Source organism: Glycine soja, chromosome 17 (assembly GCF_004193775.1).
Source record: "Glycine soja cultivar W05 chromosome 17, ASM419377v2, whole genome shotgun sequence".
Classification (NCBI taxonomy): domain Eukaryota; kingdom Viridiplantae; phylum Streptophyta; class Magnoliopsida; order Fabales; family Fabaceae; genus Glycine; species Glycine soja.
In genome coordinates, this window is record NC_041018.1 from 33,991,615 (window position 1) to 34,063,703 (window position 72,089).

The window sequence follows — 72,089 nt, forward strand, 5'->3', positions numbered from 1 at the left end:
CTCTACCATCATAACAATGTCAGTCGCTGCAGATGACAAAGAAGGAGAAGGTGGAGTCGATGAAACACACATATAGCTGAACATCGGGTACTGACTCAATACCAACAGTAAATCTAAGTAAAAAGGTAGAATGTGCGAGTCCCCTTCCACCGGTACGATACTAAACCTAACACTGTCCACGAAGTGATCTTCCTTGAACCAAGGATCATGGTTCCACTGGCCATCCAATGAACAAATCAACATGCAAAACGCCGGTCTCCACTCTCGTGCCATTGTCCTCTGAAAAATAAGATGTATGGGTGAGTCCTCTACTCCCCCATCATACTACAAGCAAAAGGGCCAAAGTCCACAATCACAAACACATTACACAGTTCACATACCAATTCCTAATGTTCGATTACCCGCATTTGCTCTCGTAGTCCTAATCTTTGACTACATATTTTGTTCCATTATTCAGGTTCGACCGCCTCATTAAAATGTCATCCTAAAGCATTTACATTCTTCATTTATATTTCTAGGCGACGTTGCAGGAGTACATACCATTTCCCTTGTACCACGGCCATACTACTCTTCACCGACTACTCTTCACCGCAATCACTTATGCTCTTGGTGATTGTTGGGATTGTCAAATCGGCTACGTGAGTCCCCCAACCTCGTAGGTATCATAACTTGATGCCATGTTTGATCACCAAGGATTCACCCCAAGGCCACCTTCTTCAGGAAAACATATTGTTTTCCATGATATCCAACAAATCTTATTACACTCTGAAACCCATTCCACAGGAATCTATGCTGAATTATCGTTAAATCTGCAATAACCTAGATTTTTTAGAGCTTTAAAAAAGGAAAGGAAGTATAGTGAAAGACTTGTCAAAACAAAATTAAGTAATGTAATTCTACCACCCAAAGACAGGTGTTTGCCTCTCCCACTTGATAATTTCCTAGGAAACAAGTTACTAACAGGTTCCCATGCAGGAACTTGTGTATGATTTAATCGCAATTGGAATTCCCAAAAATTTAAAAGGCAAAGACACCTCAAAACAATGTAGAAAAGCCACTGCCCCCTCGAAAAAGAGAGCCGGAACATTAATCCATATAATTTTGTAGGATTTAAAGTATAAGAGACAAGAGGATGAAAGGGGAACTGATAATTTTATTGAGCATAAACAACAAATATTTATACTACAAATTAAAAACAGAAATGTAAACAAACTTGAGAGATATCTGCTAAGCTAATTAACTAAACCATGTATAAAATCCTCCTAAGAAATAGCATAGGAACATGTCTTTATTTAACTGATTTGACTCCTTCAACCACATGCTGTTGGAGTCACAAAATCCCAACAATCTCCTCCTTGACTCAACGACAGCATACACCAAGTTTTTGTCGAAGATACTCAAATCTTGCTTGAGGAAGTGATTTTGTTAAAAAATCAGCAAGTTGATTTTCAGTTTTGCAATACAGCAGTTGCACGTCACCTTGCTTTTGCACCTCCCTTAGGAAATACAACTTTATCTTAAAATGTTTTGTTTTCCCATGAAACACAGGGTTCTTAGAAATTGAAATTGCAGCTTCATTGTAGTCTACATGCTCCATTTCAGCAACATTACATCTTTGATAAATATTAGAGAGAGATCTAGTTCCTCTAACTGGCTGGTCATCCACATCTTCTTCGCTCTCCTCCTGAACTTGAAGCTTCTCACTTTCCTTGCTCCATTTTTCTTCTTCAAAGAATAGCACATCTCTGCTAACAATAACTTTATTACTTTGTGGCAAGAATATTCTATAGGCTTTTGATGTTGAGCTATAACCTACAAAGATTCCCGCTTCCACCTTTTTATCAAGCGTGTCTCTCTTAACTTGTGGAATATAAGAGAAACACAAGCAGCCAAAGACTTTCAAGTTCATCAATTTTGGTTTGAAATCATACCAAGCTTCAAATGGGGTCAATTTTGAAAGAGCTTTTGTTGGCAATCTATTCAGCAAAAAAACAGAAGTGCTTGTAGCCTCTGCCCAGAATTTTTTTGGAAGATCTTTGTCATGAAGTAAGCATCTCGCCATATCCAAGATCGTTCTGTTTTTGCACTCCACAACCCCATTTTGTTGTGGGGTATACGGTGCTGTCAATTGATGTTATATCCCTGCATTGCCATTTAGAGATGGGGTTTTCTGAGGTCCTCCGACATCCGTATGTACTAATTGTAGCTTGCTTGTTGCTCTCCAAGATTTGCCTTTTGGAAAAGGCAACCTCATTTGTTTTCCATATTGACAAGCAGCACATCCAGGTGATTTCTCTTCCAATTCAGGCAGCCCTTGTAACATCCCAATTTTCGTAAACTAGATTAAAAAGAATTGTTATTTATAAATAAATAGAATTTTAAAAATAATGATGAGATTTTATAAATAAATAAATAAATAAGGAGATATAATTATTAATTAAAATAATGATTTGAGAGAAAATAAAAAGGGTATTTTATTTATTTGTTTGATAGAGAATAAAATAAAGTTTGTTTTTATAAAATAATAAATAAATAAATAGAGTAAATAATAGGTCGAAAATGCCCCTAGCTATAAATAGCGACATGATAGGTCAGTTTTCAGACTCTTCAGCCTCCTCTGCCTCACAATTTCGTTTTTTTTTTTCTCTTTTCTTCCAAAACCCTCTCTTTTTCCCGCAGCCCACCTAATCTGTCTCAGAAAAATGACGATCTTGGATGCATTCACCGTTGGATCGTCGTGAAATTTGAGCACCACGTTTGAAACCCAGTTCCGAGCATTCTCGCCGTTGGGAATTTTGATATTATCTCTGAGCTAAGAGAAATACCCTTCGCATTGTAGCCTTTTATTTTCCCGCAGAAACCCAAAACTGTCTCGGTAAAACTACGATCCTGGTTTCGTTAACCGTTGGATTTTCATGAAATTTGGATATGTTGTTCGAAATTAAATTTCTGACACTTCCACCGTTGGGAATTTTGAGATAATATTCGTGGAGGGAGAAAAAGGAATCGCATGAAGACAGTACAAGTGGAGGTTTCAATCCCTTCTCCGTCTCTCTCACGTTTGGGAATTCTATCGAAGCAGTCGGAGGAATAACTGAAGGAATCTCAGGAAACCGCTAGAGATGTTACTATCGCTAGCTGAAGACACATGAGTCCGCTCAGAGGTAAGGGATGAGTTTATCGCAATTGGGAGTTAGAATGAACATGTGTAGGGATCCTTAGAAAACTAAATTTGGGTTTATTTTTGGATGTTTATTGAATTATAATTTTTTTTATGATTATGAACACAATATTATTGTGTTCTATGTACCAATTGATGTCCTGATGAGAATTGATTGATAAACTTGAGTGCTCTTGATGTTTTTGTGTTAACCCATGATTTTGATTAATTGATTTTGATAGAATTGTGAGGAGCTATTTCAGAGGTTTTACATTCCATGTTTTGATAAAATCTTTTGTATAAATTGTTATGTTGAGGTTATGAAATGATGATTCAAACTGTGAGTATGTGATAAATTGAACATGTGACGGATGATGAAATACATGTGTATTGAGATGAGATGTGTGTATTGAGTTGTGAACTATGAACTGTGCAATCACACAATTGTAAGACCCTTTAAGGGTGACGAGTATTGTGATGGGATCCACTATGGGAACCCGACGAGTTAAAATGATTTTGAAAACAATTGAGTAGATGTGTGTATTGCATAGTTCATAGGTAAAGTGTATATGATTCATGAGGTGGGATAACATGTTAAATTGAGATTATACCATTGTGATTGGGATTAAGTGTATGTGATAAATTGAGTATGTATATGATTGAGATATATATGTGCATTGAGTTGTGAACTATGAATTTTACAATCACACGATCATAAGTCCCTTCAAGGGCGACGAGTTAATGCTAAGTCCCTTTTAGGGCGACGAGTTAATGTTAAGTCCCTTTTAGGGCGACGAGTTGATGCTAAGTCCCTTTTTGGGCGACGAGTTAATGTTAAGTCCCTTTAAGGGCGACGAGTTAATGATAAGACCCTTAAAGGGCAATGAGTTAAAATTATTTTGAGAACAATTGAGGAGTCGTGTGTTTTGTACAGTTCATAGATAGAGTCTGTGTGCTAAAATGTTTTCTGGGTTGGACCTGAATCAGGAGGGAGAGGCCCTGACGGACTCTTCGGAGTGTAGGCCTTGGGGGTCACACGGTTTGAGTGCTCCTTTAAGCCTATGTTGATCCTATATGGTTGGAGCATTCTCGCAAAACACTGTGACCCTGACTGGTCTCCCTATGATATTACCTAGTGAGAGTGACTTGACTTACTATTGTGTGGTTTGTTTTGTCATGTACTCCTAGGTGCCCGACGAGGTTTTTCACTGACATGGTACCACATTGCATATAGGCTTGAGTCTTAGCATAAATTGTCTCATGCGCTTGCTAATTGTTTATTATGAAATTGAGGTGTTAGTATGTCTTGATCAGAACGTGTGATTCTTGTGTAATGTGATTGATGATTGAAAAGTGTGATTGATAGATGAAAAGTGAATTTTGAATGACAAAGTGATGAAATAATGTGAGATATGCTAAGTAAATTGTATTTGGCTACTATATGTTGTTTTGTTTCTCTCTAGTAGTTAGGAATGTGATAACTCACTCCCGGTTTGCTGTTTGTGTTTGGATCCTGTGATGATCTTGAACCTTGTGTTCGGGGGAGCAGATGGCTAGGTGAAGTGCTTAAAGGAACCTTGTGTTGAAGGACGTCAGGACACAATGCTCTGATAGGATGTGACAATAGGGCATAAGTTTTATATTAATTGCATAATGTTAGTCTATTTTATTTTATCTCACTGATTTAACAAAATATTTTTGTAAATTTTGACGGCCTTGTTTCGAGCCGAATATATTTTTAATAAGTTTTAATTGATAATAGTGAAGTGAATGTGAACCTTTTACCCGTGTGAATTTGATTACCGATATTTTTTATATATTTTATTTATTTATATGTCGGGGTAGAGGGTGTCACAGCCCTTGTACAAGATCATTCTTCCTCAAATAGAGCAAAGCGCCATGATGAAAATGACCCATCCTTTTATGCCAAACCAGCATGTTGTCTTCAACCTTGTGCACAACAAGCTGCTCTTCATCAATCAAATTCAAAGCAAAGCTTTTGCCTTTCATTTGAACTCTGAATAATTCTTTTTTATCTGGATCTTTAATCATGCAACTTTTATCTTCAAATAGAACTTTATAGCCTATCTCTAGAAGTTGGCCGACACTCAACAAGTTTTGATTAATTTCAGGAACGTATAGAACATCAGGAATTAATTTCAGACCAGTGCAACCTTCGATCACGATGGTTCGTTTGCCCTTCATTGCTATTTTTTCTCCGTTTCCAATTCTGACATTTGTGTTGTAGGTTGCATCAAGATCTTTGAATAATTTTTTATCGTAAGTCATGTGATTCGTGCAACCACTGTCAATTAGCCAACTTTCTGTTGATCTTGCGGTAGCAAAGCAAGAAACAACAAAATGTTCTTCTTCATCCACCTCTTCAACAACAGCTTGTACATTCTCTTGTTTTTGTGATGACTTGCAGATTTTCTCCACATGCCCTAATTGTCCACATTTATGGCATTTCACATCTGGCCTCCACCAACACTTTGCCTATGGATGATTGATTTTTTTACAAAAAGGACATGATGGAAAATCATGAGAGGATTTGCTACCATTTTTGTGGTTGAAACTTCCTGACTTGCCCTTCTTTTTTTTGTCCAGTGATTTAGCTACCAAAGCCCCTTCAATAGTGCCTTCTTGTCTCATGAGTCTTCTTTGTTTCAGAGCCTGAAGTGCGGTCAAAAGCTCTGCCAAGGTGATAGTAGAAAGATCTTTTGAGTTCTCCAAGGAAGTCAATGTGGCTTCATATTTTTCTGGAATTGTTACAAGTATTTTTTGAACAATTTGAGAGTCAAGAATTTCAGTGCCAAGAAGACGTATTTTGTTTGCAATGCCGAGAAGCTTGTCCGCATAATCTTTGATTGTCTCTGAATCTTTCATCCTCTGCATCTCAAGTTCTCGAATCAGATTCAAAGCTTGCATTCCTTTGATTTTCTCACTGCCTTAAAAAAATTCCAGATTTTGTGTGCCGTTTTCATCATCATTATTCTGTTGAAAATGACTGGAGATACAGCTGTGAACAAAATTGATTTGGCTTTGGACTTTCGAAGCCTCCTTTCTTTGTGACTTTTCATTTGGGCAACAGTGGGATTATTTGACAAAGGAGGAACTTCGTAGTCCTCTTCTACTGCTTCCCATACATCGTTAGCATCAAGATATGCTTCCATTTTGACAGCCCACATTTGATAGTTTAGTCCATCAAATACGGGTACATAAATGGTAGTAAAGGAGATTTCAGATTCCATCTTATGTGTGGTGGCTATTTGGTAGTTGTAGGTGTTTGTGGGTTATATCACAAATCCCGTAAGATACCTTATTGCTCTAGATACCAATTTGTAGGATTTAAAGTATAAGAGACAAGAGGATGAAAGGGGAACTGATAATTTTATTGAGCATAAACAACAAATATTTATACTACAAATTAAAAACAGAAGTGTAAACAAACTTGAGAGATATCTGCTAAGCTAATTAACTAAACCATGCATAAAATCCTCCTAAGAAATAGCATATGAACATGTCTTTATTTAACTGATTTGACTCCTTCAACCACATGCTGTTGGAGTCACAAAATCCCAACAAATTTACTTATTGAAAAATTAATCTGCAGCCCCTAGACTAACTCAAAGCTCCAAAGAATAGCCTTGATAGCCATAAATTTAATTTCCTAATCCACCACAGACCCTTTAAAAAGTGTGCGTGTGTGATCATTGAGAATTTCTATAAGCGAGGAAAAATAGAGTGTGGTAAATGACAATATTTCACATCTTATGAGGGTTGAATTTGATGTTAGTGTAGCACAATTGCAAAAGAGATTTTATATGTGGTGGAAAGGAATTGAGGTATATAAGAATGTACGCTTTTTTTATAGGAGGAGGCTGGGTGGTAGCTCAACGGTTGACTTAAGAGTTAAAACCTTTAGGGGGTTTCAATGCCTTGGTGTGAGGTGCCTAAGGCTTGCATGTCTAGTATTAATAAAACTTGAGTACAAGTGGAACATTGTATATACTATCAAAGAATCTTACAAATGAGTGCAAAATTCAATTCACACGTCACGACTAAACGTTTTTCATATAAATTATTCTGAATGAGATTTGAAACAATAAGCAAAATGCTTCAAATGGATGCATAAAAGCTGTAGATCGAGTGAGAAGCATTGCGATGATTTCATCGTTTTTGGAAGTTGAATACTTTGATTCCAAAGGCGAAGATAAGTGCAAACAACACTGAGAAACCGGCCACCACAATTGCAACTACCCCAAGAAATTCATGTTCAAACCCAAAATAACTCTTCACAAATTCTTCAACCCTTTGACCATTCTCAAGTTTGTCCCTGTTGTCTCCATATTGCGAAGCCACCAATCCGTTCAAGGTCCATGCAACAGGGCAGATCCAATAGTACCACTTCCACCATATGGGTATTCTCTGTAATTGTTTTCATATTCAAAGTTAGTTCATGTCATCCACACTAAACCAGAGAAAATGTCATGCAGACTAATATGATAATGTACTGATAATTACTGTATAATATAAGCTTAATTTCACTTTTTGGTCTCCCTACTTTTTTTTAAAATTTTATGAATTTCGATCTTCATTTATTTTTCACAAATTTGATCTATCACTATTTTATTTGTAAAATTTTGATCGTTTCATAACTTATCATCCAATTTTAATGAAAGATTCGGCATTACATTAGAGTGTCATGTAAGCATTTCCATTAATAGATGTTAAATTTTCAAATGAACCCAAAATTGCACAATTAAAATACTGTGAGATTAAATTTGCGAAAAAAATGATTAGTGGATGAAATTCGAAAAATTAAAAAAGTGGGAGAACCAAACTTGTGTGACATTGTTTTATAACATTTGAAGAGAAGATATAAGGTTGTAACTCACAGATAAGGGAATAATGAAGCCTGAGAAAAGGCTCCATATTGCATAGAATGCACTGGACAATATGGCAGCAACGTGTGCGTTGGGGGTAATGGCTAGGGTCATCATACCATAGAAGGTGAAGTATAAGAAAGTGAAGTACATGAAGAAAAGATACCACAAGAACTTTGATGTGGTCCAATCGAATCCCATCATGGCATATACTATAATTCCGTACATCAGGGTCTGAACCAAGATGTGGGGAAGTTCAATAATAACCTACAAAAATAAACAATTGTTAGAGTTCAACTCTTACAATTCATGAATAGCATTTTTTTTGTTTTTAGTTTTGTAATATGATTGGTAGAGAAAAACAGAAATGCTAGCAACACAGTATCTAATTAACACACTCTTTTTAACACTTTATTATTGACAAAAATTTATTAGAAAACAGAATTTTTTGGTTTTCACTTTTTATTTAATGAGGTTCTCACCATTTTATAGTCTTTAATCAATTTTAACCAAGCAGACAGTGTTAGAAGAAATGCGTTAGAGAGTGTGAGTAACACTCCTCAAAGAAACAATGTGTCATATGTCTTGTTCATTTTACATGTATTGAAGTTAGTACTTTACCTGTGCAAGTGCATATGGCAAAGCTGAATACATTCCAGCAGCTCTCTCTCTGTAGAAGACGGTTCTCTCTACCGCTATTATAGGCTGCACCGAGGCACCATTTTGTACTCCGATGAAGGTAACTGCAGCATACATTGAACCCATAGCATTGAAAAGATCTTGCTCTTTTCTCCTGTGATTTTCATTAATTTATAGTTATGAACCTACTTGGTAATAAGATTGTATAAATTCATTTTCACAACATTTTGTTTATTATGTCAATGTATTGTTTGCTTTCATATACCTTTTCAGGCCAATGTCCCAAAATATGATCCCAAATAATAATGCTATTAGCATTGTAAATAGGAGTCTAACTGCTGTATATGATGTGTTTCTCCAGTATGATAAATGCTGTTTCCATAGACAAACTTTACATTGTGTCACCAAAGTCTGTGAATACTGACTATCAAAGTGTAGATCCCTTGAACCTTCAGGAGGTATACTAAGCTCTTTGATCAATTGCTTGTTTCTCCTAAACAATTGGAAATATCAATAACTAACTGATCAAAATCCTTAAACACTATTGTACTAAAATCATAAGCTGAGAAATACGTGCATCTTAGGGCCCGTTTACTTCAGTTTTCATTTCCTATTTTCATCTTCTGATTGCACATTTTAATTACAAAATTGTGACCTTGTATTCAATCAATTTCCTGTTTTCAAAGATTTCTACAGTAGACAACGAAAACAACTGTTTTTTTGCTTGTTTTCTTTGTTTCCTGTACAAATTTTTGAAAGCAGGAAACAAATTGGAAACAAGATGGCAGTTTTGTAAATTAAAAGTGAAAACTGAAAAGGAAAGCAAAAGTAAACAAAATGAACTCAACAGCCTTTGGTTTGAAATATCTAAAGAAAAAAAAAAGAAACAAAATAACATCTGATTACCAATATTAATTGGATTTAGTAAGGAGTCTAACCGGTATAGTTCTGAGTTTCTGTACACATTGGTGAAGTTGACCTTAAGAGATGCTTCTGTGCCTGCTGATGTAACTTCCAACATCCAGGTTGCAGGATTATAACCTTCTTTGATCTTAGGAACTCCTTGAATAGCCTACATCAATCATGCACTATAGTGAATATGCTAAATTCACAATGCTACAGAAGCATCATATGTTATATGTGTTAATCTCATTTACACTAAATTCACCTCAAAGTACTGAATCAGATCGGAACAGTGGTGGCCTAATGGACCAGCATATATTTGCTCCCCTCCCAACTTCAAAAGTAACAGCTGAAAAAGTGGAGATTGTAGTGCTTATTTCTTTGAAAAAATAGTTTCCAAAAGGCCTACACAGAATTTATCCTCAATGTGAAGACTACTTAGTACTTACCTCATCAAAGGCATCAAATATATCAATACTTGGCTGGTGGATGGTGCAAACCACAGTTCGTCCCGTGTTCACGGTATTCCTCACGGTTCTCATTACAATTGCAGCTGCTCTAGCATCAAGGCCAGAGGTTGGCTCATCCATGAATATTATTGATGGGTTGGCTACTAGTTCAACAGCAATTGTAAGCCTCTTGCGCTGCTCGGTTGAAAGTCCATTCTCTCCTGGCAATCCAACAAGCGCTTCTCTTATTGAATTAAGCTCTACTAGCTCCATAACTTCCTCAATGAACATCTGCACCTCATAAAATTGAGTTCAACTTGATAAATAAAAGTACAAAACGGTGAAGACCGAGTTGTTTTCAGGTTTAAACTCATGAGTTCCATGATTCCATTCGGAAAGAAGAAAGTTGTACCTTTCTAGTTGCGTGATCAACTTCACGGGGTAACCGAAGCCATGCAGAATATAATAAAGATTCATAAACTGTAACATTAGGTGAGTGGATATCAAATTGTTCACAATATCCTGAGATGCGAGCAAATGTTTCTTGCCTCTTTGGGTACCCAGATATTGTGATACCTCCTTCAATATATCCACCAGTTTTCCTTCCAGCTAAAACATCCATTAATGTAGTCTTACCGGCACCACTTACGCCCATCAGAGCTGTTAGTACTCCTGGCCTAAAGACACCACTAACACCCTTCAAAAGTTCTAGACGTTCCTCAAAAACTCCTTGCTTTTTCATTTCCTATAATCAATATGTAGAAGAATTCTAATTCTTTTTTCCTTATGGAGATTGGATTGAAAGCAGAAGAAAATGATATTGAGATACACAAAATCATGGAAAAATGTTGTAGAAATATCTTGTTGCTGGGGTTACACAAAGAGAAGGATTAAAATACAAGGTGCAATGTTCGTTATTCAGACAAAACGCAGTGCTATAGCAGCTGTCTTGTCCATTGGGTGCAAAAAAAATTGAAGTAAACACTCAAATATATTTTAAATATAATCAATACCATACAAATAGAAAGATTACATCTTATAAAGAAATGTGTAAAGTACCTGTGGCATGTCTACAGAATATTTTATCTCATCAAATGTGAGAGATAGAGGTTGAAAAGGAAGAACCATACCCTTCCTTCCACTTCTGTTAGCTTTATCATCACTAAGTCTTCCAGAAAAAGATCTGGATGGTAAGTTTGCTTCTTCTACAATCTTTGTTTCTGACTCATCATCACATTCAATTGGTTATGACCATAATAAAAAAGCTCAAGCTAAAAATTTAGAAACTATAACTAGAGCTCAAGGACTCACCAGAAGAGATTTTTCCATTTGGTAATTGAATCAACTCTTCAGCTGTTGAAGCATTTCTCTCAATCAATTTCTCTTGGGATAGCCCTGCTTGATCCTTTCTGAATGCTGCAGAAGATCCAAGTAAGTCTTTGGTAGGAAAAGAGATCGAGTAAAGTTCTAGGCTTAAAAGATAGATGAAGATTGAAGAGAGTACTTACGACTTAGATATTGCAAAGCCAAGGTAAACAGGAAATTATACAAAAATACATAACCAATTAATGCTCCTACTCCAATCCAATACCAATAAGCTTCTGGGAAAAATCCACGAGTTTTCAGTATCAAAACTCCTAGTGTTTCATTGGAATTAGGAGTAACCTACAGTAATAACAAATTATCTCATGAATATATCATTCCAAGGCTCATTATTTCTCACGAAACTTATTCACCATTAGAAACAAAGAGGATTTACCTTTCTCCAACTATGACCAAGAAATTCATTCACAGCTATAGCATTCTGTCCATACATCAGTGGTGAGGACCAGTAACCCCACACAAACCATTTGTGCACATTCTCTGGCTCAAAGAACAGAATTATCATGATAAAGGTTCATTACACTAATCAACTTTGAAGTTACATTACCATTTTCTTACCTCGCGAAATCACAAATCCTCCCAAAACCAGAACTATAAGTAATGCAAAACTTCCAACAGTATTTGCAACTATAACATCCCTTCCGAATGCTGCCATCAACCGAAATAGCGAAGATGCCATCTGGTTAATGCACAGGATTATCAGGTACTGTTTTAAAAGCCTGCCAATAGAACTTCTCATTAGATTCCAAAATCAGTAACTGATAGCTTAATTAATCATTTGTGATGATGTGGCCTCTTGCCTCACAAAATTAGGATCAAAGCCAATGGCATAGTAAGAGATGCCTTCCCAAATAGCTACTTCTATGAGGGCAATTGGTATTTTGAGAATCCATGGGGGAAGAGAATAAGCCCATGCAGGATAGAAAAGAAGGTCCCTTTGCTTGTAAAAGACAGGAAGTTTCATGATGGCCATATTTAGCTCTGATATGCCATTGAACATCGCAACGGTGACAGCAAAGAAAAGGGCACCCATGTAAGTTCCTCCATCCTCCACCGTATTGCGATGCATCTTAGTTCGTAGAAATAATGTTGTTGTCATGACAGCTAAATAAATGAGCTGAAAAGGAAGAATAAGACATGCATAAGGATCCATAAAGAAAAGATATATAAGAAAAGGATACATGAAAGTTCAAACACTCTATTTAGACATTTTAGTGCTTGAATCTAGTTTCTAATCAGATGATATGAACATAATCAATCCTTGAATGTTTCTCACTTGTGTGACTTTGAATATGTAGACAAATGAATTTCTCTTCATAAGCAAAAATTCCCTGCTGGCACAAGCCCTCAGCAGCTCCTTTTTGTTAACACCATACTTCTTTGTGGTCAATACATTTGGATGGCATTTAGACTTGTCAAATGGACAGGCTAGCTCCTCTCCAAGATTTTGACCTATGTGAAATAGCTGGAATGCTTCAGTAAATTCCTTGACAGTGACAAAGCTATAAGGTTCATCTTTACGTGCCCAATATTGCCATTGATCCTTTATTGATGTCACCTGTTGCACCCCCACAATAACTAAATTAACCTTCTATAAAGAAAATCAAGAATAGAAAAGCTTTAAAAGCAACAGCAAGTGAATCACACTCATACTTCTTGCAAGAAGTCAGCAACTCCTTTTCTTTCAGGACACTTAAAACCCATTGATTCGAAAAACTCTACCACATTTTCTCTTGGTCCTTGGTACACGATTTGTCCATCCGTTAATAGTATTATATCATCAAAAAGTTCATAAGTTTCTGGTGCTGGCTGTAGCAGAGACACAAGTGCAGTTCCATTCAGAATATGGATGGATTGCCGGATAGAATTGATTATTTGAAAAGTTGTGGAACTGTCCAAACCAGTTGATATTTCGTCCATGAATAACACCTTTATAGGTCCAACCAGCATCTCCCCTTCATTATTCCGCAGAAACATTTTATTAATCAAACACTTTATAAGTTTCAAATTCCGGTTTAAAGCTTTTTTTGTCATGCTGTTCTTTATTAATAGAAATTACCTGTTGTGACTCTCTTTTTCTGCCCTCCTGAGATACCTCTTATCATTCCATCTCCTACCATAATGTCAGCACACACTTCAAGTCCCAAAATCTACATCATTTAAAAGGGGGAAACATGAAAAACCCTATGCAAGTTGTTGTTTTACAAGTCATCTATATTTCCTTTATTTGAAGAATCCGGACTTTTACCTTGAGAATATAATCAGTGACCACGCTCGTCCGTTGTCTTCCTAGTGCTGCAGCCTACACAGTTTTGAATGATTCACATGCACAGAAAAGAATACAGCTTCCTCACAATCCTCTGTATTCATCATTCACAACAAAGTTCAACACTTATTTGTCAAATCTTTTTTTCTCACCTTCATATAGGCATCAATATCAGGATCCGGTTTAATCTTTGCATGCTTCTCTCTTCTTAGTAGCTCAGCCAACATCTCTGTGAAGCAGTGAAATTCAAAACTCTGATTAAGAGAGCTTGAGAAGGTTGAGATTTAGAAAAAAGGGTTCAGTGTTTCTTTTTTTAATTTTATTTTCCTCATGCTTTTATTACTGAAAATGAAGCAACAAACCATAGTTCTGTCCAACCCCTTGGCATCTAGCTGAGAAAGCCAGAGTTTCTCTCACAGTCATTTCTCCAATGTGGTTATCATATTGACTTATATAAGCTGAAGTCCTTTGTGGCACAAACTCTTCAAGCCCATGCCCATTGTATGTTACTCTCCCTGAATGCTGAGTTTTCATCACCAATGATATATTAGTTATTATAATTAGAGAATTATTTTAGTTACTCTATCAAAGTTGTTATAATTAAAGTTTGCTGCCTTACATTCAAATCTTTATCAAGTTTTCCAGCCAACGCTAACAGCAAAGTGGTCTTTCCAGAACCTGGTGGCCCCAAAAGCAATGTCATTCTGCAAAAAGATCACTATCAGAACAAGAAAAATATTTAGCTAAAAGCTGTTTTTTTAGTAAAAACAAGAAGTGTTAAATTCACCTTCGAGGCTTTATGATTCCACTAACATTCTGAAGTATACGCAACGGTTTCTTTGGACTTGGAATTATGTGAAGATAATTTAAGAACCCCTTGGCAAAAAGAAGAGATCATTTTATAATCAAACAATCAGAGGTAAACCCAAGAAAGACAATATGCTCAAAATTGAATTACCTCAATTACATTAGCAAAAAAGTTCAGCATTGAAGGCAGTGCTCTTCCTCCAACATAAACTTGTGCTTCCACATTTATATGCTCAAATCTAACTTCAATTGTCGGAATATCAAGCCCAACTCTGCAAATTCAGTTCAACAGAACAGTCATGATTACAAGCATCTCAAATCATAACCACCAAATAGTTTCAAATCCACCAAACTATTGACAATTAAGGTTTTAAATTGCAGTCGTGAGCACAGTTTGTTCGTAATCTTCAATACTGGGGGGAATTGCAAACAAATAAAGCGGATGCAGTCACAGTTACACTAGAAAGGCCAAAATCACCGTTGCACACTGTTTTTTTAAAACTTTTTTTAAAATGCTTCCAAAAGAAACTATGCTTAAACAGTTCATGTTTTCAACTCTAAAATCACAAGAGTGAACAATTCAGCTCTTGTTAGAACTTTTTGCAAAAAGTGGTAATTCAATTGGTGAACTGTTGGGAAGTGATAAACAAGACTCTTTACCTGTCCATTCTTTCCCTGAGTTTCAGCAAGAACCTTTCATTATCTTCTTCTGCTATCTTCACAAGCCTCTCCACAATAATCTTTCTCTCTGTGAGGCCCAGTTGCTTGATGTCAACCTCTCTACCTTTCCCATCTTCATTGTTGAGTATGCTTCTCCGAATTCGAAGATATGTCGGGAGTCTCTCTATGGCTGCCCATTTGAGAGCCTCTTCGTCATCTTCGCGTTCAGATGTTGAGAAAACATCCATGCTGTTGTTCCTCCATATGTTAGAGCCACTGGCTCTTGCACTATCAACTCTGGATATGTCACTGCTCTCCATTGATCTCACACAAACTACAACTGAAATATTAGTGATGCCAAACTTTGAGCATGTCTTTCCTCTTGATTCTAATGTCAGAAATGATTCTTGTTTCTCTCTTTTTCAAGAATGTATTTGCTTCGTATTTAGTTATTTATGCAGGAATATTATTACTTAATACTACTATTGAATAGTTTACGTAACAAAAGCGTTTATAATACACTCTATGATGTTACCTTTCTTACTCACTTTTTCTTGTTGACTAAAATTCACCTAAGTTTCGATAATATGTAGTCATATTTCCCATTTGACAGTTATACAATTAGTGGGACTAGTGAATTTCAACTAACAAAACGAAAGTATTAGTGAGTGTATAAGACTAAATTAGTGGGACTAGTAGAGCAAAATGGTGTACATTATGGTGTACACTATGTTGCTGCTAAACAAAATGGTATTGATCAATGTAGTGGTGTAGTGGGGTAGGTGGTCAAAAGTTTAAGTCTACTGGACACCTAGGTTGGTGATACTGCAATGGAGGTGACGGAGGTGTCGTTGGTCTGCCAGCACCCTCGTCATCGCTTTGGTCATCACTTTGGTTATTGCTATCCTCATTGATGTGATCAAAGAACTATTGGTCCTCATCCTCACTAAAATCATTCATGTTTTCATCATGAAATTGTGTAATGGGATCTTCGTTAGTGTAACATCCCATTTTTCGTAAGCCAATTTAAAAAGAATTTTTATTTTTAAATAAATAAAGTTTTTGAAAAATGATCAAGTTTTTATAAATAAATAAATAATGAGAAATAATGATTTGAAGGGAAAAAAAGGATATTTGATTTATTCATTTGATAGGAAATAAAATAGAGTTCTTTATTTTTATAAAATATTAAAGATAAATAAATAGAGTAATAATAAGTTGTGTGTACCCTAGGTATAAATAGCTATGTTAGGTCAGTTTTCAACGATGCCTCTTCTTTCCCTCATTTTCGTTTTTTCCCCTTCTCCTCTCAAAATCTTTTCTTTTTTCCGTAGCCCACCAAACCCGTCTCAGAAAAATGAAGATCTCGGACTAATTCACCGTTGGATCGTTATGAAATTTGAGCACCACGTTCGCAACCCAATTCCGAGCATTCTCACCGCTGGGAATTTCGATATTATGTTTTGTTGGTTAATTTTGAAAATCGAGATAATACTTGGATAAATCTGAAGTCGTGTATAACACTTTCAGATTGAATCAAATTTCGGGGTTCAACCAAAATTGTTCAATCGGATAAAATCAGAAGATTATAATTCAAGAGTTTTGTTTTGGTCTTGTATGTTTTGTCACACCTTACTGCTTTCTGAACCAGAATGATTATTTATAATCAAAGAACAGGTGGTTTTTGGCGGTTGATGGAAGTTTTTTCTATTTTAAAAATTGCCGTTGATGGAAGTTTTAGTAACTTCCATGTAACTTCCAACCGTTGATGGAAGTTTTTGTAACTTCCATGTAACTTCCAACCGTTGATGGAAGTTTTAGTAACTTCCATGTAACTTCCAACCGTTGATGGAAGTTTTAGTAACTTCCATGTAACTTCCAACCTTTGCCTAAACCGAACATCTCGTTATTACATTAAAATAAGCGTGCACTCTTATTTTAACATAATAAAGAGATCAATTACACTAAAATGTCCAACAAACCTCCCCCATTTTAGTGTAATTACCGATCAAATCACCAAAGTCATAACATACCACAAAGTACTGCATAGATGAAATATCGTGACGATTGAATTTCATCTTAGCAAATTATACGTTTCAAATATTCGAATATCAGGGTGTCACTAAGGATTGAACCCTTTCTATTCATAATGAATACATGAAGATAATCTGCACAATAGTTTATAACATTACTCTTGCTCGACACTAGTTTTACTAGCCTGTGTCCCTATCCTTCATAAGCATATCAAAGCCAAGTCCCAGCTTCTTGAAGCGGCTAAACTTCATGCTTATATAGGTAGTCCTTTTCTTTCTTGCACCTGTAAATGCAATTTTTCAAAAGAACCATTGAGAAGTTATACTTCAACCTCCTTAACTTACAGAACCGAACACATTCCTTTTGGGATACTTTCGATGATGTGTTCCAATCTCTACATGTTAAGCTTTCCACATTGAATTCAGCACCTAATGTCATATTAGATGGGAATTGGGTATCTTAACATAAGAGATTTCAGATGGACTTTAATCCTAATCCCACAGCCGACCTTTTCACGAGATCTCTACTTAACCCTTTGGTTAAATGATCGGCCAAATTATGCTGAGTTCTCACAAACTCCACTGATATCACACCATGCATGATTAACTCCCGAACCATGTTGTGTCTAACACCCAAGTGTCTAGACTTCCCATTATACACTTGACTATATGCCTTAGCCAAAGTTGCCTGACTATCACACCTGATAGACATGGGAGGTATAGGTTTGGGCCACAATGGAATCTCATAGATCAGATTTCTTAGCCACTCAGCTTCTTTACTAGCTGTTGCTAAAGCTACAAATTCAGATTCCATTGTTGAATTTGTAATGCAGGTCTGTTTCTTGGATGCCCAAGAGATAGCACCTCCTCCAAGGAGGAATACCCAACCACTTGTGGATGAATAATCCTCCATATTGGTTATCCAACTTGCATCAGAATAACCTTCAATAACCGAAGGAAATCCAGTATATGTCAAACCATAATCAATGGTTCCCTTTAAGTATTTGAATACTCTATTCATAGCTTGCCAATGATGAGAACTAGGATTACTTGTAAACCTACTGAGTTTAGCAACAGCATAAGCTATATCAGGCCTAGTACTAATCATTGCATACATGAGGGATCCTATCGCCCTTGAGTATTCAAGTTGAGACACTGCTACACCTTTATTAGGTAATAGCTTCAGGTTAGGATCAATGGGAGTACTTACCGGAGAACAATCTTTAAAATTAAATTTCTCCAATATCTTCTCAATATAATGTGATTGAGAGATGGATATACCATTGTTTCCACGTTTGATCTTTATTCCTAAGATCACATCCGCCTCCCCCATATCTTTCATATCAAACTTAGAAGACAAAAATGCCTTAGTTTCATCAACTTGATCTTGGTCGGTACCAAAGATCAACATGTCGTCTACATACAGACAAATGATAACTCCTTTGCCATGAGTATCAAACTTGCTGTATAGACATTTATCTGCTTGGTTTATAACAAAACCACTAGACAACACAACCTCATCAAATTTTTGATGCCATTGCTTAGGCGCTTGTTTCAAGCCATAAAGAGATTTCATCAGTTTACACACCTTATTTTCATTTCCTGGCATAACAAACCCTTTAGGTTGTTTCATGTATATCTCTTCATCCAATTCACCATTTAAGAATGCAGTTTTCACATCCATTTGGTGAATCATCAGATTGTGGATAGCAGCAAGTGCTAACAACAGTCTAATAGTGGATATCCTAGCAACAGGAGCATATGTATCGAAAAAATCAATACCCTCCTTTTGCCTAAAGCCTTGGATAACCAATCTGGCTTTGTACTTGTCAACAGTACCATCCACTTTCATCTTTCTCCTAAAGATCATCTTACATCCTAATGGCTTACATCCAGGAGGTAAGTCAACCAATTTCAAGGTATTATTTTGCATGATGGAATCCATCTCACTTTGGATTGCTTCTTTCCAGAATACAGCATCCCTTGAAGCCATTGCTTCACTAAAAGTCTTTGGGTCTTCCTCAACATTAAGGCAATATTGATATTGAAATTCAATATCATTCCTTGACCCTTCAACCAAATAGAGTTGAAAGTCATCACCAAATGACTTAGCCTTTCTTACTCTCGTACTCTTTCTAGTTTCAGTACTAGTTGAAGGTATATCCTCAATATTAACTGAGACTTTCGACATGGAATTCATGTCCTTTGGCCTAGGTATAGATGTAAACCTTTGTTCATCAAAGATAGCATCTCGTGACTCTATAACCGAGTTCACAGCAACATAATCATTAGATTCTAGCACATAGAATCTATATGCTTTAGAATATTCAGCATATCCAATAAATATGCAATCTATACCTCTTTCACCTATGGTTTTCCTTTTAGGTTCTGTAAGCCTGACTACAGCCCTACATCCCCAAATTTTGAGATAACTCAAATTTGGTGTCTTTTTGTGCCAAAGTTCATATGGGGTAACCTTATTCCTTTTGTTAGGAATTCGGTTCAACAAGTAACAGGCTGTCAACATAGCCTCACCCCAAAATCCTTCACTTAAACCCGAATAGGATAACATGGAATTCACCATTTCTTTCAAGGTTCTATTCTTCCTTTCGGCTACACCATTCTGTTGTGGTGTATAGGGAGCTGTAGTTTGATGTATTATTCCAGTAGATTGAAAATAAACCGGATCATAATACTCACCTCCCCTATCCGTATGAAGAGTTTTGATTAGCCCATTTTGATGAAGTTCTACCTCTTTCTTATAAATTTTAAATTTATCAAGAGCTTCATCTTTTGTATTTAATAAATATACATAACAATACCTTGATGCATCATCAATAAAAGTAACAAGATATTTTTTATGACCTAATGATGGAGTAGCATGCAAATCACACAAATCACTATGAATAAGGTCTAAGACTTTAGTCTCACTTTTAACACCCTTAAAAGGTTTCCTAGTGATCTTGGTCAACATGCAAGTTTTTCATTTTTCAATGTTCATATCAAAAGGAGGAATCATACTTGTTTTTGACATATCTTTTAATCTTTTGTAATGAACATGTCCTAATCTAGCATGCCAAATTTCTGATTTTGTCATATTAGTTATAGAACTACACGAGGCCATACAAACAGATTCATGAACAAAAGGAACATCAATGTTTAATTTAAACATTCCATTACAACGATAACCAAATCCAACAAACGAACCATGTCTTGACAAGATGTACTTGTCACTTTCAAGTACTTGTTTGAAACCACAATTATTTAAAACCATACCAGACAATAAGTTCTTACGAATACCAGGTACAAATAAGACATTATCCAAATACAAACTTTTTCCGGAAGTAAAAACTAAATTCACACATCCTAATCCTAGGATTGGTTCAGTTGCAACATTGCCCATCTTCACAATAGAGCCATCATCGATTGGTCTAAATTCCTTGAACCAACGACGATCTTTGCACACATGGCTTGTTTCTCCCGAATCAAACCACCAAGCAACGTCATCATCCTGCACATAGAATGCATCAGATATTAGTGATACATAATTTGAATTCGTATTCGAATTAAAATTATTCACTACAATCTGACCTTGTTGCTTTTCAGGATCATTAGACCCACTTGGACCAGCCTTGTTCTTTCCTTTGAACACCCGGCAATCACTCTTTAAATGACCAGGTTTCCCACACTTCCAACATGACAATTTTGTCTGTTTGTTTGGACCTTTGTTCTTATTTCCTTGAAATTTTCGTTTGTTACCTTTAGCATTGTAATTTTGCTTAACTGTTCCACTTTCCTCTACCATATTAACGGAAGAGGAACCTGCTACGGTTTTATCATTGACTTTGTCAATTTCCTGAGCCCTCAGCGACTCCTCAATCATGAAATGACTACCGAGTTGAACCAGAGTCAACTCTTCCTTCTTATGTTTCAAGGTATGCTTGAAGTCTTTCCAAGAAGAAGGCAGTTTATCAATTATAGATGAAACTGCAATGGATTCATCCATTTTCAAATCATGTTGAGTAAACTGACCCAAAATCCGCAGCAGTTCATTATATTGCTCCATAACAGGCCTCGAATCAATCATTTTGTAATTAAAGAAATTACTAACTAAGAATTTGTTACTTGAGGCATCTTCTGCCATATACTTGGATTCAAGAGAGTCCCATAATTCCTTAGCAGACTCAACATTTTGATAAATATCAAAGAGAGAGTCAGACATACCGTTCAGAATGTGTCCACGACAAATGTAATCGTCGTTCTCCCATTTCGAACGCTTCCTTGTTTGATCCAAAGTTTCGTCTTCCATATACACCGGCATCGGTGTACTCAGCACATACACCACATTCAATGTTGTCAAGAGAAAGTGCATCTTCTTCTGCCATCTTCTGAAATCCTGCCCTTCAAACTTGTCCAACTTCGCAAACTTGCTTGTCATCTTCGAACTATCGTTCGTCATCTCAAAAGATTTGATTCAATCTTTTGTTGGTTAATTTTGAAAATCGAGATAATACTTGGATAAATCTGAAGTCGTGTATAACACTTTCAGATTGAATCAAATTTCGGGGTTCAACCAAAATTGTTCAATCGGATAAAATCAGAAGATTATAATTCAAGAGTTTTGTTTTGGTCTTGTATGTTTTGTCACACCTTACTGCTTTCTGAACCAGAATGATTATTTATAATCAAAGAACAGGTGGTTTTTGGCGGTTGATGGAAGTTTTTTCTATTTTAAAAACTGCCGTTGATGGAAGTTTTAGTAACTTCCATGTAACTTCCAACCGTTGATGGAAGTTTTTGTAACTTCCATGTAACTTCCAACCGTTGATGGAAGTTTTAGTAACTTCCATGTAACTTCCAACCTTTGCCTAAACCGAACATCTCGTTATTACATTAAAACAAGCGTGCACTCTTATTTTAACATAATAAAGAGATCAATTACACTAAAATGTCCAACATGTTTGAGCTGAGAGAAATACCTTTCGCATCGTAACTTTTTCCTTTCCCACAGAAACCCAAGATGGTCTCAGTAAAACTACGATCCTGGTTTCACTAACTGTTGGATTTTCATGAAATTTTGATATGTGGTTCACGGTTCAGTTCCGCACATCTTCATCATTGGGATTTGTGAGATAATATTAAAGGAGAGAGAAAAAGGAACCGCACCAAGACAGTACAAGTAGAGGCTTCAATTCCTTCCTTGTCTCTCTAACGTTTGAGAATTCTATTGGAGCAGTTAGAGGAAAAAATTGGAGAAAACTCAGGGAATCGCTAGAGATGCTGCTATCGCTGTCTGAAGACATGTGAGCCCGCTTAGAGGTAAGGGATGAGTTATTCACAATTGAGGATTAGTGAGAACATGTGTAGGGATCCTTAGAGATATCAATTGGAATGAGTTTTTGGGTGTTTTTGCAATTTTCATTTTATCCTTATAATTATTACAGTGAATTATATATGTTTGATGAATCAGTTGATGTTCCAATGAGAAATTGTTGTGAAATTGATGTGTTCTTGTGTTTAGTGTGAACTCCTTAGAAAAATTAATCTATTTTTATTAACGTAAATTATATTTTAAATAATATTATTTAATGACTTATTTTATACAAATTATTATCTTGTTCTAATTTTTCTACAACGATGATCAGCATGTTATGTGTATATAATTATTGTAATACTAGAATAATAAATTAAAGAAAATGGTAAGGTTAATGCCTAGTGGTAATTTCTTTCGATGTAATATTAAATTAATTGTTATAGAAATTCTTTGATTAAAAATAATGTAGTTTAATTTACTATATACATATACATATATATGTTTTGTATCATGCAAATATTATTATTATGTGATGTGTATATAAGTTATAAGGTGTAATAAGTTATTATAATGGTATTATAATATTATTGTGAAGATTGAGTAGTACAAAGTTGAATGTGTCAATTTGCGAGATACATGTAAAAATGAGATGGTTGATGTGATATTATGAGATGTTAAATTGTGGGCATGATATTTAATTGTGAATAAGTGTGTGTGTTTCACACTTGATGTGACAATAATTATATTGTGAACTATGAATTATACAATAAGCCGACCAGTGTTATCTTGATAAAAGCGTTGATGCGCAGTGTTTAAGAGAAAGTGTAGGTTTCCTATTCAGGAACCAGTGTTAAATTGTAGCACAATGTGTTAAACGTGTTTGAAACACGAGTGTGAGGTCGTGAGTATTGTATAATTCATGAGCAGTGCTTATAAATCAAATATGTGATGAATTGTGGAATAATATGTTGTCTTGAGATTATAATTTTGTTATTGAGATTGAGTAAAAGTGTAAAGTAGAACAGGTGTTGAATTGTGAGATACGTGAAAACATGTGATGGTGGATTGTGACATTATGAGATGTGAAATTGTGAATAAGTGTGTGATTAACTCTTGATGTGACATTATTTGTGTTGTAAGCTGTGAATTGTACAATAACCCGACCAGTGTTATCTTGAGAAAAGTGTAAATTCGCAGTGTTAAAGAGAAAGTGTAGGTTTCCTATTTAGGAACCAGTGTTAAATTGTAGCGCAATATGTTGTACGTGTTTAAAACACGAGTGTGAGGTCGTGAGTATTGTATAATTCACGAGCAGTGTCTGTGTGCTAAAATGATTTTAGGGGCTGGACCTAAATCAGGAGGGAGAGGCCCTGACGGACTCTTCGGAGTGTACGCCTTGGGGGTCACCGGGTTTGAGTGCTTCTTTAAGCCTATGTTGATCCCATATGGTTGGAGCATTCTCGCAAAACATCGTGACCCTGACCGGTCTCCCTATGATCTTACTTAGTGAGAGTGACCTGACAAACTCATTGTGTGGTGTGTCTTGTTATGTACTCCTAAGCGCCCCAGGGTGGTTTTTCACTGACATGGTACCACATTGCATATAGGCTTGAGTCTTAGCATAACTGCCTCATGCGCTTGCTAATTATTTATTATAAAATTGATGTGTTATTATGTCTTAATCAGAGCGTGTGATTCTTGTGTAATGTGATTGATGGATGAAAAGTGAACTTTGAATGACAAAGTGGTGAAATTACATGAATTACGTGTAAGTAAGCTTTATTTGAGTTATATGATATGTATATCTAGTTTTCTTGTTTCTCTATTAGTTAGGAATATGATAACTCACTCCCCATGTGTTGTTTGTGTTTGGATCCTATGATGATCTTGAACTTTGTATTCGGGGGAGCAGATGACTAGGTGAATTGCTTTAAGGAACCTTGTGCTGAAGGACGTCGAGACATAACGCTCTGATAGGATGTGGCATTGGGGTATAGGGTTTTATATTAATTGTATGAAGTCTTAGACGGTCTTGTTTGAACCGAGATGACTTTATTATTTATTTGGACAAGTTTGAATATGATGTAGAAGAAAGTGAATGTGAGCTTTTTATCCCTTTGAAAGGCTTGTATTTAAAAATGTAAAAAATACTTTTAATTAATATTTGAATTTTTATTCCTTTGTTAGTATATATGTGAGGGGTAGAGGGTGTCACCGTTAGCGATGGGATGTTCATTTCGGTTTGATGTTTGCGTGGTTGTTGTGAAGGGGGCGTAAAGGGATATGAAGGATGGTTTTGTTGGTCAAAGGAGGTTTGTTGTGCATAAAAAAAATATGGATTTTCGGATAATAGTTGTGTGTATGAAGTATAAATGTCAAAGGGGTCTTGTATTTCAAGGTTGTTGTATGAAGATACTAGATTATTGAAGTCTAGGTTATTATAGGGTAATTGTTTGCGGAGGCGGTAGTTGTTGTTGTGAACATTAGGGTTGTGATGATGATGGTTATGGTTGAAGAATAAGGTTAGTAACATCATAGAATTAGGTGGAATTCAATTGTGGATTCTGAAGAATTGTTTCCATCGCACCTCTAAGATCGTTATTGTCTTGTAGTTGTGCTGAAATATAATGTGTCTGACCCTGATTAAATGAAATAGGGACACGAAATAACAATTGAGCAACTTTTTCAGTTGCTCGAGTAGGAAGACGATTGTTAATTTTTTTAATAAATTGTGTAAACGTGATAGAACAACTGACGTAAATAAATATTGGGTTTGCAGATGTGTACACCGATCCACAAACTGGGTCGTCTGCAATGTGACCATTGTGGTAAATGATGGTCGAAATTTTTTTAGGCCTACGAGGCCTTAAGTAGGGGTTTAGCCACTCATGATCATTGATGATTTTACAATGAGAGGGGGTGAAGTAAAGAAATAATAACAAAAAAGAGAGGAAGAGTTCTCTAGCTTTAGGGAGTAGTGAAAGTGCTATGAGACTCAGTGGCTTGACTCCCTTCTTATAGTCGCTGCTGCCGTGGACTTGGACCTGGTACCAAAAAATCTTCCTTATTTATATTTTTGAAATCTTTTGGATTTGTTTTGCTTTTCTTTTCATATCTCCAAGTGATAGATAATAAAAATAAAAATATCCATTCATATCATTTAAGCAAAAAATAACTGCTAATTAAATATTTTTAAAGATATTTTCAATATATTTTTATTAAAAAATAACTCATATTTAGCAGTTATCATCCATCAAATACCAGGGATATATCGCAGTCGACATTGACAACACTCGGAAGACATATATCCTGCACAACATATTTCAGGTCATCATTAGTTTTGTCATGTTTGTGCTATAATTGTATTTTTTAATATGTTTCATTATTTTCGACTATCATCTCAATTACTACTCTTTGAAATTTTATGTCTATTGTTGATAGATGTATCAATTGTTTTTTTACTGTGTTTTTTAGTTTGTTTTAATACGACTAACTAATTTTCTTATTTTTTTTAATTAACGAACATAAAAAAATATCAACAACATATAAATTTAACTACAGAAGTACATACAACGTAACTAAAAAATTATACTCTAATTTTATCCAATTTTTTTATTTTTCTATATCTGTATATTTTTCTTTAAAAAATATAAAAAAAAACAAAATTATAAAATTTAATTTAATAAATAAGTAATTTTAAAACCAATTAAAAAATTATATAATATAATATTTATTTTATAATATTTTAAATTAAAAAAAAAAACATAAAGGAAAGAGAGTGTATTCACCTTCATACAAAAGCACAAAGTTATTCATGGAACTAGTGTAGATTGTGCATCCATTTCAAACACAAAGTCCAAAGCAGTGTAGATTTGAAATTAAATTACAAAGTAGTGTAGATTGAAAAAAAAAAAACAGGAGAGAGATAGTATATTTACGAAAAAAACCACCATATCTATTTACGGACTAGCTTGTGGTCATCAGTTATAACAATAAATTTAGTTTACTAATTGTAAAATGTTTAATTACTTAAATGTATCAACAGACTCCTTTCACCATATATATATATATATATATATCATGTTTCATACAAGAATTGTGAGAATGAAAATAATTAATCTTAACTATTAAATTAAAATTAAAACATTTTAAATTTAAATTAAAACTTTATTTGATTATAAAATCTCTAAAATATTTACTCATTCCATCATTTTTTCAACTCATTCACGTTTCTTAATAGAAAAAATAGTTATCACATTAAATTTATCAATTATTTATACTATCATTTCAAAATTATCATTTTATTCTCTTTCTCTAGTCACTTACTTGTTTTTTTATTAATGTTTAAAAATAGAATAATTAAGTAAGAGTATCTAAAAAAATAATTAATACATCTAAAAATTAAAAAATGAACTTATAAAAAGAAATAAACAAACTTTTGAAAATAATCTTTTAATTAGGAGGGAGGGAGTACCAAATAGAAAATTAAATTTATGTTGTAATTTATGTAATGATTGTCATCACAATTATCATCATCACTAGCCTTATCGATGCTCACTATAATCATGATTGTTGCCACCAACTTAATTTTTACTGTTTTTATCAAAATTAATTTAGAACTCGGACATGAAATTATTAAGTTGAAATAACTTGTGTTAATTGATCCACATTGTTAAGTCAACTGATTTATACATTTAATAATAATAAAATAAAAAAACTATCTGCCTACTCAGCTATAACATGTCATTAACAGGAAAAACAGTTAAATATGGATTGCTGGGTAAATTTCAGAATATAAATTGAACGTATTTGTGGATTTTTGACTTGGTAATGTGGCTAAGTTGAAAACTAGACATGTTAATTAGGATATTCCAGTCCACTAGGATCCGGAACAGCAGAATATGGCTGGGGCATAACAGAGATCTCTACCTTGTTTTAGACTTAATTAAATAATTAAATAACTAGACAAACCAAATCATTGCGTAGACAATATATTAAAAATAATCCACTAATATGTTAATTTTGTGGATAACATCATATCAACATTTTCTGACTTGAACATATATAAAAATAAAATAAAAATAAAAAAATATGACTTTGTGTTTTGCACCTATATTTAAGAAATGTAAAGAATTGGCTGACAAAACACTTATTATTTGTGCGCGCGTGTGAAATTAATATAATTAATAAAAGTCAATTTCATGTAAGTCGAATTAACTCAAATTAAAAAATAATTTATTTTCAAATAGGACAGATTTTTTATATGCATGTTTATAATTATAAAGTGAAATTTAAATCAAATTGATAAGTTTTTTTATAACTTCGCAAACAAATAGTCTTGTTTAAAAATCAAAATAAATTTAATAAATAACTTTTCAAATATTGTTTTTATAAATAAAAGTCTGCGAATGTCATCTTATTTATGAAAATCTGAACATATTCACCAAAAATCTAACCAAAGTATATAAGAATATTTACATATAACTTTTTCTTATAATAATATTTACATATAACTGAACATCGTTAATACATTATTTCACTGATTAATTAACTAAATAATATATGGACTATATATTAATTCCTAAACGTTATGGTGGTCAAACACAAAAGTGGCAGTGTCAGTTTCACAGAAAAAAAAAACGCAAAAGTTTCATACCCATTTCTTTTTTTTTTCTTTTTTTTAGGAACTGGTACCCATTTCTTTAGTGTTTCTTTAATCTTTCTTGCTGTCTTGATTGGAAAACAAAAGAAAAACAAAATCAAAGGGACTGTAAGTAATTTTTATCTATTTATATTTCCGCTTCACAATCACTTGCATGCACATAACAAAACCCACAAAAGTCTTGGACCCATTTGTTGGGTCATGGGTGTTTCTTTATTTTCATTAAAATACATTTTTGTCTCTCATCATGTTTAGTCTCCTATAAGTTTAAATTTTATTTTATTTTTATTCATTAAAAAGTATTTCTGTTAATTAAATTGATTATTCTATCAGTTTTTTGCATTAACGGTTAAATTTAGATAATGAAATAACAAATGCCTACCTAATATGGCATCACTTATAATTTGTCACATGCCGCTAAATTAATTAAGTTTGTATGGTAAATTAAATTAACAAATAATCCAACTTGATCTAACAAAGACATTCCACATATCATAATAAAATTTATAAAACTTAATTTATCAAATTAAAATAAAAAAAAATACGACGAAAGATTAAAATTACATTTTTAACCTTTAATGTTTTTATCTCTGGGAAAAAAATCCGACTGTAGGTAATTTTTATCTATTAATATTTTTCAAGAAAAAATATAAAAAAACAAAGATCAACAAGAAAAAAATTATAAAAAGTAATGTAACAGAAGAAATACAAAAAAAATATATTATAACTTTTTTAAGCACTTCTAGAAAACAAGAGTACACAAAATATGTGGTGTTCCAAAACAGATATATAGTACATTTTTTGTTTTGATGAGGAGTAGATAATACTAATATTACATAATTCACTAAGTTAAATGCTTTTTATTACAGAATTTAGGTTTACATTTTATTATGACTATTATAAAAAGAAAAATATAGAACAAGCGCATGTCTCAAAGTTAATTTGAAGAGGCAAACTCGTGAGGTAAAATGACTGTTAGATGATGGAGAATGGTAAACCAATAGATAATGGAAAGGAGCTGGAACCCCGATTCATTGCGGACAAGAAAAGGGTTTTATGGAGGTTGGTATACCAGACAAAAGAGAGAAAAAATAAATAAATAAATAAACAAATAAAAATTCATGAGAAAAGAAAAGTCCAAAAAGTTTGGGGTACATGACAAGCACACTTGGTGTGTATGCATCGCGATTGCGTTACATAATTGGAATAAGAAAACACACACACACACACACACATATATATATATATATATATATATATATATATATATATATATATATATATATATATATATATATATATATATATAACCTTCTAAAAAAGTGTATCTCTTCTTTTGATGGCAAAACTGGAAAGCAATAATTCCACTACCACAATGACAGCGTAATCCGCGATGGCAAAAGCTAACAAAAACAAAAGGCAAATCATGAAGAATCCACTTTTCACGGTCTTATGCAAGCAATGCGTAATGTGTGTTAGCTTAATACGAGGCTTGAAATGAGGGTAGAAGTTGTATGGCTTTAGTTTGGTGAGCATAGCATACGTGTTCCACAAATTACAAATACATTGCTTGAGTTGTGCTCTAACTATATTGTGTGCTTAATTTTGGTTTGTAATAAGTGGATTAAAAGGACTCTTCCCAGCTTGTACATCATATGTGTCGGGACGGATACAGAAAATTTTTGTTTGGTGGAGATAACAAAATAATATTTTTTTTAACAGCAGGGAAATAATATATTATATCATTACATAAGAAAAATACTATAAATTTTATCAAATATATAATTTTATAATTAAAAAATCAAAATTATTTATAATCTTTCCCAAATTACAATGTCACTATCTATGTTTCTCATTGACTTCATGTATGTGTTTAGTATTATATATAGAATCAATACAATAAAATAATAAAATTAGTATTAATTTATTATCTTTTTTATATCTTAATTATAATTTTTTACATTATTTTAAAAAAAATTATTTATGGTGACAACACCTTTTTTTGGGAACAAAATCTTTTTTATCAAATACATATAAAAAAATTATCTTATAATGACTATTATCCTCATAGACCCTAACCTCCACCCGTCCCTAATATGTGGCCGACACTTCATGCATGCGTACGTTGTCTCTTTGTACATGTATATTGGGTAGTGTGATGAGATTGAGCAATTTGAACATCAAATATTTTCATAGTACTCAGGGGCATGTGTAGCCTGCCGCCACATGTATAATTAAACAAATAGTATTGTACCACACTAGACAACTTGATCAGTCTAAATAAATTTACAAAATTACTTCACACTAAGTCAATCATAGTTTCTGCAATGTAAAAAAAAAATAATTAAAAATATATTTTTTATCTTCATCTCATAAAATTTGAAATATTTAAATTTTATTCCTGCAAAATATTTAATAAAGTTTGTATCCTCATAAAATTAAAATATAACTTTTTCTTTTAGAACAAGATTCATATATCCAAACTTATCAATATAATTTTCTTACAAAGGTTAAATGTCATCTTTACATCTGATAATTATATACATAACGTTATTGATGTGTACAAAGCATTACATTTATATTAATTATATATATAATCAATATAAAAATTTACAATAGTAGATTTAGATTTATTCGAATTTAACTCCAAATTAAAATTTAACACATTTCAATTTTACAAAAATAAAAAATATATTAAAAATTTTACAAAAATGAAATATGAACACTTTTAATTTTTAATTTTATAAAAATAAAAAACATATTTTAGCCAAAACAAAAATCTAAAACATTGATCAGCCTGATAGACTTTATTGAGATACTTCATGTCAAGTTACTTGCAGTTTTTAATACAACGTACCGGATTATACCACAATTGATCTGTATAAAGGTAAATAGGTTGAGTCTCAGCTATAAAGAACACTGGAAGGAAAAGCATCGGGTCATCCTCGATCACCCTACATACACCCAAGATTTTCATTAGAAGACTATGGTGAGATTAATATCACTCACTCCGCAAGATACTCGAGATATCGTAGAAACTCCCTCCTTGTTCCAATACATACAAGACTTTTGTAGTATGTTAGGATCATCTTCATACATCGCATAGAAGTTTTAACTAGCCAAGGTCCCTAGACGGCTTGTAGGAACAAATATGAAGAAATGTTACACACAATTTGAACCTTTTCACTATTGCTCATTTTCCTACAATAAAAGTCCAAGAACCAAGAAAATCAGTGGATTCATATTTTACCTTTTGTTTAACAAGTCTCAAAACATGAATCACATTAAAGTGCATTGATGTATTGCATTTTATATTATCTTTGTGCATTTTGGTTAGGTTAGTTTTCATTCTTCTATCACTTTTAGCTTTGTTGAGATTTTGTCAAGAGTATCAAATGGCTCAGGTAACGTAGTGATAAATAAGTATTATCTCCACAAGGTCTTGTGAATACTTAGGTAATAACGATAAATTTAGTATAGTACAAAGTTTAAGTTAATAAAATAAAAGACAAGTGTAAAAATTAAGAAAGTTTAAGAAAACTAGTTTAGAATTTCGATGAACACTTGGTTTGCACATAAAAAATAGGTTTGTCACAAAGGAATGCAATTGTCGTGGTTTAACTTCATTAGATTAATCTAACATGAATTACCAACTATTTAAATTCAGTTAAATCTATGTTATCATCAACCCACAAATTATTCTAACATTAATTCCTTAAGCAAGGGAAGCTAAGTCATTTCATCGCACTATCAATCCCTAATTGACTAGTATAATCTAGGGGTGTGCATAGGGTCAGGTTAGTCAAGTTCGGGCCAAAAAACTCATCTGGATCTAACCCGTTGGTTGCATTTCACAGTCCTATTTCAGACCAAGAAGACCTTTGATTTGGTCACGTCTCAGTTTAAGCAAATCTTGGTTTAGGTGGGTAGATTGGTGTAGGTATAAACATACAATAGTTGTGTTTTGTGACAAAAATTCATGCGACTTAGTCCTTATTGGAGCCAGAGCGACACAAGTGGAGGTGGAGACGAAGTGGTGCAAGCACAAGAAGAGAAGTGGTGGCGGAGCAACACATGAAGATGAGGTTTGGTGAGAGAGGGAAAGTGAGAGACTGAGATAGGTGGAGACTTGAGAATGTTACTATGGTAGGGTTAATTGTCTATGTTGTATCAAGGTAGTTGGGCTTTGAGACCAAACACAAAAGGGCCAAAGTTTGTGTTCAACATATAAACATGGTCGAGTTTGGTTATTGCCAATTCTAAAAACGCAATTTGAACCCAATCATGTTAGCCCATCCCAACTTGCATTTGCCACCCGACATACCTACTTACCCCCCAATTGACCCAAAATGCACTTTTTTCTTTCGATTTTTTCAATTTTGGATCGAGTTGGGTGAGTCTACTCACCCCCAATATAATCAATTGATTTCATTGAAAATAAGGGTTTTCATGATGACCAATGACCTTTACCATATCCTTAAACTTAAATCACGATTTATATATAAAGGGGTCTAACTCATTTGATTGGATAGGATGCGTAAGTGTTATAAATTTCTTAGTATTATATTTAATTCCTACGGATAAAAAATAATCACAATTCCTATTGTTGGACAAGTGGGGGTGAATTAAGTTTCAAACTTTTCCACTAACAAACATTTAACCCCCCCTTTTAAATGATAGGCTCAGAATGCAAAAGAAGAAGAAGCAACAATCAATTTAATAATGTTCTTTAAACGTACAAGATAAAATTGATTGTAATAAAATAAATAAGATAAGGAAAGGGAGAATTACAAACTCAATTTATACTCGTTTGACCACTTTTAGTGCATACGTCCAGTCCTCAAGCAACCTACTTGAGATTTTTCACTATCTCTGTAAATCTTTTACAGACTTTGAACACGCCTTGGGATCCCTCGCCCTTATGTTCAAGATTCTCCAAAAGACGACCAGTCTCTTGATTACAATTCTCACAATTCAAGAGGCAATCAGTCTCTTGATTACAACTGAATTTTTGAGATGAATAGAAATATTTCTCTCCTTTAGAGTAGATGATACAAATTGAGGATCCTAGAGGAATTTCTCTCTTTTAGAGATGATAATACAAATTGAAGTTCTTGGATGAATTCTCAATAGATTTGCAAGTATTTGTCCAAGATTTATTGAGAGAGCATTTAGCAATTAAGTTCTCTTAGAATATCTCTCTCCTTTTCTTTTCGAAGTCAGACACACATATATATAGGTCCATCGTGTCTTTCCAAAATGGTTTGAAGAGATGTATCTTTTCAAAAAGCTTTTTCTGAAACTTCTCACTGATAATCGATTACACAGTTTATATTTTGAAGGGTCATGACTTTTTAAAATATTTTTTGAAGTGTCATTGCTGGTAATTGATTACAAACATCTGGTAATCGATTACATGATTCAAAATTCAAATTCAAAACCCTTTTTAAAAGTTGATTTTCAAAATTGTCTTCTGGTAAGGTAATCAATTACCAGGGCCTTGGATGTTGGAGAAAATGTGTTTTGAGGAAAAATTTTGATCAACCAATGAGATTGTTTGACGCCTTATCTTTATCTTGATCTTGTTTGCTTGACCTTGAATTAATATTGATGCAATGCTTAACCTTTGAATGTTTTTTGAAGCATTCCTTGTTTGATTATACTTTGGCATCGTCAAAACCCTGTATTCATACATTCACATTCTCCCCCTTTTTGATGATGACAATCATTATCAAACAAATTCTTTTTAGCACCATTAAAACCTTCATGATTCACATTCTCCTGCTTTTTGATTATGAGAATCATTATCAAGTAAATTCTTTTTGGCATCATCAAAACCTGAAACCTGCATGATTTACATTCTCCCCTTTTTTTATGATAACAACCATCTGTAGGTTAGGAGTAAAAAGAATATCTATTTGGATCGTTTACTCTCTCTTGATTTTGTAATGATTGCTTATATGAAACAGTTGAAGATTTCATAGATTTCATATATAAAAAGTTATCTCATAAAGAATAGATAATTCCCCTTATTATTATCTTATCTTTTATTTATCTCTCCCCCTTTGTCAACATAAAAAACAAATCATGAGCAGAGAGGAGAATAACATTCAGCAATTTATAATGAATTAAAAGAGTAGCATGCCATACAGTTCAAAGTACCATTTCTTGGCCCAAAAGAAAATGTTACCGCTTGTTGGAATATATGAGAATCAAATGATACCAAAAGGCCTTTATCACATAATTGATAAATACTTAATAAACTATGCTTAAGACCATCAATATTTTTTGTGGAGGTAGAGGGATTCGTACCTATTTTTCCAACTCTAAGAATTTTACCTTTGTTGTTGTCTTCATAGATCACATGTTTACTATTTTTGGGAGAAATATGAATAAACTTTGATGCATCTCTCGCCATGTGTTTAGAGCAACTGCTATCAATGTATCAACTTTGCTTCAAGGAGTCCATCATTCATATAATCATATTTTGATTTTGGTACCCAAATTTTCTTGGGTCCTTGTATGTTAGTTTTGAGTAAGGATCCTTTTGGAACTCATACCATTTTTCCAATGGTACTACCATTCTTTCTAATATAACATATTGATGCACTATGATCATTCTGTTAACAAGGGAGAACCAGCCTTTTGAGTGGAGGCAAAGAAATTTTTATGCATCTTTTGTTGATTTTCAGAATTATATCTTAATCCAGCTTTATCAAAAACACATCTTTGTTTGCCAAATATAATATCTAAATTATTTTTACCAAGAGTAAATTTAGCAAGAGCAATTTTTAAATCTTCAATTTCTTCTTTGAATTTATCACAACATTCACATGAATGAAATGGTTTATTGTTTTCTTGTATTAAGCATTTTGTAGAAGATTGATTTTTATCTGCTAATTTTAAAATTTTAACTTCAGATTTAAGATTTTCTAACTCCATATTCAATTTCAAAATTTCCTTTTCTGAACTTGAAATAGTTTTCTTAGAATATGAAACTAATTTGGCAAGTTTGATAGATTCTTTACGCAAATCATTGAATGCATCTTGGAGTTCATCAAAAGAAATAGATAAGTCATAGTTAGATGACATTACCTCTTCTCTGCTTTCATAGTCTTTGGCCATGAGACCTAGATTTATGATTTCATTTTCTGAATCACTTGAAGAATCCATGTCATTATCTTCTCAAGTGATGTATGCTTTCTTTTCTTTGAAATTTCTCTTGTCAGATTTTTCCATTCTTCTTTTAAAGACAAGACAATCAAATCTCAAGTGCCCAGGTTGATCGCATTCATAGCATTTTGGGGCTAAGGAGGAATTTTTTCCTTTCTTATTTAGATTGATATTTGATCTCCTTTGATTTCCTTTGTTTCTCATAAATTTATTGAATCTCTTCAAAAAAAATCTAAAATCATCATCTTCTTCTATTTCATTCAAGTCTTCTTTGTCACTTTCTTCTTGAATAGAAGATGATGAGGCTCTAAGTGCAATTCCTTTATTCTTTTTGTCATTCTCTTCATGTTAATGGAGTCTCATAAGTTTCATTTCATATTCCTGAAGCTTTCCAAAAAGAGTTGTAAGAGACATGTTTGTAAGATCTCTTGATTCTACAATTACTGTTACTTTTTATTGTCATTGCCTGCTTAAACATCTCAGCACTTTGTTAATGAGATCTTCATTAGGAAATATTTTTCCCAATGATGCAAGATGATTAACTATATGTGTAAATCTCTTTTGCATATCTTGTATGGTCTCATTTTGATTCATTCTAAAGAGTTCATATTAATGTGTGAGAGTGTTTATTCTAGATCTCTTGACATCAGTTGTGCCTTCATGGGTTACTTGTAGTATATCCCACATTTATTTTGCATTTTTACAATTTGAGACTCTAAAATATTCATTCATGCCTAATGCATAAGTAATTTTATTTTTGGCTTTTAAATTATATTGAACCCTTCTTCTTTCATCATCATCCCATTCTTCTCTAGGTTTTTTTATAGTTGCATTTCCCACTACCATTGTAGGAATGAAGGGACCAATTTCAATGGCTTCCCACATATTTAAATTTATGGCTTCTATAAAGATCTGCATTCGGGTTTTCCAATAGTGATAACCCTCGCCATTAAAAACAAGAGGCCTATTAATAGAATTTTCCTCAGGAAATGAAAAGTTAGATGAGGCCATAATTATTCTTGAAGTTTTTAAACTTTAAACAAGAAATCTACTCTGATACCACTTGTTGGACAAGTGGCCTCAATAACTTAAGAAAGGGGGTGAATTAAGTTTCAAACTTTTCCATTAACAAATTTTTAATCCCCTTTTTAAATGATAGGCTCAGAATGCAAACGAAGAAGCAAAAATCAATTTAATAATGTTCTTTAAACTTGCAAGATAAAATTGATTGCAATAAAATAAATAAGATAAGGGAAGAGAGAATTGCAAACTCGATTTATACTCGTTCGGCCACTTCCCGTGCCTACGTCCAGTCCTCAAGCAATTCACTTGAGATTTTTCCACTATCTCTGTAAATCCTTTACCGACTTTGAACACACCTTGGGATCCCTCACCCTTGTGTTCAAGATTCTCCAAGAGACAACTAGTCTCTTGATTATAATTCTCACTATTCAAGAGACAATGAGTCTCTTGATTACAACTGAGTTTTTGAGATGTATAAAAAGATTTCTCTCCTTTAGAGTAGATGATACAAATTGAAGATCCTAGAGGAATTTTTCTCTTTTAGAGATGATAATACAAATTGAAGTTCTTGGATGAATTCTCAATAGATTTGTAAGTGTTTACCCAAGAGTTGTTGAGAGAGCATTTGACAATTAAGTTCTCGTAGAATATCTCTCTTTTTTTCTTTTCAAAGTCAGACACACATATATATAGGCCCATTGTGCCTTTTCAAAATGGTTTGAAGAGATGTGTCTTTTCAAAAAGCTTTTTGTGAAACTTCTCATTGGTAATCGATTATAAGTTTCTGGTAATCGATTACACAATTTATATTTTGAAGGGTCATGACTTTTCAAAGTGTTTTTTGGAGTGTCATTGCTGGTAATCGATTACAAACATCTGGTAATCGATTACATGATTCAAATTTAAATTCAAAACCCTTTTTAAAAGCTGATTTTCAAAATTGTCTTCTGGTAATCGATTGCAGTGTCTGGTAATCAATTACCAGAGCCTTGGATGTTGGAGAAAATGTGTTTTGAGGCAAAAGTTTGATCAACCAATGAAATTGTTTGAGGCCTTATCTATTTTTTTTATCTTGTTTGGTTAACCTTAAATTAATCTTGAAGCAATGTTTAACCTTTGAATGTTTGTTGAAGCAACCTTATATTAATCTTAAAGCAATGGTTAACCTTTGAATGTTTGTTGAAGCAATCTTTGTTTGATTCTACTTTGACATCATCAAAATCCTATATTGATACATTCACACCTATAAATTTGATACTTTATTAGTTGATGTGTGCATTTAAGCTTTTTTCACATCATACTTACAAATAGATTATATTTTCATACTGTTTTACCGGTTAATGTATTAAAACATGTAAAATGGCTATAAATATAAATATGATGTAAATTTAATACTTTACACTTTATCATTCTTTTCAAATAATTTAAATTGGTAATAATTTGCATTTGTCTCATTTCCTTGTGATATTAACTCTTTAATCTTAATTCTTAACTATATTACTTGACAGGAAGGATGAATTTGTCTTGAATGAATAATCTTTATCAACTATCGGTAATTTCTTAATATTACTTACAACGGGTTGAACAGTTCTCCGCATGGGCATTTTCTTCTCTCTATATCAAAGTAAGAGCAAAGAAGAAGGGAACCCCGACAAGCTGAACATGAGCAGCGAAGGAACATAGTTTCTAGGATCATCACCGAGCTTAAACAATTATATAATTACCTACCACACCAATTAGTCTCCCAAAACAGAAAAACCCAAAACTTCATTCAAATCCAACCACCTCTGAAAAATTAAAAGCAAAACAAGAGAAAAACAATTTGCAATTCCAGTTTTCTAATTTTTATTGTTTCTCTTTGTTATCCCACCGCCCCAAATAGGTTCTATTTTCTCGAACAAATTAGGACTCGTAAATTTAATTTAAAAATATGTTAAAATCTTTATGTTTTAAAGAACTTACTAAAACAAAAACTATTTTTTATTCAGTTTATAATTATAAAAAAATACTTTTATATGAAAAGCTAATTATAATTGAATTTTTTTAAAACTACTGGAGAAAAGTTTAAAATTAAATTTTATATTCTGATTTTAAGAAAATTGAAATAAACACACTATTTTTAAAAAAATGTAGAAGTATTTTTTATGCACTTTCTATTTCTTTTTTAAAATTTATTCCGAATCAAGCTTTCAGTGGTAACATGGAAACAAAGTGTGGAAATTATTATGTGCCATAAAGGTGAAAGTATGGAAATTAAAGTTAATTATTTTAACAACTCATCTTCACCTAGGAAAGCACTGAGGTCAATGATTTGCAAGTGCATGGACCCTAATTCATTGACTTGTGGCCACGTGGGTACTGAATTCTTCGTTCCATGCAATCTTTAATCGACAATATTCATCTAGTCATTGTTTTACACATACAAATCACTTTTTTACTTTTCTAGCTATCTATTTTATATCTACTGTCCGCATCGAATCGAAAAGAATACAATGTTATCAACAACAACAACTATTAATGCCAATTGATTAATCTCTCTCTCTCTTAGCACTTTTCGATACTCTGCATAATCAAAAAGAGAAAAGGCAGGAATTCACCACTATTGAAACTAAAAATAAATATTTTAAAAACAAATATAATTCAGGACTAGCACTAGTACACTGCAGCTTACGTTAGGAACTATCTTAATACACATAATGCCTATATAGCTTGACAAGAGGAATCTAACTATTGTAAAGCACTAGCACTAGCACTAGCACTAGTCGTTATAAATGTATCTCATTGTTTTATTTCATGAAAAAAAAATCATTTGTGACCCTTAGAAATCTAAACTATATATTTTCTTTCTGTCCTTTTGTTACAAAAATATATAAGTGGGTTTGTATCGGAAAAAAAAAAAAACTAAGTGACTACATCTCATATTGTAACGGAAGATTTTTGTAATAACAAGTGGAAATGTCTAATGCAGTGGCGTAAAAATATTTGTAACAAAAGGATCAATAACAGAAAGTTTAAACCTTAATGTTTCTCTCTTCAAAAAAATAAAAACGTTAATATTTCTTGACAAGATGAATCTAACATGTAAAATACTACACCAACACTATTGCACTAGTCAGTATAAAAATGTCTCATTATATTTTTTTATTTCACGTAAAAGAAATCATTTGTGACCCAAACAAATCTACACTATATATTTTCTTTTTTCCTTTTGTTAGAAAAATATCTAAAGGAGCATTTGTTTTAGGGAATCTTATTAGATTTTTAAGAATGTGAGATAAGAATATATTTTTTCATGTTTGTTTAAAGATAATCTAAAAATAATATTCTAAGGCATAACTCATTCCTGGACATCCACATTGTAAATGTTTTTCCATCTTCAATTCCCATCAATATCTTTGACAGGAATATCATCCCATGAATATTATTCCTAGGAATATAATAAAATTCGTGAAACAAACATTCATAAGTGACTACATCTTTGATATTGTAATGGAAGAATCTTGTAACATGTGGAAATGTCTAATGTAATTTTGTAACACACACACACAAATAACGGACCACGCTCTTTAAGCTATCATAAACCAAATCATGATCGTTCATCATGGTAGGTGAGTTCACATCGTTATTTTCTAGTCACTCAATCAAATCCATGATTCCCTTAGTGTATATTTTAGCCGCAATATCATTTATTGCCTTTTTTGAAAATTTGTAATTTTCTTGTAAATGGACCTTATAATACACCATGTATTTTGCAAAGAATGTACAATATAGGCCCAACACTTTTCTCATGTCCAAACATTTGGACATATCAACAAACCCATTTGCCAACCCTTTCATTTTGCTCAAAGAGAATCAAAATAATGTTGTTATGATATCATAAACTTAACATACATGTTAATTAGGCCACATCATATATGTTATGATTGGCTAACCCAAAAACGTATAATGCATGTTATGATTGGATAAAAGTGTGAACAATGTATAATTTTTTCTCTTTAATTTAATGAATGTGTGATAAATCATCATTATGCCAAAAAAAGTATCATATTAAGATTAGATATTATTTTGTTATTTATGATTATGTATATAGTTGTTAGTGATTTAGTCCTTATTACTTATTATTAGATTGATTCTATGTAATAAATATTGATGCTATTTGCTCATTATAAATAAAGGTTTAAGTGATCATCCTTCCTTGACATACAACACTATATGATAAAATATTGTTATATGATATCTAGAACTTCATCTTCGTCCTCACTAAAAGGACCGAGTTCTTCGTTAGGTAAGTCAAGCTCTGCTGTAAACTCAGGCTTATTTGGTTGGGTTCATGAGATAGGCTCTACTGTAGAGGTATTCAAGTATGGATGAGGTTGATCCTCAATATTTACAAATGTTTATGAGTCTAACAAATTGGTGGAAAATGGTATGGAAAGAAGTTGAGTAAATTAAAGAACATGTATTTGGTTCAATTAAATTTTGTTATGGTTGGGTTAAAGCAAAAGTGTCTTGGGTTGCAACGGATGTGTGAATGATGGGACTAAGAATAACATCAAGGATTTCGGGTGAGAAGTGTTTGAATGCCCTATTGGTCTAAAGTTATCACAATAAATGAGAATATGTCACTTGTTGCCTTAAGGAAAACAATTGTTGACACTAACGGAGGTTGCAAAATTTTAATAAATTCTTTTACCGTCAATTAATCTACATAGGTGATGGTTGTGTTGAATATGATTGTATGAAGATCAAATGATAACGATGTGGAAAAAATGTTTTTCATCTATTCAGAATATAATATCAAAGGTTTAATTAAGCCTATTTTTGTTATCAAGACCTATGTGCGCCAGAGAATACTAAGAAGTAGAAAAAAAGAAAGAAAATCTAAAGCAATGGAAATTTTTTAAGATGTTTCCTTTTTCTATAATAATAATAATAATAATAATAATAATAATAATAATAATAATAACTTTTTTTCAGCCACTTTGGATGCACTTTTAGTTTAGTTATTGTGAAAACTATTTAAAAGCTAATAATAATCACTTTGAATATTTAATTATAACCAAGGCTTTTAAGTTAAAAATTAAAAATATAATAAGAAATCTTTGCAATACTTCTAATTTACTTATTGTGAAAGCTATTTAAAAGTTAATCATAATCATTTTGGATGTAATTCTGATTTGATTATCATTAAATTTTAAAATAAAATAAACTAAAATAATGATAAAAATATCAATAAAAATATATTTTACAAAAAGAATTATGTAATTATGGTTCTCCATTGCACGGAGAGATAGAGATATAAAGTAGAATGATAAAAGATAATAATAATCCTCTTTTTCACAATAAATTTCTTTCTAATAATAAAATTTCTCATGTTAAAAATTACTATAATAGCAATAAAAAATTCAAAAATATTTTTTTTCTTTTTTAGGAGTAAAATAAATAATTTTAAAGTTATTCAAATTTAAACATTATTTAATTAGAGATAACAGTTTTATGGCACACGTTAGGGTGCTAATATTATTTTTATGTGTAATTGAGTCCCAAATCCCAAATTTGGTTTCAAAGTCATTCTTTTTTAAAGGTTTTTCTATAATTTTCCTCAATAAATTATAGTAATGACTCTTCTGATTTTAATGTATCTTTCTTCGTCATATTGAACACTAAATTGAGGTTGCCCAAAGAAGTTACCCACTATCCAAGGAAGTGGCACTACTACAAAAGCAATTATTTAAGTCACGAGACCTACGACGGTTGTGCAAAACCGCCTTAGTATAAGGCACGGTGACAATTTTGTAATTAAGGGGAAAAATTTTATTTTTTAAGTCGCACGTTCTAAGGTGGTTACGAATAACCGACTTAGAATGAGTTGTTATTATAAGACAACGACGGTCATACGGTAAGCCCGTCGTTGTTCCTCACCTGGCCTCGAATTAAACTCGTAACCCCTCTCTCCCTCAACCTTTGTTGCCTCCACCATTGTTTTGCCTAGGTCTAACCCCTCTCTCCCTCAACCTCGAGCTCTCCCTCAAACCCCTCTCTCCCTCAAAGCTCGCTGTCCCTCAAACCTCGCTCTCCCTCAAACCCCTCTCTCCCTCAAACCTCGCTCTCCCTCAAACCCCTCTCTCCCTCAAACCTCGAGGTCTCCCTCAAACCTCGCGGTCCCTCGCCAACATCCGTTCCGTGCAGTGGAGCTCGCGCCTGTCGTGACCTCGAGGAAATGTATCTACTGTGCGCCTTAGGTCATCGTACCGGTAAGTCCCCATATTCATCGTAACGTTTGCTTAGGGCACATCTTCTATGCTCCATTGATTTTGGTTTTGGTTTGTTGCTTGACCTGAGAAGTCATGTGATTGCTTCTGTTTATGTCTCTAGTTCAATGATGCTCAATTTTTGGGCTTAGCTTCCTCAGCTTGTTTGACGTTATCTTTTACCACTTTTCTCTCTTGTAATTAAGAAGCATTTTATTGATTCTACATGAATCTGTGCACATTTTTAAATTATAGCCTATGACGAGGAAGAAAGTCTTGTACAACTTTTAACATCCCCGTTCATTTTCTAATGAAGTGGATAGTGGTCTTAATCTAAGATTACAATTTTGGAAAGTATATGATATGAAAATAGAAAGGTACTTATAATAATAGGAGAAATTCAACAACTAATTAAGGGGGAAGGGAACAAAACCAGGAGATCGAAAATGTTTAAGACGTTCATCTACAGGATTTATTAATTCAATGAGATGAAAATTGATGGAGAAAAATCATAAATGAAAGAAACGAAACTTCACCAAACAAATCAAAGAAGACTTCACTTCCAAATCATCTTAAATTAATGGTAGTATCTACTGACAAAACTAAACAATGGCTGAACGATAATAATGGCTTGAAATAAATAACAGTAGTGTCGGTGATTCAAGAAGCAACAGTATTGGTTAAATCATTTACTAATTGGGGCACTCAAATTCTCCTTTCTTTGTTAAGTCATTTACTAATTGAGTATTATTGTTCAATGCAAATGCTTTTGAGTTCTTTGTCCCTTATTACAAATCATTTAGACATAATCTTTAGTTTTTTTTGTAAAGCTTCCTTTTTATTTAATAAATACTAACTAATAATAAAAAAATATGTTAAAGAGTGATTAGCCGCCTCTTATATTCCATATACATATGTGAAGCATTGAAAGTTCTCTGAACTTCTATACTATTTTTTTGAAGTTAAGATAGAGGAATGCTGTTTTGGAGTCAACTCTAGCCTGCAATTAAGTACCGATGAAGTCAGTCAGAGTGTTCCTAATTAGTAGTAATACTGTAGTAATTAACCCATTAAACTAATAATTGAGATGCTTGATCATTAATGCATTCAGATGAGGGACAAAAGGTATATGCGAAATATATAAAGTTCTCTAAGAGTAACAATAGAGGTATGTGCTCTGGCTACTATAGATGACTTGGATATAATGTAACCAAATATATTCCAAAAGATTAAAATGTTAAATGAAGACAAATGAATCACTTTGTATATTATGTGTGATGTGTGATACAGATTCGTTTTGTTTATATTACAGGGAAGGAAACCTAATTTATAGCTTAAAGTTGTATACTGTCAACATAATTAGAAATTATTCTAACTTTATAAAAAGCAATAGTCTTACCAAATATACTAATACATAGTACATTCTAATTAAATTCAATAATTGAATGATGTATCAATTGATGCATATGTATATTGCACACACTTGTTTGTCATACCTGTTTCCCACTTATTTGTGGTGGGTGATGAGCCTTTGCTCCACCTCAATACTTGCTTGAACCCAAATTCTACCAAATGGGGTTCCATATTTTCATCAAATACAATGTTGCTGGCCTTTTTGTCACCATGAGGTATAGTTGGGTAACATTCATGGTGAAGGAAGCAAAGTCCTCTAGCAATTCCAACTACTGTTCTGAATTTTGCAGCCCAATCCCATTTCATTTCCATTTTCTCAGCCAAGTTCCCATTAGGCAAGTAATCATACAAAAGATAGAATAGATGCGGGTTGTGGCAAAACCCCAACAATCTGACTAAATTCTTGTGCCTTGCATTTCCCAGTCTTATTATAAATTCTGACGCAACCTTGCTGCTCCTCTCTTCCCACTCAATCTTCTTGACCAAAACTGCTATTCCTGTAGGCAGAACAGCCTTTGTAACTGATGGTGATTGAACTTCTGTAGGTTTTGTTGTGGCACTGAGGCTTGTCATAACATCATTTTGTTGTGGCATGATTAATTATAAATTTACCATCTCATGTAGTAATTGAAAGACAACTCACAAGTTTGGCAAACATAAAATCAATTTAATTGTATTTTTGTTATTTCTAAGTAGGAATAAGTGTTGAAACTCTTTTTGTGGACCTCTACTTAGATTTCCTTCAATGGCTGTAAGTATAACTTTACACTTTATCCTCTAAACATATCATTAATCAATGGCTGTTCATCAATCATGGTTTGATTGAATAAAGATGCACTCATGTTTAGCTTGCCAACATATTTCAGCTTTCTTCCTAAATCTGCTCTTTTTTTCTCTTATTCAGTTTATTGCTTACGATTTGGAATAGTGACAAGTAAAGACAAATCACAACTCACGGTCATCCAATTCCAAGAATAGAGGTTTGTTCCTTTCTTTATAGCTAATTATATTGGCTACTTCTTTTGTTCATTTATTCAAGATTTAAAGAGAAATAACATATCTAGAGTCTCACTTGTAAGACACCAACAAAAAATGATAGAGATATGCCTGATAGTTTTTCCACTGCAAGGAGAGACGAAGAAAGTGCACATAATGCCTACTCTAAGACAAATAAAAATGACCTAGTTAAAGTATTAAAAATATTTCTATTATCCAAAAAAGTGTTCAATATTAATAAACTAAATTTAGTTTGTCTATCATGTAATATAAATAATTGTACGTTCTTGATTGATGCTCATAAGAAAACTCTGCTCCTTGGGCTCATTGTTGTGGAGAAAGAGATAGAAAAGAGAATCATATGCTGAAAATGTGTCAATGGACACTATGGAAGTACGGACAAAAATTTATATATGAATCTAATAATGAATATGCAGGTCCTAATTTCGTTCATGAAAATATATGCGTTGACTTGGACCTAAAATTGTATGCATAATGAACCTGTAAGCTATATTAATAGATTACTATTGTTAGATATATAACATAAAACCATGTGTGTCTTCACCTAACAGCCTAACAGCTTAATCTTTTGACAGAGTTGGTTCATGACAATTCAAGTTTATAACAAGCCCCCCTTAAGTGAGAGCATATAAATCATATGCACCAAGCTTGCTACACAAATAACCTGTGATTGTGTCAATCTCTTGTGATTGTGTGTAGGAACAAGGAAGTAGGAACCATTAGCCTAGGTGACATCTGGTAAATAACCAGATTGAGATAGTTTGGTGTGGCCATGACTATAGTTCTAATAGCAGCCATGATATTAAAAGTCCCTTTTTGTCAACCTAAATTCAGTTTAGTTAAAAAAAATTCAGTTCCCTTCTCCCTAATTTTGATCTCATGTTTCCCACTTTTTTCTCCAATCTCTCTTCATTATCTGATTTTATTTCAATGATTCAACTCTCTCCATAACCTGTCCTGACATGTTGGAATTTTCTTTAACCTAGTTAGATTGAAGACGAGGAATATCAATAATGAGGCATAATATTTGGCCTAAATATAGTTCATTCTATACTTCAAATCAAAATTTGCAAACCTTTGATGCTGCTACTTAGAGCACGGGAGAAAATGATCGAAAGCACTGGAAAAACTAGATTGGTAATTTGGTATTACCACCTACTGTATTATTCAATCATAAGAGCCAACACTTAAGAAAATTGAACACAATACCACACTCCAGAGCCTTCACCTCCTCAGTAGAAGATCCCCTTCTAATTGGCTCTCAAAAACCATGCTTCCATCCCCTGTACACAGCTAGTATTCCTGCTACCTGTACAGTAACTAATTGCCACCTCACTATTAACTCCTAACAGCCCCTTATTTCTTTCTTCTTATTTCTTTCTTTTGGAATATTCTTTATGTACAGTTCAGTGGTTTTCCTAGGACCCAGGTCCAACCCTTGGTCCATAGCCTGCTCCACTTCCGTTGGCCCATATTTTATTGTAAGGAATTATTCAACATTAATTTTATCTATTGCAGTTTGGTGCTACCATTTTCAGATCATATTTAAACTAAATTTGTACTGTTTTTTGATATTTTAATTTCAATCTTACTCCTAACCTATAAATATTGTGAGTTTAATCTTATTTCAAATAGTTTTCTCTTTTCTTTAGGCTTCTGAGTAGGGGTGTCCAAATCCAATTCAAACCATCTTGAAGATTCACATGAGAAATTATTAAAGGAAAAAAAATTGTCTAGTTTATAACATAGCTGAACTGCATAATTTGTGAAATTGAGAGAACATACTTTGGCACCCCTAAAACATGCACTTTGGTCTAGAACTAGTACTACTTATCTATGATTCTAGTTAATTAGTTTGATTTTTAAATGATAATTAGTTGAATTTTATTAACTTTCTGATAAATTAAAAAACTTGACATCACATCTGCTGAAAATTAACTAGGACTACAAACACGTACCTAATAGTCTAGATACTTTCTACCATCCAATAATTTCTCATGCATGCACCTCCAAAAGACTAGGCAAAGCCTGCATACTAATTTTCCAACTCCTCTGGCTATAACCTTTTTAAGTGATTGCTATCATGAGTCAGAAAGGGCTTTAAGTTTCAAGTGTATTACCAAACCAGCCAAAAGAAAAATGGAACCTAAATTAGAAATTAAATAAATAGCAATTTGAGTTCTAAAATTCAATATTTTAAAGCTGTAAACATGTTTTTCTCTCCAAATTGTTCAACTGATCAACTTATAATGGGTGACATTGACAAGCTGGCTTAATGATGACTATAGAGTAATTGGCGGAAAAGACGTATATATTTGGACTTTATGTTAGAAATAGTAGCCAAGATTCTTCTCATCTGAAGCAGTTGAGATTCTTGTACTGTTATCAATGTATGTGTCTTGGTCTGGTATTTTTTCTATTGCTTGACAAGTTGCTTGCTTCACAGTTTCATGCTATCTATTCAAAATGAGGAAAATGAAACTGTATTTGTACTAATTCGATTCATGTATACTGCAGAATTTGAAATTAATAGTTGAAGATTCATGGTTTGCCTGTTTAATCCAATTCTATTTTGTTTGTTTTCTTATTTTAGTAAAAAGCACTACTTGTTATTTTTATGTCAGAATCAATGTTAGAAACTAGTTAAACCTAGGGAGAATCAAGGAGGAAACTTCTAAATGTTTGCCATCAAGTTAAATGGGAATGAAGTTACTGATGTGGTGCTTATATAACACTAAGAAACAATTTTATTGATGTGGTGCTTATATAACACTAATAAAATAGGCGAAGAACCCTAACTTAAAAAACCTCTTCTCTTCAAGTAACGCGTCTTTCTTTCTTCTTCAACTAATTTGCATTAAAAGTATCCTCAAGTAACTAAGAAAGCAATCAAGAAAGAAAGCTTCTTGTATTCATTCATTCATTCATTATGTGTGTGTGTGCAAGTACAAAATTTATTTCTGGAATCTGAGGTGTTTCATATAGCCATGTTGCTTACTTGCTTTAGTATGTTAATTCGGTTAACAATTTTTTGGGTAAGTAGCATAGCTTTGTTTTACTATTCTTTTAGCATATTAGTTCTTCGGGTCAATGGAAGACCCATTACACCCTTCAACAGAAAATTGACACACCGAGATGGTGGAACAGCAAGTAAATGTAAACTTATGTTATAAGAATAAGCCACTGAAGCTACATAATCTGCCACCACATTAGCTTCTCTAAAAGCACGAATTTATTAATTGTTAACAGAATACAATGACATTATTTTATCCATGTAGCTGGTCTTACCTAGTGGAAAAGGCTTCTATTTGTTTTTGTTGAATAATGTTAGAATAAATGAAAAACATCCAATTGTATCTCAATTATATGTTAAGATTAGTTCCATATTTTATTATTATATGAATTACCTCCCAGGATTGGCTTTCATATTTCCTTATTATTGACAAGAACCAAGAGAGAACCAATCCTCAAAAACTAGCCATTGCAGTTGGAGAGCCCAAGGCCTTTTTAAATTGACACTCAAATCCCATATTTGCAATGTGGGACTCCAGCCCCATACCTTGCAATTGGATTCTAACAATTATCTCATGATTTGTTTCCTATTTAATTAGGATTATGATAGATTATTACTATAAATAAAAGTTAGTGCTTTATGTTTTATATTATATTGTAACATATTATATAAAATAAAGTGAACATCAATTGGATTCTAACAATTTGAAGGTTAAATTCTCACTTTTTTAGTTAGGCAACATGTCACACACATTGCTATAGTATATTTAAAACAATAAACTAAATGTACAAAAGTATAGAAGATTAAATATTAAAACATAATAAATAAAATTAGAGTAGGGATAGTTGACACTAAATGAGAATTCAGAAAAAAAAACATGTCTACAAATGAGTTGAGTTCGCAGCTTGACTCTAATACAAACTTTTCTTTTTTACTGGTATTCGACCCGAACCAAACTTATGAGCAGTTGTTAGCTCAGTTTGATTTAAAATTATAACTATTTTAGATATTTTTATTTATTTATTCATTTACTTTGTACAATAAAATTTAGTTCTCTTGATGCTTCTATTGTGGGGTTATACATTGTGTGTGGTGATAGTACACAGGTGGTGGCTTCGGGAAAAATGTATGGAGTTGGTGGCATTATACACAATGTTGCTTACGCAGATGATGTAGCAAGGGTTTGTGTTGACACAATTTATGATGGTGACGCCAGTGTCCCGTTTCCCACTGCAGAGATTCAGTATGCAGGGACGCGAGTAGCACATTCATTGCATGGCCCAGACATCTAGTGAAGCCTATAACTGATGTAAGTAATATAATTATCGCCTTGCCTAATGTCATTTAATTTAATACACCATTTGTGATTAATTTTACTACTTATTTTCTTGTACCATATAGGATTCAAATCATAATGCGCGTTTGCCAGTTGGACGTCTTGGTGAGGCTGAGGTTGCAGCGGAACCTGATCCGTTGGGCGAATTGATGAAGACATTGTTTTACGTGTACAAGAGTCCAGTGGAAGTGCCGTGGGAGGCGACACAATTTGGACTTCCTGATGTTGGGGCAAAATTTTTCATCACACATGCTGATCTAGCGGAAATAATATCAGGTGACAAGTGTTTGAACATATCTATCCTGCAGCTGTGTACCATGTAAGTCATTTTTCGTCAACCTTTATGTTTGATTACGTCATAACCAAAATTCTTGAATCTAAAACATTTACAATATTCATGACTTGTGTTGCAAATAGTTTTATGAATAACTGTGGTAGAAGCAAAGTTGATCAGTCACTGTATGGTTTGTTGGAGCCTCAATCTATACACAATGCTAAGGACAGACGTGAACAATGCCAAGAATACATTCAAACATGGGTCAAGGAATCACAAAGGCAGTTGTACTTAGGGGCTTACTTGCATCAGTAAGTTGAACTGTTGTTGTAATTAAAGTCATTTTTTTTTGCTTGAATAAAAACCTAATTGTAATTGTCAGCTTCAGGGCACATTGGCAACTATTTGTTTTGTGTCCAAGGGAAAACACGGTTGTTCGGTTTTGTTCTCTGAGGAAGAAGCCAGATATTAACATCAAAGCCACAATTAACAGGTTCTATTCAAATATACAAATGATGGTCTGTGGAGGTAACTGTTGTTACATATACAGAAATAATGGTTGTCATATATATGGTTGTTTGTATTTTTTTTACTAGTGCAATGAAGACAATAACCAGTTCTTTCCAAGGCATGTCTAATCAAGCTGCACCTTGGTGGGTTGAACCAAAGGTTAGAAATTATTGAAGTTCTACCTGTTTCTAATGAAGTGTTTGTACATGTTGAAGTCTTGTATCTTAACTAACAATTTTCACTGTTAAATTTAGAGTCATGTCCAAACTGGAGCGTACGAGTGCGGATATTATGTCATGCATTGGATGTGGTGCATAATGACTGGTGGATTGAAGGATGACTGGAACAAGGTATACGTAATGCATGGACTTACGATTGTAGGTTTGGTTAATATTTGTTAAGTTACTAATAATGTCATCAATTCTTAATTTTGTAGTGGTTTTCTGATGGATCACCGTTAGACGTGGAGGCCATCACCACACTTCGCCAAAAATGGGCAACATTCTTTTTAAGTATTAGGAAAAGCGGATGCTAAAGAGGATTTTCATTATGTAGTAGAACATTTTTAGTGTCATTACATCATTTCGTTTAAAATTTCAAACAATTGTTTCATCTGATTATATGAAAGGCACAATTAAGGTCTCCATTGTTTATGCTTAAATTGTTTTAGTTTGTGGTTTTATTTTATTATAAAATTTTCATTTTAATAGGATCAACGCAATTATTAGTTCATAGATTCCCTTATCGGCCATATGAGCTCTCTATTACAAATGTTATTTGTTTGTCTACATGGTAATGTCTTAAGCAACATAGAAAGGTGACTTTTGTTAGGGCTCATGTTTAATTAATTTTAGCACTTGTTTAGCTTGCTTCAAGTGTGATGCACTTGTTCAGTGTACTTGCATGGTGCATGTTAAATAATCGAAAGAAACAGCTAACAACGTAGACTTGGATGGGCTCGTCGTTATTGGTGGTGATGACTTAAACACTAATGTGTGCCTTCTTGCCGAGAATTTCAGGTTTGTAGCTGAATTTTATTTCTGTTGTAATCTGTGTCTTAGGACATTTCCATTCATGAATATGCATAGTCATCCTACAGGTTTATTTGCCATAGTCAATGGACTTCGTTTGCCCTATTGGCTTTCACTGTGCCACTGAAATCTCTGCTCTTCTTACTCTTCCTTCACCTCTTCAAGTTCAGGTAATCTCTTCATTCATATTATACACCTTTCTTAACCCTTTTCATTATGCTCTTTTCACTCTTGAGGAAGATTATCACAACCTTTTGTCTGCAAGAGGGTGCAATGGTATCACTGTCAAACAGGATGGCAACTCTGGAAAAGGTTTTTATTTTTTTATTTTCAATTTTAATAATTCTGTCATTTGTTTATGTTCCATAAAGCTGTTAAATTTATATATACTTCATTCAAATGTGAAAAGGATGTCAACAAGAGAAACGAAAAAAGCGTAGTGGAGTGTCTTGTATTGTCTCAACTCTCTTACTTGGTCATTTTCATTATTCTGATTTGCATCACTGAGAGTAAAAGCTTAAAAGAGGATCCTCTCAACTTTAATGTGTTGTACATCACCTTAGAAGTCATCAGGCAAGGAACTGACCTCTTTTCTCGAGTAACTAATCAATGAAAACTATATATATTAAGTGAAAAAAATGTGTATGCATGCAGTGGTTATGGTAACGTAGGGTTCTCAACGGGATACAGCTGCGCTAGGCAATTGAAAATTGATGCAACGTGCAAAGATTCATGGGTTGGATTCTCGGGTAGGTGGAGTAGCAAAGGCAAGTTCATCCTTATCTTGGTCATGTTCTTTGGGAGGCTCAAGAAATTCAACATGAAAGGTGGCAAAGCATGGAAGCTCTCCTGGCCAGTATAAGATTAACAACATAAACTTCATTCACATAGTAAGCAAATAAAAAAAAAAGAGCATATTTAAGCTGCACGCAGCAGTAGTATAGTGACCACTTACCAAAAATTTATTCAGCCACCAAAGCAAATTAAACTATATATGTATAAAGGGTGCAATGGTATCACTTGTTGTCATTTTACCTTTCTCAGTGAGGATTCAGTAATTTCATTACCCATTAAATTGACAGCTTAATTTTTAATGTAATGTAGGTTGACTGTGATGAGCACAAGAGTTTGTGCAGCAAATATGGAGTCTCTGGGTACCCAACAATTCAATGGTTTCCAAAAGGATCTCTTGAACCCAAAAAGTGAGGAGATTTTTGTCTATTGGAATATAACATTGACACAATTTTATATCTTAATTCATAGTTATTTACCTGTCATTTCACATTTATCATTCCTTTTGCATTCAATACTTGATTTTGGAAAATTCCCATAGGTATGAAGGGCCACGCACTGCTGATTCACTTGCTGAGTTTGTAAATACGGAAGGAGGTACTGCTTGAGCTTTTGAAACCTTGCGCTTTAATTTCTATGAAGCCGAAGGCATTGTGATATTAACATGTTTGTGTAACTTCTGAGGGAATGTATTATCTTGAATTGGACATATCAGAAAATTAGCCATCTTGCACCAGCTTTTGAAAAAAAGGAAAAATATTTTATGTAGGAAAGATGTTACCAAGCCACTAAACTTTTTGGTTTCATTCATATCTTACATGAACATCACTGTCTACACACTTTCCGAGTTTCCCTATATTTTTTAGTTATGGTGATGTTGAGGATAGGCATCAATACAATTTGGTTTTCCCTTTGTCTTCTATTATGTGCTTTTGGCTTGCAATTTTAATGGGATTTCCTGACTATGAGATTTGCTCGCGGGAACAAATGTGAAGATTGCTACAGCTCCTTCCAATGTAGTGGTGCTTACATCTAAAAATTTTAATGAGGTTGTCTTAGATGAAACCAAAGATGTCTTGGTTGAGTTTTATGCACCTTGGTACTGACTAATAATTTTCGTATTGTTTCTATTTTTGTCTTCAATTCATGTTGTGGTTTGGACTAAAATTTGGTAAAACTTAGTTTTACATTACACACTGAATATTGTGAAAACACTCATACTGCTAGATCTAATAAATTTTATGATTCTGCTAGGTGTGGACATTGCAAAAGTCTTGCTCCTGTAAGTATATCTTTGAGGATTTCTTGTTATCACCTTAAGGTCGGGGTTGTTAATTTTTGTAAAACCAATAATGTGAAACCTGACTATGCTCTTTTTTTCCTTCAGACTTACGAGAAAGTTGCCACAACATTTAAATTGGAGGAAGATGTAGTAATTGCAAATTTGGATGCTGATAAATATAAGGATCTGGCTGAAAAGTGAGTTTTATTTACCTGATATGAAGTAGTTGTGTTTGTTCTGAGTGAATCAAAACTTTACAGGTGAAGGCCAGTAGAAGTAAAATTATTTTTAGAGGCCCTAGACTGATAGATGTCCACGTTGCATAGTGCTTATTCATAGTTGTCTTTTTTTCGAGTCATAATGTGATGGAATATATGAATCATTACCTGTTCAGGGACTATATTTCTGTGTAATTTAGATATGGGATTTTATAGAATATAGCAACAAGACAAAATAATATAGGAACTGAAACATATGAATGTGTTAATACTGCTAATAAATGATACTCACTTGCCTATGTTGATTGATTGATTGATGCAGTCCATTAGTCTTGCGAAGGCCGACGAGTTAACTCTAATGTATGAAATATATTTTTCTATGGCTTTAACATGAGCATGAAATTTATTTTTTTCATATAGTTTAATCAGGTTTTCGTTTTGGTAAGCTAATATAATTGAGGAATAAACATAATTTCAAAGAATTTTTTGATATTTACTCATGCTGAATTCTTATGTCTTCTGCAGGTGCTATTTAATTTCCAAATGATGCAGTTGTGATGATTCTAGCACGCATGATTAGAATGTTGGTTCTATTGATATGGAGATGTAGCATATTATGAGTGTCGTTGATATGAACGTTTTTTTAACTTTTTGTGGACTGCAAAAATTCCTCCATAACAGGATTTCTATTAAATAGATCATCCCCATTTATTGTTATTACTATTATTATTTGACTAAATTACTAATAAAATGTTTAATTTAATTTATTTTTAAAAATATTTAATATGATCATTTCTTCTAGAATGAAAATCTAGTATAAATTTGCTTTGACAGACTTATTAATTTCTTGCATCATTTTCATTTGATAGTTTTGGTTCCCATCAAATTAAAAAAAAAAAAACAAAAAAAAGGAAATATACCAAAAAAAATTAAAAAAGGTAAAAAAAAAAAACAATACTACGACGGTTATTCTATAACCGTCTTAGTATATTACACTTACTACGCCGGTTACTTCAAAACCGGCGTAAAAAAATTAAAAAAAGTTGGTAATACTACGACGGTTATAACACAACCGTCTTAGTATATTGCACTTACTATGCCGGTTATTTCAAAACCGGCGTAAAAAGCCATTTTTGCATGTCACATATGAAGACGGTTATCTTACAATCGTCGTAAAAAGCATAGACATACAACGACAGTTATTTAAACCGTCTTTAAAATATTTTCACCTTTTACGACGGCGGATGTTACGACGGTTAAAAACCGTGGTTAAAAGCACTACTTAACCGACTTAAAAAGACGTATTTCTAGTAGTGTGGCAAAGTTCGAAATTAGTACCAACAAATTCTATTATGGGAAAGGAAGATAGATTTCCCACTTTGGGAGAGTCTTTTAGAATAGTTAGATTTGTTCAGTTTTTAATTGTTTTATTTTTCCTTGTTTTTCACCTTTTCCCCAATTTACCTAGATTTTATTTTCTCTTCCCTGTCCTTTTTCCTCTCCCTCAATTTTCTCAATCTCTTCATCAACCAACTATCAAAGATATTTTCGTCAGAAATCGACAATCCCATTACTCTATATTCCAGCTATAACAGCTGACTTCTTGATTTTGATAATCGGGCTTTGACTATGGCTACAATAGCAAAAGGAATGACAATCAAGTGACTTGAAGAGCCTCAAGTCAATGGAATTCTCTGATCTCATTCTATTGAACCTATACTGCAATAAGTTCTTGAGCATTATTCCTAAGTTAATTGAAGAGTTACCATTGTTGGAGGTGTTGCAACTTCAAGGTAACACCTTCACGGGCAGCATTCTATGTAGATTGGAAAAAAAAAACTCATTTTTTGTTTATTTTTCTTTGAACAATTTAACTGTCACTCTTCCTCTTAACATGTTATGGGAATCATCTTCAGATTCTAATATCGAATATGAATTTTCTATCTGCACATATACTCGATTCAATTGTTAAGTGTAAGTTGCTACACAAATTAGCATTAGAGATAATTTTCTTTGTGTTTGGATGTAGTAATTTAATAGGCGAATTCATTTTTTTAAAGAATTTAAATGATTCATGATAAAATAGCTTGTTTGGATATAGTATTTGAAAAGAGATTTAATTTTTAATATTTTTATAAATCATTTTGATTGATTAAAACAATAAGATTTCAAATTCTCTAACTCTAAATCACGTTCTTGCTCGCGACTCTTTCTCGCTCAACACTCACAACTATGGGCGACTAAAGTTTTTATGGCCGATATCAACATAAGTTATTTTTAACTGACGTTGGCCAAAGATTTTTCGGTCAGAATTTTTTTGTATGATGTCAACCAAAGCTATTTTTTGTCGATGTTGGCTAAGATTTGTTTTAGATGATGTTGGTTAGGGTTATTTTCTCACTGACGTCAGTCATGAGAAAATTTTGCTAACGTCGGCCAAGGATTTTATTCTTTTTGTCGTTGTCGTCTAGGTTTTTTCAGTTGATGTTGACCAATGATTTTTTTTGTCGACGTTGGTAAGATTTTTTCTACTGATATCGGTCATGACTAACTTTTGAGTAGACACCTATTAGGGTTTTTCAGCCGACATTAGTTAGGTTTTTCTAGCCAACATCAACCAAAGCTATTTTTTAGCCAATATCGGTTAGGGTTATTTTTTAGCTGATGTTGGCTAGGGTGTTTTATCTGATGTCAACTAGATTTTCTTAATTGACGCCGATTATGATTTTTTTGCTGACATCGACTAGGGTTTCCTGGCTAACATCAGCCAAAGCTATTTCTTAACCACATTAGCTAAGTTTTTTGGTAGATGTTGGCTAGGGTTTTTTCTGCTAATACCAGCTAGGTATTTTTGTCCGACATCGGGTATGACTATTTTTAGTCCACATCGTCTAGGTTCTTACAGTCGACATCCACTAGATTTTTTTCGGTTGACATCGGTCAGAGCTATTTTTTAGCTAACATTAGCCAAGGCTATTTTATAGCTGATGTTGGGTAGGGTTTTTTGTCCGATATTGGTCAAGGCTATTTTTTAGCCAACTTCGACTAGGGATTTTTCGGCCAACATTGACCAATGATGTTTTTCAGCCGACATCGGGTAGGTTCTATTGGTCGACATCGACTAAGCTATTTTTTAGCCGATATTTGGTAGATTTTTTTGTCAACACCTGCTAGGATTTTTTAGGCCCATGTTGGCTAAAATAGCCTTGGTCAATGTCGTTCGAAAAGACCCTAGCCGGTGTCGGCCAAACAAACCCTAGCTGACATTGGTAAAAAAATGTAACCAACATCAGCTGAAAAATAGACTCAACCAACGTTAGCCCAAAAATAGCCTCGACTAATGTCAACTGACAAATATTCCCAGCATACTTTGACAAAAGAAAAACCCTATTTGATGTCAACCGAATAATAGCCTTGGTTGATGTCGGTTTAAAAACATCACTAATTTTGGTAAGGCAAAACAATCCTAGCTAAAATTATCAATATTTTGTATTTATAAATTATCAAAAATTGAAAATATTTTTTAATTAATATTTCAAAATTAGATTGTGTTTATTTTCTATAAAGTTTAATATTAAAATTTCATCCATTTAAAATATAAAATTGAAATTTTACATATGGAGTAAATTGAATTGCCCTATCCAAATTAAGAATTTAAAATGAAAGAAATTTGAATTGATTTATCCAAATAAAGCTTTAAAAAATATATGAAGGAAATTAAAATCAAAGCAATCAAATTCTAGACATTTCAAATTCTTTGAAATTTTGAAATTCCTGATCCAAACACAAGGTAACATACTCATGGGACATTTTTCTGGCAATGGTTTTGTTGCTGACAATTGTTTGGATTAGTCTCTCTAATAACATGATCATTGGATCACCCATTATTGGAAAGTTTACCAACTTGTAAAGGCTCTTCCTAGACGAAAACCGGTTTTTAGGTGAAATCCGTGAGAGGTTGTGATAACTCTCTTAGATTGGTCTCAGCCATAAAGAATTTTGTGGTGAGAAGTGTTTGGACGAGGGAATTTAAAATTCTAAGAATTTCAAATACTTCAATTGAAATTCTTTTTTTTTTTAAATTTTGTGTTTGGATAAAAAATTAAATTGTGAGGGTGAAAGAAAATGAATGCAAAGAGAAGAGTATCATCGGCGTGAGGGAAGAGTCACGCAAGTTCGAGAATAGGATTTTGGGAATTTTCAGGTGGAAGAGATGATGAATATTATACAGGAAATACGCGAATATTTTTTGGAAGATTCTTCTGTCAAGAAGAGAATTTCAATTTCTCACATGTTAGAAGGAACTGAAAATTTCACATTTTTAGTTGTTTAAAGTTTTGTTTTAAAATTCTAAAAATTTAATTTTTTTTCATAAGAAAAACATCCAAACAATAAATTTTAGATTAAAAAAATTTAAATTCTCTGAAGAAGTACTTTCTTCAGTTAAAATTATCTATCCAAACGTACTAAAAAAATATTATTACCTGCATTTGTTGGCCGATTTACTTCACCTTCTCGAAATGAACTCGTTGGGTGTATTCCAAGCTCCATAAATTTAATGGAGGATTTAATTTTAGTTGATTTTTCATAAAATCAGCTCGCTTGGTCTCTAGCACTAGACTGTTTTCCAACTTTGATCGCATCTCATTTTTACGGAATCGTGGGATCCGTAGCCCTTATTTCGGTCCCCCTAAAGATGCAATTGTCAATTACCCTCACCATCGTTACATCAAAGGCCATCCTCTCTCTTCTTTGAAAGTCCTTAATTTTCACGATTGGACTACTGGTGTGTTTGATTGGAATTGAATCTGATAATTGACCTTTAACTATTTTTATAACAGTAAAAACAATTTTTTTTTATTAATTTGTCAAATATATACATTAAAAACTATATTTAAATTAACTAAAACATAAAAAATTCAAATAAATGCTTAAATAGGCAAATAAAAATACTAATTATATAAATAGAAATTCAGATCCAATTTTTTTCGCTAAACAAAAAAATTATTCAATTTTTTTTCTCATTTTCGTCTTTATGTTCATCGTTTTTGTTTGAAAATTAGAAAATGAAAAAAAAGTTAATGTGTTCGTTATTCTGTTGATTCTCACAAGACTCTTCCTCTTCTTGTCCACGATGATGTTGCTCTTTCTCTTTTTTCAATTACTCCATGCAACCTCTTTCTCAGATGGTGTGCTACTAACCTTCCAAGCTTCGGTGACGGGTCCTACCAGTGCTCTTTCATGGAACTCCTCAGCTTCACATTGTACTTGGTTTAGGGTAACCAGTGACCGGGAACATGTCAATGCACTTAGACTAAGCTTGCTTTCTATCTTCGGCACCAACAAATTGGTAAACCTCCTTTTCTTTCATACTTCTCTCCCCCATCCCTACCTTCCTCACCACACTCTCGAGCCTCTGACGAGGTTTGCAGAGATGAAGAACCTCACTATGTTGAACCTCTTCCAAAACAGATTGCCTGAAACTATTCCCATGTTGGTTGGGCACTATACTCGGATCGCTTGGGAAGTGTAAGTCACTTCATAAAATTGTTATGGGAGAGAACTCCTAATGGTTCTTTTCACATAGGCCTGCTTGGACTTCTGGAATTAGCCATTGTTGACCTTCAGCGTAACATTCTTACAGGATATTTTCCCAAAATTGTTCGGTCACTGCTATTATTTGGATTATTCTATCCAATAACAAGCTATCTGGACATTTGCTTCTCACTATTGGGAATTTCAGCCACTTGGAGAGGCTTTACCTTGGTTATGATGAGTTTTCAAGTGAAATTCTTGTTGATATTGGGATGTTACAACAACTCTCTCATATTGATTTAAGCTACAATAAATTCTCTAGTGAGATTTCGAATAGTATCTGTTAGCAATTCACTCGAAGTCCACATAAGGAGGCCCAAAAGAGATACAACACGCCCTGCATATCTGCAAGACTATGAAACCTGAAGGAATGGCACCAACACAAATAGAAATCAGTTGCAACCAATTACACATTCTAGAAATAATAATTGTTAGAATAATAACTTGTTGTAATTTTGTTATGCGGGTTTGTTATGAATTCTGTTATCAAAATAGTATATTAAGAAGGTTGCAAGTAATGAAAAGTAAGTAAGAAAAGTTTACCCATATCAGTTCTTTACAAGAGGCTCCTTGTCCTCGAAACAAAGCATTACTTGTCCCTCACCTCTGCTCTTAACAATAGGTCTGACCTGCCATGGCCGAACACGCCACGCGCAAAACCACTACCGATCGCCTCAAGGAGGCTATTTCCCATCTTTCTGTCAACTAGACCTCCCTCACTAACAAACACTCCGACCTTGTGGATAAAGTCGATTCCATCCTCGACCGCCTCAATCATCTTACCTTTCACACCTCGCCTTCCACTTCCAGTTCTGGCCCCGTCCAACGTACTCCTGTTAAATTGGATGTTCCTCGTTTCGACGGTAGCTAGGGACGCGATGGGCTGGATCTTCAAGATTTCTCAGGTGTTTGAATACCAAGGCACGCTGGAAGAAGAGCGCATCACTGTTGCGTCCTTTTACCTGGACGATCCTGCCTTAAGCTGGTACCAGTGGATGTTCCGTAATGGATTCATCACTTCCTGGTCTAGGTTCTTACAAGCCCTTGGCTCTAGCTTCTCCCCCTCCTTCTATGACGACCCCAAGGGGGCCCTCTTCAAGTTGTATCAGCACGGGTTGGTCAATGACTATTTGGCCGAGTTTGAATGTCTGGTGAACCGTGTCATCAGGCTTCCACCATATTGCCTTATCAGCTACTTCATCTTCAACCTCGAGCCAGACATTCGTCGTGAGGTATTGGCCTTGCAACCAATTTTGCTACCCTAGGCCACTGCTCTTGCCAAGCTGCAAAAGGACAAATTACGTGACCGTTGCCATCTGCCTCAAACTTCCCCATTTTCATCTCCATTACCCTCACCTTCTCTTGGACCTAAACCTAAGCCCCCTTTTGTCCAACATACACCCGACGAAAGGGCCTTCCATCACAAGAAAGGATTGTGTTATAATTGCGACGATAAGTGGAGTTCCACCCATCGTTGCAAGGGACACATCCTTCTCTTTATCGCAGACAACAACCCTTCCGAACCTTCACCAAAACCTTGTTTTCCTCCTTCACCTTCCCCAAACACTCACCCCATGCCCGACAACCCTTCATTTACCCTTCACATAAGTCTCCATTCCTTTTCAGGACTCCCTACCCCCGATACCTTTCATCTCTTTGGCTTCAATCACCACACCCGCCTCACCGTATTAATTGATAGCAGCAGTACCCATAACTTCATTCAACCTCGGGTCGCCAACTTCCTCCACCTACCCACCGCCATGACTTCCCCATTATGTGTTTTGGTTTGCAATGGGTCTATCCTCGATTGAACCCACATATGTCCCGCCACACTCCTGACCCTCCAAGACCACTAATTCACCGTGACCTTCCATGTTTTACCTATAAGTGGAGCTGATGTTGTTTTGGGCATTGAGTGGCTAAAGTAGTTTGGGCCCATTACTACTGACTACACCTTCTTCAATATGAAGTTCAATCACTTAGGCCAACATATTGAACTCCATGCTGATATTGATATTGGGCCTACTCCAGTTTCTATGCCCTAGGTCAAGCGCCTAATCCAAACCCGGTCCACCTCTGCTATGTTCCACCTTTGCTTGTTACCCATGATAAAACCCGACCCACCAGCTCCTCCGCCACACCCCTTTTCTAGCCATTGAAGCTCTGCTAACCAAATACCACACTCTTTTCCAGAACCCACTACCCTTCCACCTCCATGACAAGTTGCTCACCGCATTACCCTGCTTCCCACAGCCAATCCCGTCAATGTATGCTCATACCGGCACCCATACTTCCAAAAGGAAAAAATTGAGAAGCAAATCTCTGAATTACTTTTGGTAGGTCTAATTTAACTCAGTCGGAGTACCTATTCTTTGCCGGTACTTTTAGTTAAGAAGAAGGAAGGTAGCTGGCGCATGTGTGTGGACTATCGCGCCCTTAATTCGATCACCATCCGTGATAGATTTCTAATTAATGTCAACAATTGATGAAATGTTAGACGAACTTGGCCACGCTTCTTGGTTCTCTAAGTTGGATTTACAACAAGGATTTCATGAAATCCTAATGGCTAAGGACGACATTGAGAAAACTGTGTTTCGTACGTATTAGGATCACTATGAATATCGAGTCATGCCATTTGGCCTGAGTAATTCACCTTCAACATTTCAAGCTACCATGAATTCCTTGTTACAACCTTCCGCAATTTTCTTTGATGATATTTTAGTCTACAAAGACTCCTTCCACTCTCATCTTCTTCTGTTGGATCAAGTGGCCTCGGAATAATTAAGAAGGGGGGGGGGGGTTGAATTAATTATTAATGTGTCTTGACTAATTAAAAATTTATCCTTCTTAATGTTACTAGATTCAACTAGGCTTTTACTACTAAGTTAAGAAAGTAAAGAATAGAAATAGAAACTTAACCAAAAGTAAAACGGCAATTAAAAGTACACAGCGGAAAATAAATAGTGTATAGAAGAAGAAGACAAACACAAGATTTATACTGGTTCGGCAACAACCGTGCCTACATCCAGTCCCCAAGCAACCAATGGTTCTTGAGATGTCTTTCAACCTTGTAAAATCCTTTACAAGCCAAAGATCCACAAGGGATGTATCTTCCCTTGTTCTCTTTGAACAACCAAGTGGATGTACCCTCCACTTGAACTGATCCACAAGAGATGTACCCTCTCTTGTTCTTAGTAAAACAACCCAAGTAGATGTACCCTCTACTTATGCCACAAAGGATGTACCCTCCAATGTGTTAGGACAAAGAATTCTCAGGCGGTTAGTCCTTTGAATCTTTGTAAGGGGAAACAAAAGATATCTCAGGCGGTTAGTCCTTTGAAATCTTTTGTTTAAGGGGAAGGGAAGAATCAAAACAATTCTCAGGCGGTTAGTCCTTTGAATTCTCTTGGAAAGAGAGAAGGGAGACACAAAAGAATTCAAGTGGTTAGTCCTTCTATTCTTTTGGCAAAGGGAGAAGTGAATGAAGAAGAAGAATAACACAAGTTTTTTGTCAATGAACTTTTCTTGAAAGAGAAAGTATTGAACAAAAACTTTTAGAAAGATGAAGTGAAATGAATCAGAAAGTTCTGTAAAAACGTTATTGAAATTCATGTCATGGTCACATATTTATAATCATTTGATGACTCAAGTTAAAATTTGTGACTCTTGGCAATTTCTTTAAAACTAACCACTTTAAAAGGTTGTGACTCTTTTGTAAACTAGTCATTTTTAAAAGTTGTGACTCTTTTTGAAAAATCTTTAAAAAAACTAGTCACTTTAAGAATTGTGACTTTTGGTAATTTATTTTTTGAAATCAGTCACTAGTAATTGATTACCATCAAGGTGTAATCGATTACACATCAACAGATGTGACTCTTCATGTTTAAATTTGAAAACCAAAACGTTTAGAAACTCTGGTAATCGATTACAAGTATTGTGTAATCGATTACACAAGTTTAAAATGATTTGAAAATGTTTTATCACAAGTTGTGACTCTTGAAATTTGAAATCTAACGTTTTAAAACATTGGTAATCGATTACATGATTATGGTAATCGATTACAGCTTTGTAAATCAGTTTTGAAAACAATGCTGACTATTGGTAATCGATTACTACCTTCTGGTAATCGATTACCAGAGAGTAAAACTCTTTGGTAAAAGATTTTGTGAAAAATTCTTGGGCTACTCAATGTTTTGAAAAACTGTTTTAGTACTTATCTTGATTGAGTCTTCTCTTGATTCTTGAATCTTGAGTCTTGAATCTTGATCTTGATTGTTCTTGAATCTAGATTCTTGAAACTTGATTGTTCTTGAATCTTGAATCTTGAATCTTGAAACTTGATTGTTGAAGCTTTTTTAATCCTTATTCTTTGGAACTTCCTTAACTCTTGATTCTTTGGCATCATCAAAATAATCTTGGAAGGCATTGCTTCCACATCTTCATTTGGAAACAATTTTCCAAACTCTTTTGCACGACCAGTTCTATCTTAAGAGCTCCAAGTGCATGTTTGCTCAGCACCAACTAGAGTATCTGGGCCATTTTGTTTCTTGTAAAGGGGTTGAGCCGGAGCCACCGAAAGTCCAGGCTATGGTGCAGTGGCCCAATCCGAAAACCCCTAAGGATTTATGTGCATTTTTGGGACTCACGGACTTTTACCGTAAATTTATTAAGGGGTATGCAGCCATTGCCAACCCACTCACTTCTCTCCTTTGTAAGGATGCTTTCACTTGGACATCCGCTACTCAAACCGCATTTCACAACCTCAAGGAAGCAATGACCCGAGCTCCTATCCTGGCTCTTCCAGACTTTAGTCTTCCTTTTATGGTCGAGACTGACACTTCTGGCATGGCAATAGGCGTCGTTCTTTTTAAACAAGGACATCCACTCGCTTTCTTTAGCAAACCTTTTGGACCCCGTATGTTACATTCCTCCACTTATGTCAAGAAGCTCCACACGATTGTCACAACTGTTCGGAAATGGCAGCACTATTTACTTGGCCATCCTTTTACAATTCCGACATACCATAAAAGTCTTAAAGACCTTATGTACCAGTAATATAGACCCCAGAGCAACAATATTATTTATTCAAGCTCTTAGGGTATGATTACTCAATTCAGTACAAGACGGGTGCGTCCAACATAGTCGATGATGCTCTTTCTTGCATTGTTTCTCCGACTAATGGCCAACGTCTCATTCTTTCCATGCCTAATTTCATGTTTCTCGACTACCTCCGCCGACCCTTCACTCTAGCCCAGCTTTCAGGACTCAGTTGGCTCACATACAAGAACAACCTTCAGCTTATCCAGATTTTCAAATCTCCAATGAGCTATTATTCTTTCAAGGGTGCATTTGGTTAGACTCCACCAACTCCTTCATTGCCACCTTACTGTCGGAGTTTCATTCAACCCCAATTGGTGGTCATTTGGGTGTTGCTAAGACCACTCGTTTCCTTCATTCCAGTTTCTTCTAGGATACTCTACGTCAAGATGTTAGGAAGTTTGTATGAAAATGCAATATCTGCCAATAAAGTAAGCCAATCATGCAGTGCCTTGCTAGTCTTTAACCTTTGCTAATCCCAACCGATGTTTGGGAGGAGTGTGAATATATGTATATATGATTTTGATGATGCCAAAGAAGAATCAAACAAGGTTGCTTCAAAGGATAAGCATTGTTTTAAGATTAATACAAGATTGCTTCAACAAACAAAGCCTTGCTTCAAGATTTCTTTAAGATCAAGTCTTTCCTCAAAACAAAGTGTTTCCAAGATATACAAGGCTCTGGTAATCGATTACCAGAAGACAAGTTTGAAAATAGTTGTTAAAAAGAGTTTTGAATTTGAATTTTGAACCTGTAATCGATTATCAGATGTTTGTAATCGATTACCAGCAACAGAACTCTTGAAATTCAAGTTCAAAAGTCATGACCCTTCAAAATATAACTATGTAATTTATTACCAGAAACCTATAATCAATTACCAGTGAAAAAATTCAAAAAAAGCTTTTTGAAAAGACACATCTCTTCAAACCATTTTGAAAAGGCACAAAGGACCTATATATATGTGTGTGTGTGATTTCAAAAAAGCAAGAGAGAGAATTTCCAAGAGAACTTCATTGCCAAATGCTCTCTCAACAACTCTTGGGCAAACACTTGCAAATTCATTAAGAGTTCATCCATGAACTTCAATTGTAATATCCTTCTCTTAAAGAGAGAATTCTTCTTCTTCTTCTTATTCAAAGAGATTGATTAAGGGACCGAGAGTCTCTTAAGTTGTAAGGATTCTTGAACATAAGGGATGGGTTGTCCCTGTGTGGTTCAAACATTGTAAAAAGATTTTTACAAAGAGAGTGGAAAATCTCAAGTGGGTTGCTTGAGGACTGGACGTAGGCACGGGAAGTGGCCGAACCAGTATAAATCAAGTTTGCATTTCTCTCTTCCCTTATCTTATTTATTTTATTGCAATCAATTTTGTCTTGCATGTTTAAAGAACATTATTAAATTGATTGTTGCTTCTTCTTCTGCATTCTGAGCCTATCATTTAAAGGGGGGGGTTAAAAGTTTGTTAGTGAGAAATTAATTCACCCCTTCTTAAGATAACTGAGGCCATTTGTCCAACAAGTGGTATCAGAGCAGAATTCTTGTCTAAAGTTTAAAAACTTCAAGAATAATTATGGCCTCATCTAACTTTCTATTTCCTAAGGGAAATTCTATTAATAGGCCTTTTATGTTCAATGGGAAAGGTCATCACTATTGGAAAACCCGAATGTAGATATTTATTGAAGCCATAGATTTAAATATATGGGAAGCCATTGGATTTGATCCCTTTATTCCTACAATGGTAGAGAAAACTGCAGCTATAAAAATATTAGAGAAGAAGAAGATGATGATTTTAGATTTTGTGAAAAGATTCAATAAGTTTCTGAGAAACAAAAGAAATCAAACATTGATCCAAATAAGAAAGAAGAAGATTCCTCCTTATCCCCAAAATGCTATGAATGTCATCTACCTGGGCACATGAGATTCAATTGTCCTGTCTCTAAAAGAAGAATGGAAAAATCCGACAAGAGGAATTTCAAAGAAAAGAAAGAAAAGAAAGCATACATCACTTGGGAAGATAATGGCATAAATTCTTCAAGTGATTCAGGAAATAAAATCATAAATCAAGGTCTCATGTTGAAAGACTATGAAAGCGGAGAAGAGCAAAGTTGATACATTAATAGCGGTTGCTCCAAACACATGGGGAGAGATGCATCAAAGTTTATTCATATTTCTCCCAAAGATAGTGAATATGTGATCTATGGAGACAACAAACAAAGGCCACTTAATCAACAAGCCCAACAAGTGATATCAAATGATACCAACAGGTCACTTGTCTTTGATTGATTACTTTTAATTGTAATATCCTTCTCTTAAAGAGAGACATTTTTGCCTATGATTGTTAACTTTTGATTGAGTTTTTGATGATTGTTCTTGATTGAGTTTTGATTGTCTTTGATGATTGTTTTTTATGATTATTTCTGCTTGAGTTTTTTATTGTCTTTGAAAAGGAAATGTCTTCTAACTATGAGACAACTTTGTGGAATCAATGACTTCCAAGATTATTTTGATGATGCCAAAGAATCAAGAGTTAAGCAAGTTCTAAAGAATCAGGAGTCAAAAAGCTTCAAGAATCAAGTTTCACAGAATCAAGATTCAAGAACAATCAAGTTTCAAGATTCAATCAAGTTTCAAGAATCAAGATTCAAGAACAATCAAGATCAAGATTCAAGACTCAAGATTCAATAATCAAGAGAAGACTCAATCAAGATAAGTACTAAAAAAGGTTTTTAAAACATTGAGTAGCACAAGAATTTTTCACAAAATCTTTTACCTAAGAGTTTTTCTCTCTGGTAATCGATTACCAGAAGGTAGTAATCGATTACCAGTAGCCAACATTGTTTTTCAAACTGATTTACAAAGTTGTAATCGATTACCATGACCATGTAATCGATTATCAATGTTTTAAAATGTTAGATTTCAAATTTCAAGAGTCACAACTAGTGATAAAACATTTTCAAATCATTTTAAACTTGTGTAATCGATTACACAATACTTGTAATCGATTACCAATGTTTATAAACATTTTGATTTTCAAATTTAAACATGAAGAGTCACATCTGTTGATGTGTAATCGATTACACCTTGATGGTAATCGATTACCAGTGACTGATTTTGAAAAATAAATTACCAAAAGTCACAATTCTTAAAGTGACTTGTTTCTGAAGAGTTTTTCAAAAGTCACAACCTTTAAGTGACTAGTTTTCAAAAGAGTCACAACTTTTAAAGTGACTAGTTTTCAAAAGAGTCACAACTTTTAAAAGGTGACTAGTTTTAAAGAAATTGCCAAGAGTCGCAAACTTTAACTTGAGTCATCAAATGATTATAAATATGTGACCATGACATGAATTTCAATAAAAAAAACTAAGACTGATTTCTTTCATGATTAACAAATTTCTTTCATAGAGTTTTTGTTTAATACTTTCTCTTCCAAGAAAAGTTCATTGTTCAAAAAACTTGTGCTACTCGTCTTCTTCATTCACTTCTTTCTCTTGCCAAAAGATTTAAAGGAATAACCGCTTGAGAATTCTTTTGTTTCTTCCCTTCTCCCTCTTGACAAAAGATTTCAAAGGACTAACCGCCTGAGATATCTTCTATTTCTTACAAAAGATTTCAAAGGACTAACCGCCTGAGATATCTTTTTCCCTTTCCCTTTATACAAAATATTTCAAAGGACTAACCGCCTGAGATATCTTTTGTATCCCCCTCACAGAGAATTCAAGGGACTAACAGCCTAAGAATTCTTTGTCTTAACACATTGGAGGGTACATCCTTTGTGGTACAAGTAGAGGGTACATCTACTTGGGTTGTCATACTGAGAACAAGAGAGGGTATATCTCTTGTGGATCAGTTCAAGTGGAGGGTACATCCACTTGGTTGTTCAAAGAGAACAAGGGAGGGTACATCGCTTGTGGATCTTTGGCTTGTAAAGGATTTTACAAGGTTGAAAGAAATCTCAAGAACCGTTGGTTGCTTAGGCACTGGATGTAGGCACAGGTTGTTGCCGAACCAGTATAAATCTTGTGTTTGTCTTCTTCTTCCCTACACTCTTTAATTTCCGTTTTTACTTTTGGTTAAGTTATTGTTTTTGTTCTTTACTTTCTTAACTTAGTAGTAAAGCCTAATTGAATCTAGTAATATTAAGAAGGATAATTTTTTATTTAGTCAAGACACATTAATAATTAATTCAACCCCGCTTTCTTAATTATTCCGAGGCCACTTGATCCAATAAGTGGTATCAGAGCAGATATCTTGAGAAAAGTTTCACAACTTCAAGATTTATGGCCTCCTCAAATTCTTTGTTTCCTGAAGGAAACTCCATCCATAGGCCACCTATCTTTAATGGTGAGGGTTACCACTATTGGAAAACCCAAATACAAATCTTTATTAAAGCCATAGATTTAAACATTTGGGAACCAATAGAAATAGGACCTTATGTACCCACCATAGTAGATGCAAGCACTAGAACAACAACAGAAAAACCTAAAGATAAATGGACTGAAGAAGATAGAAGAAGAATCCGATATAATCTTAAAGCCAAAAACATTATTACTTTTGCCCTAGGAATAGATGAATATTTTAGAGTGTCAAACTGTTCAAATGCAAAGGAGATGTGGGATACTCTCCAACTTACACATGAAGGCACCACTGATGTGAAAAGATCTAGAGTCAATACTCTTACACATGAATATGAATTATTTAGGATGAACACTAATGAGAACATCCAAAGCATGCAGAAAAGATTCACACACATAGTCAACCACCTTGCCTCCTTAGGGAAAACCTTTCCAAATGAAGATTTAATCAATAAAGTTTTGAGATGCTTAAGTAGGGAATGGCATCCCAAGGTAACTGCTATTTCTGAAAGTAAAGATCTTTCCTCTATGTCTCTTGCCACTCTTTTTGGCAAATTGCAGGAACATGAAATGGAACTTCAACGCTCAACCAAAAATGAAGAGACTGACAAAAGGAAAAGAAGCATAGCACTCAAAGCCTCCTCCTCAATGCAAGAAGAAGAAGAAGAAGAAGAAGAATCTGATGATGAAAAGGATTTCTCACTCTTTGTGAAGAAGTTTCATAAATTCGTCAAAAATAGAAGAATGGAGAGAAGCCATAACTTCAACAATGGGAAGAGATCCCAAGAAGTTTCTCCAACTCTTAAATGCTATAAGTGTAATCAACTCGGTCACATAAAGGCAAACTGCCCCTCAAATGAGTCATGGCCCGAGAAGAATGAGAAGAAAAGCTATAAAGAAAGAAGATCCAAGAAGGCGTATATTGCTTGGGATGACAATGACTCATCTGATGGTTCGGAGAAGGAGATCAACCTTCTACCCAAGGAATATGAAAGTGATGAGAACATCTCTCAAGAAGTTTAAGCAAGAAAAACAAAAGTCTGACTTCCATCTTTAAAGATCTAAGCACTTAAATCATGAAAAAGGTAACATCAAAACCATTCTCTTTTAAATTAGGTTGGTTGAAACTTTCCTTTCAACTAACTTGTTTATATGATGACTAACAAAATTTTATTTCTTTGTCTTGATTGATTGTTATTATGAGTATGTGCTTATATGTTTGATCGAGTTATTTTCTTTCTCGAAGCATGAAGTTTATTATTAAAACAAATACTTGATAGTGCCTATGATTCTTACATGATTTTTAGTATGATATGTGAATTACTTGCTTAAAAGTCATTCATAAAGTTTTTCAAAAAATCTATTATGTTATATATATTTTTTTCATATAAGAGCTTTTAGATATAAAGCATTTTGATCCCCTTTCAAATCCTTTCACCCTAAGAATTCATTCTACACTTAGTTCTGCTAAAATGCTCTCTGATAATCAATTACCACAATATGTAATCAATTACAGCGAGTCCATGCTGCTTATAAATTCAAATTTTAGAATTCACGAAACTGCAACTTCGTCTCTCTCGTGAAACCCTCATTCCCAAATTTTCTTTCTACCATAACTTACTCATTTCTTATCCAAATCACGTCCCACAAAGCCCAAAATTCATCTTTTTTCATCCTCTTTCATTTCAACCTATTGAAATTTTGAATAAGTCTCTCAAATGGCAGAACCATCAAAGAAGCGCAAGGGTTCTTCTAGTAGAAGCCAACGGCACTCCGAGGCTCAGGATACTCCATTTCCTCCTCCTCATTGTTCTCATCGGAAGAACAACATACACGGTACACTAACCTCTTCTCCTCTCGTTCTATCATTGACCCTAAGTTCATAGATATGGATTTCTTTTCTGATGAGATTTTCGAATGCACTCAAGAATTTCATAACTCAAATTTCATTCCCTTTATGTCTTTAAAACTGCCTGTGTATTCTGAATTGGTAAAAGCCTTTTATTATAACCTTGAAATTCAACAAAGTACCTTGATTTCTAAGGTCTAGGGGATAAAGATGGTCATTGACCAATCCCTCTTCTATGATTTGACCCAATTGTCTAGTGATGGTGTACCATTTGAAGGTGCACTGGATGATGATTGGAAGTGTGATTTTTCTGTGCATGATGCCTGCCGGTTGGTCTGCACCAACCAAGTGGATATGACCGGAAGGCTGCTTGTCGGTTCATTAGCTCTTGAAAGTCGCATCCTCCATTATGTAATTGTCTATATCTTACTCCCCATATCTTCAAACCTTGCAAAAGTTTCTGAAGAAGATCTAATAGTCATGTGGGCCTTTCATACCGGCCGACAAATTGATTGGGCACATCTATTCCGGTATCGCATGCATAAGGCATTGCGATTAAATGCTCATTTGCCTTATCCTCACTTAGTTACCTTGTTCCTTCAACATTTTAACATCCCTCTTGATTCTTAATCATATGTTCCAATCAAGAAATCTTTCTTGATCGGTGCTGCTATGGTTGCCTCCTTTGGTTACCGCAAAGAGCGTGATGGCTCTTAGGTAAAAAAGGGTGCTCAACGAAATGATGATGAAGGACACTTACCGATTGAAGGGGACTCTTCTCTCCTTCAGAGTATTTTGGACAGGTTTGATAGACTTCAAACCTATGTTGGTGAGAAGTTTGACTCCTTGGAACACCAAGTGGACACACGATTCGAGGAGATGAACTCAAGGATTGCAAAGGTTGAAGAAGATGTCACCATTATTCGTGACTACCTTGATTTACCTCCACCACCACCATCAGTTTAGACATTACTATTATTATTAGTATTTTGATTTCTAGCCGTGAATTTGGCTATATTATTATGACATTTGAATATTAGTATTTCTTTTAATATTTGCTTAGTATGACTGAACATAATGCTTATGGTTTGTGATATATGACTAAGTGGTTTGCATTTCAATTTGGTTTTATTCAAATTATGTTTTGTGTATGTTTTAAATTATTCATGTTTTACGTACTTTGGCCTTTTTGATGTTGCCAAAGGGGGAGAGAAAAATGGGTATTTTAGAAATCAAGATACTATATTTTCAAAGTTTTAAAATTAAGCATGAATTCAAAAAGAAAGGAGGAGAAAGAGATGAGTGAACGGTAGAACAAAACTTGTATGTATCCTCTTGATTTCAGGATTGTCATCATCAAAAAGGGGGAGATTGTGAAAGCAATGACTTCCAGGATTATTTTGATGATGCCAAAGAATCAAGAGTTAAGCAAGTTCCAAAGAATCAGGAGTCAAAAAGCTTCAAGAATCAAGTTTCACAGAATCAAGATTCAAGAACAATCAAGTTTCAAGATTCAATCAAGTTTCAAGAATCAAGATTCAAGAACAATCAAGATCAAGATTCAAGACTCAAGATTCAAGAATCAAGAGAAGACTCAATCAAGATAAGTACTAAAATTTTTTTTTAAAACATTGAGTAGCATAAGAATTTTTCACAAAATCTTTTACCTAAGAGTTTTTCTCTCTGGTAATCGATTACCAG

The 72,089-nt window shown here is 33.9% G+C and overlaps 3 protein-coding genes and 2 long non-coding RNA genes across 5 annotated transcripts; 3 read left to right on the plus strand and 2 right to left on the minus strand.

Moving 5' to 3' along the window:
- Window positions 1-7,080: 7,080 nt before the first annotated feature.
- On the minus strand, window positions 7,081-15,596 carry LOC114393746 (ABC transporter G family member 39-like). Its single transcript, XM_028355172.1, has 24 exons — window positions 15,154-15,596; window positions 14,645-14,765; window positions 14,474-14,562; window positions 14,306-14,390; window positions 14,049-14,208; window positions 13,839-13,915; window positions 13,669-13,722; window positions 13,480-13,570; window positions 13,074-13,375; window positions 12,697-12,978; window positions 12,221-12,537; window positions 11,979-12,139; window positions 11,797-11,900; window positions 11,546-11,702; window positions 11,349-11,453; window positions 11,097-11,257; window positions 10,450-10,782; window positions 10,038-10,328; window positions 9,854-9,937; window positions 9,624-9,757; window positions 8,951-9,178; window positions 8,668-8,839; window positions 8,059-8,313; window positions 7,081-7,588 (listed from the first exon to the last, which is right to left on the minus strand). The coding sequence occupies exons 1-24, from the start codon at window positions 15,471-15,473 to the stop codon at window positions 7,331-7,333; spliced, it is 4,341 nt and encodes a 1,446-aa protein (XP_028210973.1). The 5' UTR covers window positions 15,474-15,596; the 3' UTR covers window positions 7,081-7,330.
- Window positions 15,597-16,785: 1,189 nt separating this feature from the next.
- On the minus strand, window positions 16,786-44,616 carry LOC114391671 (probable leucine-rich repeat receptor-like protein kinase At5g63930). The gene is made up of 3 exons (XM_028352649.1): window positions 44,106-44,616; window positions 17,888-18,350; window positions 16,786-16,795 (listed from the first exon to the last, which is right to left on the minus strand). The coding sequence occupies exons 1-3, from the start codon at window positions 44,614-44,616 to the stop codon at window positions 16,786-16,788; spliced, it is 984 nt and encodes a 327-aa protein (XP_028208450.1).
- A 6,673-nt stretch (window positions 44,617-51,289) lies between these two features.
- Window positions 51,290-52,102, plus strand: LOC114391672 (probable cation transporter HKT7). The gene is made up of 3 exons (XM_028352650.1): window positions 51,290-51,373; window positions 51,613-51,776; window positions 51,858-52,102. The coding sequence occupies exons 1-3, from the start codon at window positions 51,290-51,292 to the stop codon at window positions 52,063-52,065; spliced, it is 456 nt and encodes a 151-aa protein (XP_028208451.1). The 3' UTR covers window positions 52,066-52,102.
- A 151-nt stretch (window positions 52,103-52,253) lies between these two features.
- LOC114391991 lies at window positions 52,254-52,593 on the plus strand. The gene is made up of 2 exons (XR_003662221.1): window positions 52,254-52,405; window positions 52,537-52,593. It is a non-coding gene; the product is annotated as an uncharacterized LOC114391991 (long non-coding RNA).
- A 386-nt stretch (window positions 52,594-52,979) lies between these two features.
- LOC114391992 lies at window positions 52,980-53,476 on the plus strand. Its single transcript, XR_003662222.1, has 3 exons — window positions 52,980-53,094; window positions 53,250-53,277; window positions 53,383-53,476. It is a non-coding gene; the product is annotated as an uncharacterized LOC114391992 (long non-coding RNA).
- The last annotated feature ends 18,613 nt before the right edge of the window (window positions 53,477-72,089 follow it).

What these genes read in the sequence shown, in the direction of transcription:
- LOC114393746 (XM_028355172.1), bottom strand. Translation starts at nt 15,473, where the DNA reads ATGGAGAGCAGTGACATATCCAGAGTTGATAGTGCAAGAGCCAGTGGC. An exon ending in TTGCTGACTTCTTGCAAGAA is followed by an intron (nt 12,979 to 13,073) that starts GTATGAGTGTGA and finishes GGGGTGCAACAG; the next exon opens with GTGACATCAATAAAGGATCA. An exon ending in AGAAACTCAGAACTATACCG is followed by an intron (nt 9,179 to 9,623) that starts GTTAGACTCCTT and finishes CCAATTGTTTAG; the next exon opens with GAGAAACAAGCAATTGATCA.
- LOC114391671 (XM_028352649.1), bottom strand. Translation starts at nt 44,616, where the DNA reads ATGCCACAACAAAATGATGTTATGACAAGCCTCAGTGCCACAACAAAA. An exon ending in CACAAATAAGTGGGAAACAG is followed by an intron (nt 18,351 to 44,105) that starts GTATGACAAACA and finishes TACCTAATAAAG; the next exon opens with GTGTAGCAGTGTCTCAACTT.
- LOC114391672 (XM_028352650.1), top strand. Translation starts at nt 51,290, where the DNA reads ATGGACTTCGTTTGCCCTATTGGCTTTCACTGTGCCACTGAAATCTCT. An exon ending in CTTCACCTCTTCAAGTTCAG is followed by an intron (nt 51,374 to 51,612) that starts GTAATCTCTTCA and finishes AAATGTGAAAAG; the next exon opens with GATGTCAACAAGAGAAACGA. An exon ending in ATCACCTTAGAAGTCATCAG is followed by an intron (nt 51,777 to 51,857) that starts GCAAGGAACTGA and finishes GTATGCATGCAG; the next exon opens with TGGTTATGGTAACGTAGGGT.